Below are 71,204 nucleotides of genomic sequence, written 5' to 3'. Positions count from 1 at the left end.
AGTTGATAGAAATAATTAGACAAATATGCATGTTGGACACAATAATACCACTCGGCCCATCTTACGAGAGTCGGCTGTTGGGAAATGTTCTCCAATTCGCCTCCCTCACCCCTTTTCTTTCTATACAGCCCTGCAATTTTCGCCTTTTTGAACTGTGATCCAATTCTCTTTTGAAGTTCAGTATGGAATCAGTATCTATCACATTTTCAGGTAATGCATTCCATATCATAACAAGTCGTTGTGTAAAGAAATGGCCCCTCAATAAACATCTGGATCTTTTGCCAATTGCTTTAAATTTATGTTCTCTGGTTATGAAATCTCCGGCCAGTGGAAACAGCTTCCCCCTACTGACTCTCACAAAGCCGTTCGTGGCTTTGAAAGCAGCTATTAAATCTCTCCTTCACCTTCTCTGGGAGAACAATCCCAGCTTCTCCAGTCTGTCCACATAACTGAGTACCTCATTTCCAGGACCATTCCAGTAAATCTCTTTCTGCACACTCTCCAAGACCTTGATATCATTCCGAAAGTGTGGTGCCCTGGTTTGGAAACGAGACTCCAGATCAGGCCGAACTGAGGGCCCTGGTAGTTTCACAACTGGCCTGTGAAATTGTATTCAGCTGGGACCTCGATCTCTTACTTTGGCTCTGGGATTAAGCTGACAGTTCCAGGTAGGTAAACAAAAATAGATCTCAATATGCAAATTTAATTCGCTCTAAGTGTTCATTCATTGCTTCGTAAATCTGCCAAAACTCACAAACCTAGACACATACTGGAAAACGTGAATCCCAAGATGCACAATTTTGCAAAGACAAAGTTACCAGACTTCTCTGTGTCTCCCCTCTGGCCACCCCCTTTCATAATCTTTGGCGCCTCTTTCAGGTCACCTCTAAGCCTTCTCTTATCTATCGTAAAGGCCATTCAGTCTTTCCTGATAAGGAAATATATATGAAAACGAGAACTGTGCACAGAGATCCAAGTGTGGTCTAACTGAGGGATATGGAGACCAGAACTGTGCACAGAGCTCCAAGAACGTCTAAGCAAATTTTACCATAATTTCTCTGCTTTCAAATGGAATGGTGGAGAAAAGGTCAGAAAAATCTACACATTGCAATTGGTTGAATGATAATTGTTCAAAGGTGTCAGAGCATTCGATGAAGTATCGTGTAATCATTGGTCCCCAGCAGTTTTAATACTGCTTTGTAACACTGTGTTCTGGAAACAGCACACCTCTCCGCTTTGGCGATGGGACAAGATTAACAGTTCTGGGTATGTAAAACCGAGCGATTTGTCCCCCCAGTGGTCAATGTAAAAGCATTAAGCTTCACTAATGTAAAAGCAGAGAGGCAAGGCTCAACTAGTAGTGATTATTTTAAAAGCTGAACTCAGGAAGGGCCACTGTCGAGTTTATAACAGATGCAAACCCGAGTCAACGATTTTGAAAAGGACTCCAATCAAACATAAGAAGCCACAAAGGACCATTCATCCCTTGAGCATCTTCCACCATTCACTTAAATTATGGCTGAGTTTTATCTTAGCGCCAGTTACCGTCAAACAAAAATTCTTGAATGTAATAAACAAAGACTAGATCTAGTCAAGGTTGTAGAAGATTAGATACTAAATGGCAAACTCACCTAGTCTTCCTTCAAGAAAATAACTAAATTGAGTTCATAAGGAATTGACTTAAATTAACGCTGAAACACTATCTAAAATCAGAATTCAAAGTGAGAGATACGTGGCAATGTCCAAACAGCTTAACAATTTCACTACATGCTTACTTGATATACTAAATAAAAACAGTGAACAAGCTACAGTATTGACAGTCTACGGGAACTGTTAGGCCATCCTAGTTTTCTGATAGGAATGTAGCATTGCGGATGCAACTACTAACTTTCATTTTGGCCACAGTCCCAAATTAACAGTGTTGGGTAAGTTTTAAAAAATGTAACGTTTTGAGTGCGTCAATTAAGTTAGTTGTATATTTACCCATGGCATTACACTCCAGTACAAAACTGCACAGAGCTGCATGGCTGACCCTGCTTCCCAGATTTCCCTCGTTGCCCCACTTATTCCCAAATTATCGTAATAATTATTATATTTAATTCACAATATTTCAGCAAGATATATTCTGAAAACTGGTAGGGTAATGCAGAGAAGATTAAGTGGTGGTGGGGTGATTGATACCAGGGAGAAAAGATTTCAGCTTTGTAGAGAGACTGGAAAAGCAGAATGTTGTTCTCCTTGGAGCAGAGAAGGTTAAAGAAGATTTGCTTGTGTGGTACCAGGGATGAAGGACTTCAATTGTGTGGAGATACTGGAGAAACTGGGGTTGTTCTCCTCAGAGAAGAGAATGTTAATGTGGGAATTAATATCATATTCAAAATGCCCAAAATCATATGGTTTGTAATAGAGTAAATAAGAATAACTCATTTCTGCTGGGAGAAGGGTCGCTAAGCAGATAGAACAGATTTGTGATTGGTAAAAGAAACAAAGAGGGAGATGAGTATTTGTTTTTACACAGCCAGTTGTTGTGATGTGAAATGCACTGCCTGAAAAAAGCTTAAACAATGCATTTGATGCATACTTGAAGGCGAACAAATGTAGGGTTATGGGGAAACAAGAAGAAGCTCTGGGTGTTCGCAGAAGATTGAGCAACCTGCAGGCTTAATTCTAATTGGTATCCCCTGATGCAGGACGACATAGTACTTGTCTGCATATTTAATATTGACTAATATACAATAATAACAGCAAACAAAGCACAGGAGTTCCTTTGCAGGAGATTAGCTAGCATTCCAAAGCAGAGAAGTTAAATGAAACTTATATAGAACTTTGGTTAGATTGTTGCAATTTCAATGTATTTCAATGTATTATCCCCAGCACCAACTCCATCCCTCTAGAGGGGAGAGACACTCTTGTTAGTTTTAGTGTAGGGTTGTAGCATGGTGCTTCAGGATGTGAACAGTATTTTGGAGGGGGCACGAAGCTAAGCGTTTCGGGTGAGTAGCTGACAGTACAAGAGGTCTCAATTAATGATGGATGGACAGAGGTCTGCTGTTGTTATACGGATGCAGTTCTCTAATTGTGGGGAGGGATTTTAGCAGATGAACACAAGGATTCATTTCACGTGTCGGGGACATTTACGCGGGATTAGTGCATTGTTCTGTCAGTGAGGCGGTGGCTCCTTATTTCTGTAACTTCCTCTAGAGCTTTAAGAAACCCTGATGATTTCTCTGTGCTCCATCAATTCTGGCCTCTTGTGCATCCTCCGCTCCCTTGAACCCACCATTGGCGGATGTGCCTTCAGCTGCCTGAGCCCGAAACGCTGGAATTCCCTCCTTATACACCTCTGCTTCTCTCCCTCTCTCCTTCTTTGAGAAGTATCTTAGAACCTACTTCTTTGACAGGTCACCTGTCCCTAATATCTACTTCGATAACTCGGTATCAAGTTGCTGTCTGAGTTGCTCTTATATTGAGATTTTTCACTGCATCAACGGTGCTAGATAAATGCAATTTCTTGTTGTTATTAATCACCAGGGAGGCCTCGCCTGGAGTATTGTGACCAATTCGTGGCTAACACACTTTGGGAAGGATGTCAAGGCCATAGAGAGGGTGCAGAAGATGTTTACTAGAATGGTACCAGACATGGGAAGGTTTCACTTGTGTGTAGAAATGGGAGAAGCTGGGATTGTTCTCCTTAGAGCAGAGAAGGCGAAGGGGAGATCAGTGTTGTTTTATTAAACTTATTCTTACAATAAAGACACATTTGCAAGTAACCAGGAAAAGCAGACAAAATATGAAGGGAAAATTAATTGAAGACAAACAACAGCGTGGTGAATCCCGGAGGGAGGAAGTCCCAATAAAAATACAATTGTTAAGACGAAAATTAAACTTGTGTTCAGCCCCTTTGGAAACAGGCAGATTTTGGACAGCAACGTGCGCAAGGCACTTTCGTGTATTGCAGCAAAGGTACCAAACTAACTAGTTCTAGGTAAAGACGCACCATTGTCAAACTGCATCTGTCAATTGCAGCTCAACTGGTTGAGAAAGAGACCAGTTCTCAAAATACAGCTTGGGTTTAAGTATTTCAGTGAAGTTACACAGTGGTGACACTCTTACCTCCGAGTCAAAAAAAAAAGCAAATTCCACATTCTCACTATTCTCTGGGTGAAGAGGAGTCTCCTGAAATCTCCATTGGTTCAATATTCAGAACAAAAATGTAACAAAATTAGGCATCAGTCATTATGTTAATGATTGTATCATTTTAATATTCATGGCATTCTCACAGAGTCTTGACTGTAAACCCAAACCTGTTCAGGTATTTCTTTCGCAATATTCCGCTCAGAGAGCTTTCGAGTTAAAGAACTGACTGTGGAGTGTAGTCACTGTTGTAATGTAGGGAAAGGTTTCAGCCAAAATGCGCACAGCAAGATCCCACAAGCATCATTGCACTAAATGACCAGATAACCGGAAATGGTGGATGTGAAGTGCTGAATGAGGGATAATTATTGGCTCGGCCACACTCCCCTTATTTTCTTTGAGCCAATACATTGTTTCTCAAACGGTACAATTTTAAATTGGGTGCAGGAACAGAGAAACCAGGGGGATGTATGTTCATAAATCTATGAAGGTGGCAGGGCAGGTTCAAAAGGCTATCAAAAGGCACACTGAATCCTTTTGGCTTTGTAAACAGAGGCACAGAGGGCAAAAGCAAAGCTGTTATCATGAACATTTAGAAAACACTGTTTAGGCCTCAGTAGCAGCATTGTGTTCCATTTTGGTGCCACCCTTTGGAAAACAGGTTAAGTCCCCAGAGAGAATGCAGAGTAGATTGACTGGAATAGTTCCAGGGTTGAGGCACTTCAGAAATCGTGAAGAGATTGAAGAAGCTGGGACTGTTCTCATTAGAGCAGAGAAGGTACAGGGAAAATTTTAATTGAGGTGCTGAAACTCAGGAAGGCTTTCGAGAGAGTTAAAAGGGAGAAACATTTTTTACCAGTGGTAGGAGGTTCTGTAACCAGAAGGACACAGATTTAAGGTCGTTGGCAAGAAAAAGGGGGATGAGGAAATATTTTGTTTAAACAGCGAGTTGTTGTGATTTGGAATGTAATGCCTGACATGGTGCTGAAAGCAGATTCAATAGTAGCTTGACTTCAAAAGTAGCTTTCAAAAGGGAAATAGAGAGAGTTTGAAGGTACATAGTTTACTGGGTTATGTGAGAAGAACAGGGTGGGGAGCAGGATTAATTGGCTAGTTCTACCAAAGAGCTGGAATTCACACAATAGGCCGAATGGTCCCCTCCTTTCATGTGTGCGTTTACGGTAGCACTAATTATTAAATATTACATTTGGGGGAAGAGACAAGAGTAGGATTCGAATCATAATACAGCACGGAGGGGGGCCATTCAGCCCATCGAGTCCATGCCAGCTCTCTGTCTGGCAATCCAATCAGTCCCACTCCCTCGCTCTATCCCTGTGGCCCTGCAAGTTAATTTGCCTCAAGTGTCCATCCAATTTCCTTCTGAAATCATTCATTGTCTCCGCTTCCACCACCCTTGCAGGCAGCGAATTCCAGGTCATTACCACACGTGGCATTAAAATGTCCCTCCTCACACCCCCCTGCATCTGTTGCACAGCACCAGAAATCTGTCTCTCCTGGTCCTTGTACCAACAACTAATGGGTGAAGCTTTTCTTTGTCTACCTTATCTAAATCCGTCATAATCTTGTACGCTGCCATCAAATCTCCCCTCAATCTCCTTTGCTCCAAGCAGAACAATCCCAGCTTCTCCAACCTAACCTTGTAGCTAAAATCCTTCATCCCTGGAACCATTCTGTTAAATATCCTCTGCACCCTCTCAAGGACACTCACTACCTTCCTCAAATGTGGTGGTCAGAACTGGCTGCAAAACTCTAGTTGTGGCCTAACCAGAGCTTTAGAAATGTTCCCCATAACCTCCCTGATAGGAAAGGGCTCTAGATAATGGGACAAGGTGAGTGATAGCCTTTTTATTGAGAACAGGCTGGCCCAGAGTTCAGGACGACACTTTTCAGATAGACAGGAGAACCTCTTTCATAATGAGACAGACTTGTACTTCCCTCAATGACTAAGAGGTTGAGATGATCATTTTCTGCCACTTTGGGTTAAAATGTACAAAAGCAGGTCGAGGTTGCAAACTGATTCTACGTTTTATGACTGATCGGTGTTCGGGAAACAGAGAGGTTTACTCTGGAGTTGGCACAAAATTAACTGCTCTGGCTAGGATTGAAAGGTTGATATTGTTTGGTGGTTTAAAATTCTCAAGACGGGTTTCATACTCATCCATATTCTCTCCATTTACTTTTCCTGCAGGCGAAAACGATACGATTAGGCCTGCCAAAGTTACTGTCTTTGAGCCCTCTCCCGAAGAGATTAGAGAAAAGAAAAAAGCCACTGTGGTCTGCCTCGTCAGCGACTTCTACCCCGACAACATCAAGATCCACTGGCTTGTCGATGGCAAGGAGAAAGATGCCAATGACACGAACATTCACACTGATCTCAATGCCATCCTATCAAAAGAAAATACATCTTACAGCATCAGCAGCCGGCTGAGATTCGACGCCCTAGATTGGGCTCGGTCCAAGAACGTTGAGTGCAGAGTAGATCTCTACACTAACGAATCAGTGCCTACAACAAGCAGTTCAACATTAGCTGTCAAAGCAGGTAGGCACACTAGTGAGACCAATACCATTTTATTTCAGCTTCAAAGAAATCAGAAAGTTGCATTTACATAGCACCTGTGCTCTTATGAAAGTACGAATAAGCAAGTAGATGTATCAGTAAGTCAATAAATAATTAAATAATTCATGAAATAGAACAATGTTGTAGTGTAAAGGGGAAGATATGGTTAAACACTCAATTAAAATGACTCTCAATATATTAGACTACAGTGCAGGACTCAATTGTGATAATCTACATTTACACAGTGATTTCATAAAATATTCTGATGCTGAATGTTTATTGATTTTTCTTTCTTTTCCCAGAAATGTGCGGTATAAGTAAAGGTGAATATCTATCTGCTTCTATCTGTATCTGGTCTCCACACTTTGTAAAGGAGGTGAAGGTCCTTGAGAGGGTGCAGAGGAGATTTACCACAATGGTTCCAGAGATGAGGAATTTTAGCTACAAAGTTACATTGGAGAACCTGGGTTGTTCTCCTTGGAGAAAAGGAGATTGAGGGGCTATTTGACAGAGATGTACAAGATTATGACAGGTTTACAATAGGTAGACAAAGAAAAGTTGTCCCCATGAGTTGCTGGCATAAGGACTGGGGGGGGGGGGTCACAGTTTTCAGGCTTTGGGAAAAAGATGCACTGGGGGGGGGATGTGAGGCAGAAGTGTTTTATGCAGCGAGTGGTAATGACCTGGAAGTCACTGTCTACGAGGGTGGTGGAAATGGAGATAATGAATGATTTCATAAGGAAACTGGGCGGACTGTTGAGGGTAATTAACTTGCAGGGCAATGGAGATGGAAGGGGAGAGCTGGACTGATTGGATTGCTCTGTAGAGATCCTGCATGGACTCGATGGGCCGAATGACCTCTTTCTGTGCTGTAATGACTCCATGACTCAAAAAATATTCACCAATAATTCTGGAATTATTACTGTGTCAGACATTTCATGTATATACTCATTTCAACATTTCCAAGCTGTAGTTTTACAGTTATACATACTATCATGCACAACGAGTTTATGAGAAAACTCCTCTGGGAGGGAAAGGCCGTTGGAATTTCGAGACCAGCCTAGTCGAATGATATAACCTCACGGTCCTCTTGGGTTCACGACGTCAGGGAAATATGTTGCCCTGTGATGAGGGAGAGGGGACGCCTGGGGATGGGAGGGGAGGGAGCTGTGTACACCTGTCTTAAAACTTACAATTCCTTGGGAGTTCATAGTGTGAATCTGGCGTGGAGATAAGAGGGACAGTTCCACTTCCCAGAGGTTAAATTAGTTTAACACATCATCTCAAAGAAGGTTCCTCCAAAGTTGCAGTGCAGCACACACGCTGTCTACTGGCACTGGGAGAGTCAGTCTGGATTATGGGGTTCATGTCTTTGGACTGGGGCATGAACCCACAATCGTACGACTCAGACAGGAGAGCGTTACCCACTCAGCTAGAGCTGATACATACGTGAGCCATAGCTGACACATAAGTTACAGCGGCCCCAATTCAGATCGGCCATATTGCTGAACTCCATTTGTAGTAAGGAATACCCCAGGGCTCCTTGCGTCAAAGGGAGATCAGTTCTGCTTTCGCAGCTCGACCCTGACATTGGGCTCCTTCACTGACACACATTACATTTTCACGCAGTAGCATTTCTTGCCTTGAGAGAACAGAGATTGCAACATTTTCTGTTACATTTATTTTACAGAGGCGAAAATCCAAAGCATGGCAACAGCAAAACTGACATACCTGATCCTCATCTGCAAAAGCATCTTTTATGCAATTTTCATCTCAACAATTGCTTGGAAAACTAAGGTAAGATTAAACTTACTGAAGTCCTTAATCTTGGTATTGTCATGGTGAAACTGGGTAAAGAAGTTTCTCCTGAATTCCAGACTGAAATTACGAGTGACTATCCGATATTCACGAGCCCTAGTTTTGCATTCCTATTGCACGCAGATGGAATACACCAATTCACTTTCCATTCATTCCTGCGCCCACAACACTAACCAACCAATTTAATCCATTTGAACACAATTGTCAATGTTCTGGAATTTCCCTTGGAAAATAATTGAACTTATTGTGATTTTACAAGACTTTATATGCAAGGTTAGGAATGCATGAGCAGGAAAGAGCATGTGCATGGTTCGTCTCGATTATTCATGCACATGATGATCTGCTCAGGACAGTGATGTCGAGTCATTGGAGAGGGTGAAGGGGCGATTTACTTGAACGGTAACAGTGTTGAGGGACCTCAGTGATGTGAGGAGAATACGGAAGTTGGGATTGTTCTCCTTGGATCAGGGAAGGTTAAGGAGAGATTTAATAGAGGTGTGCACAATGATGAATGGTTTGGATAGGACAATGAATGGGGTAACAGCTTCAAAGAGGCAGCAGGATTGCCCAACCAAGGACACAGCTGTAAGGTGATTAGCCAAGGGAGCAGAGGGGCAGGTGAGAAATATATTTTGAGCCAGCGAGTTGTTGTGGTTGAGAATGCACTGGCTGAAAGGGCGGTGGAAGCTGATTCAGTAGTAACTTTCAAGAGGGAATTGGATGAATACTTGTTTGAGGGGGTGGAGGTAGTGGGGGAGGGAATAGTCTCAGGGCTATAGGGGAAAGAACTGTGAAATGGGACTAATTGGACAGCTCTTTCAAAATGCCAGTATAGGCACGCGGGACGAATGGCCTCCTTCTGTTCTGCATCAGTCCATAATTCCATGACGATAATAACGCCCTCTTTTTTTTATCATATACCAGACGTCTTACAGCAAAAGGTTTGACTGATCGTCGCAAATTAATGAACTCAAAAGATGGATAAGCAGCAGAACACACGAGGGAGCAAGGGGAGAGAAAATACGATTATTGTGAATATCTCGGGGGTGAATTTCGTCTAAAACACTCCCGCTGTCCTCGCGTAACTTTGGCGGACAACCCTAAATACCCATCACCACTGCGGGAAACGAACAGAGGAAATTTTAAGCCCCAGTCTGTCTTTTCCACTAGAATAAGTCCTTTCATGTTCTCGTCAATGTATTAAATTCCTGTTTTCTAAGTAGGTGAAGCTTTGAGAAACGTGCAAACTTTTTTTCCAGTTTATTTTGTCTGTTTATTAATTGTTAGTCTGTGTTGTTTGAAACGTTATAAAGAAACATACAACCTTACAGGACGAAAGGAGGCCACTTGGCCCATCGTGCAAGTGCTAGCTCTTTGAAAAAGCCAGTTGTTAATGCCGAGGCGATCAATTCCAGCTTTGCTGATCTCTCCATGAAACTTAAGTCCCTCATTCCGTGCAATTCTCGTAAAGCTGTGTATAATATTAAGCAGTAGTAAACAAATTGTAACTTCAAGTTCTGTTTAGTGCAACTATCAATGTCTTTTTTCCCTTTTCTGTTAATGCAATAATGTTATTACTATTTGTATCAGACACCTCATCGTTTGCAGATGGAAAATGCGCTCATAATTGTCCATTATTTGTCGTGGGGTTCTCAGTGGATCCAGTATCGACAGCTCGCTTGTGATCTTCTATATTTTTTTTCTTTTCTTGTTCACTGGTTAAGAAATAAATAGAATATTTCGACAAAGAAAACCGTTTCTCTCCACTATTATTTCAGTTTTACCCCACGCGCTTGGCACAACATTTCCAAACAACATTAAAATATGCAGGTAGGCATTAGATGAATTTTATTGGGTAACGGGATCAAGGGATATTGAGCAAAGATGGGGAAATAGGGTTGGTGTGCAGATCTTCCATGATCTAATTGAATGGCGGAACATGTGCCGGGGTTTAATGGACTCCTCACACTATGCCTATGTAATAGGCTCGAGGGGCTGAATTGGACTCCTCCTGTTGCAATGCAACAGGCTCTCCTGGTTTGAATGACCTCCTCCACCCAATTCTATGCAACAGGCGTGAGAGGGCAGAATCGCTTCCTCGCTCTACGTGGCAGCTTCGAGTGGGCTAAATAGTCTCCTGTTTCCCTGTTGCTATGTGTAACCCATCCCTGACAGCCACTGAGAAGGTGTCGATGTACTACTTTCCTGAATACAAATGAATGTCTTTCTAGGCCATTTCAGAGAGCGGTTATGAGTCAACCACATTGCTGTGGGTCTGGAGTTGCATGTAGGCCAGGCCGGGTAACGGCTGCAGATTTCCACCCCAAAAGAACATGAGTTAACCAGATGGAGTTTGATACAAATCTCTCGCAGTTTCAAGGTCGCCATTGCTGATGTTAGCTATTTATTGCACATTTTGAGCTAATTAGCAGAATTGAAATTCCCCAGCTACCATGATGGGATTTGAACTCATATCTTGGGATTATGAGCCCAGACCATTCCTACCACAATGCTGTCCTTCCACGCAATTTCACCGATGAGTGCTTTACCAGACTGTTCTAGATTTGGGCAATTTCATCCCCGGCTTTGGCACCCAGGACGCTGCACCCCTCCTTTGTAAATGGTTTGCTCTGAGCGGGCAATGGCGCTCACAGTCGCCAAGGGATTGTCCACGTGGGAGATGGGTAATGACAGGTGGTTGCTGTCTCCCTTCTGCCCTATGGGGTTACTGAGCGATACTGTTGGGGAGGGATCGAGCCAGTCACCTCTGTGTTTAACTGCACCAGACCCAGGCTGTGTTCAAAGAAACCTAGGAACAAGAGGGGGGCCATTTTGATCCTCGCATCTGTTCTGCCATTCAGTGAGACCTTGTCTGAACTGCACCCCAGCTCCATAGAGATTTCAGCACAGAAACAGACCATTCAGCCCGTCTGGTCCATGCCAGTGTTTCAGCTCCACATGAGCCTCCTCCCACCCACGCTTCATCTCACCCCAGCACATCTCCTTCCATTCCGTTCTCTTTCAAGTGCTTTCCCAACTTCCCCTTAAAGGCATCGATGCTATTCTTCTTAAAGTGGTAGCGAGTTCCACGTTCCCACCACTCTCTGGGTAAAGAAGTCTCTCCTGATTGGATTCAATAGTGATGTGTCTTATATTTATGGCCCCATCTCCCCTATCAAACCCCTTCGTAAGCCTAAAGACGTCTATCAGGTCACCCCTCAGCTTTCTTCATTCAACAGAAAAGTGTCCCAGCCTGTTCATTCTTTCCTGATGCCTAACAGTGCACACTGACCTGCATCTCAGGAATATGAACCCATTCTCACTGGCTACAGACATTGAAAGATACCTTCATTATCAGGCTGATTGATGTACGTAGATATCGAGTCAATCTTTAAACCAGCTTTAGAAGGCTACAAGCGTTGCATTTTTGGTAATCGGAAACTCTTTTTTGTCAGCTCTATCTACCCACGATTCTAGCTCCTGGTCTCTCTATCTCACCAGTTCTCTGTCTCTATACGTCCCCTGCCTTTCTCTATTCCCTGCATCTTTCTCTCCTTTTCTATTCCCCACTATCATTCTCCCTCTCTCTTTCTATTTTTCTCTCCCTGTATCTTTCATTTATCCCTTCTTTCTCTCTGTATCTCTTATACAGCCATTCCCCTACCTCTTTTCCTTTCTATCTCATTTCTTCCTCTTTCTGTGCGCTGCCTGCTTAATTCCCCATCACTCACCATGTTTGTCTCTCTCTCTCCCCTCCCCCTCTCTCTCTATCACCTCGCTTACCGTTTTCCAAGTTGCTGACTCCTCAGTATTTTTCATTGTCTGCCTTTCTGTCTCTCTGTAACCCTCTCTCTCTCTCTCTCGCTGCCTGTCTTTCTCTCCATATTCTGTCCTGTCTGTCTATTTGTCTCTCTCCATCCCTTCCCCTCTCTTTCCCTCTGTCTTTCTCTCTCTCCATCGCTTCCCTTCTCTTTCCCTCTGTCTTTCTCTCTCTCCATCCCTTCCCCTCTCTTTCCCTCTGTCTTTCTCTCTCTCCATATCTTGCCCCCTCTGTTTGTTTATCTCTCTCTCTCGCTCCCTTGCCCCCTCTTCCCCTCACCCTCTCTCTCTCTTTGTCTCTCTCCCCAGCTCTCCCTAGCTCTTTCTCTCACACACACAATCTGGTCTCGAATCACATCCCTTCCCCTTTTTTCCCAGTACTTGCTCACTCCCCGTTCCAATTCTCCATATATAAAAAAAACAACCCTAAATGCAAAATTTCAGCAGTAACACTGGCAAATATCAATGAGACAGAGCAGAGTCGGCCAAACGTTCACTGAAATCTTACATACTGTATGGGGGTAAAGATTTGGCTTGTTAAAGTGATTGTCTGCTTGAGTGAACCGGAGCGATAATGAGCTGTGACTTTAAAATTCGGTTACAGTGTCATTTCCTCCGGAAAATATTAACTCAAAACAAGACTGGAGCTGGAAAATAACATTGTGCAGCTGCACGGAAAGATATCAAACGGAGGCCGTGGGATGTGAACTTTCAAATGGTGCAGCTCAGCTTTCTGCATGCAGGCGCGCTGCACGGTTTGTAAAGTAGGTCATTGCGCCCGAGTTTCACCCTGTGGTTTAACGGAAAGTGCCACCTGTTATTGTTGCTGTGCTCTCCGCTCAGAGGCTGGCAGATTGAGCCCATGTTTGTCTCATTTCCTACTGGGTGAGACGCTGTCTCTGGGCCCCGTGCACCTGCCCCCTCCATGCAGAGGAAATGTGGCTGCTGGGTCAGTGCAGCAAAGTCTGTGATGCCTATTGCAGCTGAATTTCCTTCTTCAGCATTTTTATATCATTCATTTAGTTATGCTTTCAGTCTTCAGTTCCTTATTTTAATTATCTTTCTTCCTCCCCATCACTCTTTTATCCTTTCTTTAATTCTTCTCTTCCATCAATTTTTTTATTTCATCCAATCAAACTTTCTGTTATTGTATCGACCAATTTTCTATCTTTTGTCATTCCTTTCAATCTACTCCTCTCCTTCATTGTTTATCTTTCTTTCTCTCTATCTCTCTTCCTCTCTGTCTTTCTTTCTTGTTCTGATTTCTTCTCTCCATTTTCTTTCCCTTCTCTTTTTCTTTCTCTACTTTCTCATTCCTTCCCGCCCCCTTTTTCCTAAACTCTTCTCCTTCCTTGGATTTCTCTTGCAGTTCTTCTCTCTTTTCTCGTCACGTTCTTTCAATCTCTTTTTTCCCCCTTTTTCACCCAAACAAACTTTCTTTTTTCCTGCCCCCTGTCCTTCCTCCATCCTGTCTTTCTCACTTGAGCTCAGTATGATGGAATTGGATGAAATGTTGATCTCTGCTGCCACCTGCTGTCTGTGATCTTATATGCAGGTCCTGTCAATGAGAGTCCAATGTCAATCTGGTGGACAGAAAAATAGATAGATAGATGGATAGACGGATAGAGAGTTAGATGGATAGATAGACAAGGATTGACTGATAGATAGAAAGGGATTGATAGATAGATATAAATATAGAAAGCTATTGATAGATATAAAGAGAGTTGTATGGAGACATCAATTGATAAAGTGGTAGATAGATAGATACTAATAGAGAGATAGGGCGTTAGATAGAAAGATCGATCTCTAGAGACATATATAGGCATATCATATCAGATCATGTAGACCTATATAGACATATAGGAGATATAGATGGACAGAAAAGTCAATAGATAGAGATATCAATAGATAGAGAGGGAGATACAGGGAGAGAAATCGAGATGAAGAGATAGATGGATATAACGAAATAGATGGATAGAGGTATCAATAGATAGACAGAGTGTTGGGTAAATAGTTAGTTAAAGAAAGTTATGAATAAATGGATAGATGAACTGTTGGAATAAATGGATAGGTCGATAGTTGGATATAAAGAAAGAAAGTGATGGATGGAGAGAGCAATAGATAGATAGAGTGATATGTGGGTAGATAATGATAGAGAACTAAATAGAAAGATCGAGCAATGCAGGTATAGATATATATATAGGCATATAAGATAGATAGAGATACAGTTGGATAAAGGGATCAATAGATAGAGAAATAGATAGACAGATTGATAGAGAGATGGCTAGACAGATAGATAAATAACTGGATAGAGAGAGTGAAAGAAATGAATTGGGAGTTCTACAGGTGGTTTAGAGAATAGATAGACAGAGGGATCAACAGATAGATTTGTAGATAAATATTGATGGATAAAGATTCTATATAGAGAGTGAAATAGGTAGACAGACAGATAATTAGATAGCCATAGACAGACAGATAGGTAGGGAGACAGATAGATAGATAGACAGACAGATAGACAGGCAGACAGATAGATAGATAGATAGATAGATAGATAGATAGATAGATAGATAGATAGATAGATAGATAGATTCAGAGAAACAGAGAGAAAGAGAGATGGTGCAATAGACATTCTGATAATGAACAGAGGTGTGATGAAAAAAATACCGTGATGTGGGGGTAAATGCTACTCTGGCACATGCATTTATTGTTTAACTGCTTGTCTTAAAGATGAAGTGTTGTTCTTCTAAAGGAATCACTACCACACCATTCGTGCAAAATTTTATTGACCTTACAAACACTAATCTACACACAGGAAACAGATTTCCACGCCCCTTTGTGTGAAGAAATGCTTCCTGACATCACTCCTGAATAGCCTGGCTCGATGTTTGGGTTTAAACCAACTTGTTCTGCCCCCGTGCCCCGCCCCCAACAACAGGATATAGTTTATCTCTATCTATTCTATCAACACATTCAGTCATTTTAAACACCTCAGTCAGATCACCGTTTAATCTTCTATACCTGAGGGAATAAAGAGTCAGCAATGTAAACATGTTGGGTGTTGCATTTCCTTCACATTTGATTGACTGATCAAATATATTTTCAGATTCTCCAACCACAGGGAATCTATCATAGAATCAGAGACTGGTTACAGTACAGAAGAAGGCCATTTGGCCCATCGAGTCAATTCCAGCTCTCTGCAAGATCAACCCAGCTAGTGCAACTCCTCCTATCTCCCCTGTTAATTCAATTCGTCGCCCTAACTACCTGCAAATTCCTCTGTACTGCTTTCTTTCCATGTTTTTTTGTGGAAAGACTTTTTCAGAACAACACAGCAGCAGAATCGAATTATACAGAGAGACACAGAGACAGGAAACACGCAGTCAGGATGTGCGGTTATCAGAGTGCAGCTGCAAACGTTTAAACAGCTTAAGAAAGAAAAACAGGCTGGTGAGTGGGTTTAACAGTGCGTGAATCACACGTAGAAACCCGCCCACATTTGTATTTTCCACTCCTAGGGCTGAGGCTCAAAAGAAGGCTGAAGTGTAAGGTCGCAAAGTGTTACGCTACTGGGCTAGTAATCTAAAGGCCTGGGCTAATAACTTGGTGACGTGAATTCGAATCCCAGCAAGGTGGATAATGTAAGTTCACTTAGTTAGATAAACATTCACTCCCTCCACCACCGACACACAGTGGCAGCAGTGTGTACCATCTACAAGATGCACTGTAGCAATGCACAAAGTCTCCTTAGACAGCACCTTCCAAACTCGCGACCTCTACCAACTAGAATGACAAGGGCAGCAGATGCATCGGGACACCACCACCTGCAAGCTCCCCTCCAAGTCACACACCATCCTGACTTGGAACTATATCGCCGTTCCTTCACTGTCGCTGGGTCAAAATCCTGGAACTCCCTTCCTAACAGCACTGTGGATGTAACTACCACACATGGACTGCAGTGGTTCAAGAAGGCAGCTCACCACCACCTTCTCAAGGGCAATTAGAGATGGGCAATAAATGCTGGCCTGGCCAGCGACGCCCACATCCTATGAACGAATTTAAAAAATGATAAAAAGCTGGTCTCAGTCATGGTGAGCATGAAACTACTGGATTGCCTGAAAAACCCATCTCTCACTGAGAGTAGGAAATCTGTCATCTTTAACCGGCCTGGCCCAAAAGGTGACTCCATTCCTGCAACAATGTGGCTGACTCTGAAATGACTGGGCAAGCCAGTCGGTCAAACAAAAAGCTGTGCTGGGCACCCACCCAGCATCCCTTGTTAACATTCCCTATTGACCCTCCATCCTAAACTCCTCCAAAATGCTGATGTGCCCGCCGTGTTATTTCCTCCCATCCTCAGGAGCCCCTTTCGACTCTGTTCCTGCTGTGTGTTTCTCATGTTGTTTTCAGCTCAGTATCTGTTTTGTATTTTCTCCTGCGAGCTGGCGAACTGCAATGCCTGGTGAAATGTTGTGTAAAGGTGCGAAAAGCAGAGTTAAAAACACAGCGTATCATTTCCACAGATCTTTTTATTAGCCTGCTTGATGTCACAAGAGAGAGAAGGGTGCATCATGAAGAAGCTCAACTTAAAGAAATAAAGCTCAGTGTGCAAACGGGTCAAAGATGGACAGGAGACATCTCGACTAGTTAAAGTAGCTTAACCAGCTCAGCTAACCAGCTGACAAGTGGTTAAATGAATTGAATAGAAATTGAGACATAAATTTTAATTATGTTATAATCCAAATCCTCTAAAAGACCTAATGGGTTTTGCCAGTTGCCAAACTGTTATTAACCAATAGAAAATTACAACATATCAATGATAGGGATATGACCCAATAGCCTCCTCCTCCTTTCCTATATTTTTTCAGGATATGTTGTGACGAGTGCCCTGTTGCAGAGTTTTTGGCCCCGGCTTAGTTAATCGAAACTTTTCGTCAACTTTCCCGAAATCTGGAAGGGGAAAAAAAGGAAGGAAAAAGATTGAGTCAGTCATGGAATATTTCTTACACAATGCCCTGGGAAGGATTTCGAGTCAGTGGAAACACATTTCATGGCATTTAAAAAGATCCAGAGGAAAGGGTGAGTTTTTCTTAAACTCAGAGCGTTGCTGTCATCTGGAAAGCAATGCCGGAAAAAGTGGACAATTGGATTAAGACTTGAAAGAGTAAATTTTGCAAGGTGATGAGGAAAGGGTGGGGGAGTAGGGCTCTCTCTCTGTCTCCCTTAAACGCTCCCCTCTCTCTCTCTCTCTCTCTCTCTCTTTCTCTCTCTGTCTCTCGCTTTCTTTCTTTTTGTCTATGTGTTCCTTTCTCTGTCTGTGTCTCTGTGTCACTCTGTCTCTCCGTTGTACTCTCCTCTCTCTCCCTCTCTCTTCCTGTCTCTCCCACTATCACCGTCTCTCCCGCATGTTCTCTCTGTCTATTTCTCTCTCTTAGGTTCTCTCTCTGTCTGTTCCTGTCTCCCTCTCTCTGTGTCTCTGTGTCTGTCTGTCTTTCCCTTAAATGCTTCTCTCTCTCTCTCTTTCTCTTCCTCTCTCTGTCTGCCTCAATCTTCCTTTCTCACCCTGTCTCTCTTTCATTGCCCAAAACTGTTTCTTCTTAATGTATGTAATACAGACACACTCTCTCTCTGTTTATCCCTCGTGTCTCAATTTCACTTTATTTCTGTCGAATTGCCTTTCTCTCTCATTTTATCTCCCCAGACTCTCTCTCTCTCTCTCTGTATCTGTCACTCTATGTTTATCCATCTCTCTCTCTTTTTATCTCTCACTCTCTCTCACACACACAACTTATCCTTAGCTATCCCTTTCTCTCACTGTCTCCAACTGTCTCAGCATTTCCCTCACTGGTTTTGTCACTCCAGCTCTTTGTCTCTCTTTCTGTATATCTCTCTCTGTCTTTTTCTTTCTCGCTCTCTGTCCCTCCACCCCTCACACTCTCTCTATTACTCTATAGGTACATCTCTCTCATTCTCCTTCTCTATCGCTCATTCTGTCCTCATGTGAGAGGGTAGGGGCGATTCAGGACCCCTTGGTGCAGGATCTAGATGGATTGCAGTCGAGACAGTGGTGCTAATAGTGTGGTTTCACTGTCGATTCACATGCACAGTGACATGGACTGGGTTCAGTGATTCACCCGATGTCTGGGGAATGTGCCTCACTGAGGCCTAAAACCTGGAGAGGATTGAAGTTTACAGAATAGAGAAGTGGGTCCGTTTTACACTTCAGCAAAGTGTCCTGGTAATTCTCATACCTTCCCCTTGATCAGCACGATGGTGATCACTGCCATATGCAGGAAGCTCTTGGAGATGAGTGAAGTGTAAGTAGCTCTTGCCACAATCTGTTGCCTCTGTATCCGCTCCACTGAAAGACAGACAAGAAAGACCAGAGTCACGCCCTAAAATCCAACTTAATCATTATGTACATTCCGTGAGTGTGTGTGAGTGTGTGTGTGTATGTTTACATGAGAGAGGGGGGGGGGGGGAGGGGGGAGAGAGAGAGAGAGAGAGAGAGAGAGAGAGAGAGAGAGAGAGAGAGAGAGAGAGAGAGAGAGAGAGAGAGAGAGAGAGAGAGAGAGAGAGAGAGAGAGAGAGAGAGAGAGAGATCATAGCAAACAGATAAAATATTGGAAGTCCTCACCTTTCCCTTCACATAGGCCGGCAAGAAATTTAAAAGAGAAAAAAACTTCAATTATTTGTGCATAAAACACAGTTTTCATATCACACCAAGAACATAAAGTGGGAGAAACTTCTTCACTCTGAGATTTGTGCATTGCATCCAGGCTTCTGTCTCTCTTTCTCTCCCTGCCTCTCTCTCCTCTCTCACCCCCACCCCCGTCTCTCTCTGTCCCTGTGTTTCTCTCTGTCTGTCTCTGTCTCTCTTTCTCTCTCTCTCTCTCCTAGTCTCTCTCTATCTCTATCTGTCTGACTCTTTCTCTCTGACTGTCTCTCTCTCTCTTTTGGTCTCTCTTTCTCTTCCTGTCTCTCGCTGTGTCTCTGTTTTTCTCTTTCTCTCTGTCTCTCTCTCTTCTCTCTCTCTGCCTCTCTCACTATGGCACACTCTAGCTCTGTCTCTCTTTCTCGCCTTGTCTCTGTCTCTGTCTGTCTCTATTTCTGGCTGTCCCTTTCTCGATTTCTTTCTTTCTACCTCTCTCTCTCTCTGTCTCTGTGTGTCTCTCTCTGTCTCTCATTCTCTTCTTATCTCCATCTCTGTCTTACCCCTTTTATCTCTGTCTCTCTGTCTCTGTCCCCTCTTTCTCTGCCTGTCTCTATCTCTGTTTCTTTCTGTCTCTCTTTCTCACTGTCTCTGTCTTTCCCGCTGTCTCAGTGCCTCTCTCTCTCTCTGTCGCTCTCTCTCTCTCTCTGCCTCTCTTATGCTTCTCTTCTCTCTCCCTCTCTCCCTCTCTCTCTGTGTCTGTCTTTCTTTCTTTGTCTCTGTCTGTCTGTCTCTCTCTGTCTATCTCTCTTTTTCTCTCTGTTTCTGTCTCCCTGTCTCTCTTTCTGTCTGTCTCTCTCAATCTCTGTCTCTCTCTCTCTGTCGCTGTCTTTCCCTCTGTCTCTCTGCCACTCTGTGTCTCTGTCTTTCTCTCTGTTTGTGTCTAACTCTCTCTGTGTCTCTGTCTCTCGTTCTCTATCTCTCTCTCTTCCTTTTCTCCTTTTCTCACTGTCTCCGTTTCTCTGCCTCTCAGTGTGTCTCTCTGTCTCTGACTCACTGTCTCTGTCTCTCTCACTCACTCACTTTCCCGCTGTCTTTCTGCCTCTCTCTCGTTCTGTCTCTGTGTGTGTGTGTCTCTCTCTCCGTCTCTTTCTCTTCCCGTCTCTCTCTCTCTCTCTCTCTATCTCTATCTCTATCTAACAATCTATCTTTCTCTCTTTCTCTCTGTCTCTCTGTCTCTCTGTCTTTCTGTCTCTGGCTCTCACTGTCTCTGCCTCTCAATCACTTTGTTTCCGTCTCTCTATCACTGTCTCTCTCTGTCTCTCTATCTCGTTTCTCTCTGAATCTCTCAATCTCTTTCTTTCTCTCTGTCTTTCCCACTCTCTCTCTGCCTCTCTCTGTCTCTCTTTCTCTCGGTCTGTGTCTCTCTCACTGTCACTGCATGTCTTTCTCTGTCTGTCTTTCTCTGTCTGTCTGTCTGTCTGTCTCTCTTTCTCCTTTTCTCGCTGTCTCAGTTTGCATGTCTCTCTGTGTGTCTCTCTCTGTCTCAGTCTCTCTCTCTGTCTCTGTTTCTCTTTGTGTGTGTGTCTCTCTCTCTGTCTTTCTCTCTTTCTCTCTGTCGGTTTCTTTCTTTCTCTCTGTCTCTGTCTCTGTCTCTATCTATCTCTCTTTATTTCTCTCCTTTTCTCTCTGTCTCTGTCTCTGTCTTTCTGCTTCTCTGTGTGTCTCTCTCTGTCTCTCTCTGTCTCTCTCTATTTCTCTCATTTTCTCTCTGTCTCTGTTTCCCTGTCTCTATGTGTGTCTCTCTGTCTCTGTCTCTGCTTCTCTCTCTCACTGTCTCTGTCTTTCGCACTGTCTTTCTGCCTCTCTCTCTTTCTCTGTCCTGCCTATCCTGTCTCTCTCTCACTCAGTGTCTCTCTCTCAGTCTCTCTCTCTTTGACCATGAGTCTCTCTCTTTATGTGTCTCTCTCTATCTCTCCTGTTCTCTCTGTCTCTGTTTCTGTCTCTCTGTTTCTCTCTGTCTCTGTCTCTGCTTCTCTCTCTCACTGTCTCTGTCTTTCCCACTGTCTCTCTGCCTCTCTCTGTCTCTTTCTTTCCTTTCCTGTCTCTCTCTCTCTCTCTCTCTCTGTCTCTCTCAGTCTCTCTCCCTTTGACCATGTGTCTCTCTCTGCATGTGTCTCTCTCTTTCTCTCCTTTTCTCTCTGTCTCTGTTTCTGTCTCTCTGTTTCTGTCTCTCTCTGCCTCACTCTCTCTCATTCACTGTCTCTGTCTTTCCCGTTGTCTCTGCCTCTCTCGATCTGTCACACATTTGTCTCTATCTCTCTTCCTGTCTCTGTCTCTCTCTCTCCCCTTGTCTCTCTGTCTCTCTCTTTGTTTCTCTCTCTCTTAGTCTCTCTCTCTCTGTCTCTCTTTCTATGTCTTTCTTTCTGTCTCTCTCTCTCTCCATCCATCTTTCTCTCTTTCGCTCTGTCTCTCTGTCTTTCTGTCTCTGGCTTTCCCTGTCTCTGCCTCTCTTTCTCTCTGTTTCTGTCTCTCTGTCACTGTCTATCTCTGTCTCTCTATCTCGTCTCTCTCTGTCTCTCTCAATCGCTTTCTCTCTTTCTCTCTGTCTTTCCCGCTGTCTCTCTGCCTCTCTCTGTCTCTGTCTTTCTCTCTTTCTCTCGTTCTGTGTCTCTCTCACTGTCTCTGCCTGTCTTTCTCTGTCTGTCTTACTCTGTCTGTCTGTCTGTCTCTCTTTCTCCTTTTCTCTCTGTCTCTGTTTCCATGTCTATCTGTGTGTCTCTCTCTGCCTCTGTCAATCTATCTGTCTCTATTTCTCTTCCTGTCTCTCTTTCAGTCTCTCTCTCTATCTCTATTTCTCTGTGTATGTGTCTCTCCCTCTGTCTCTGTCTTTCTCTCTATCTCTCTGTCCGTGTCTCTCTTTCTCTCTGTCTCCGTCTCTGTCTCTGTCTATCTCACTTTATTTCTCTCCTTTTCTGTCTGTCACTGTCTCTGTCTTTCTGTTTCTCGGTGTGTCTCTCTGTCTCTGTCTCTGCTTCTCTCTCTCCCTGTCTCAGTCTTTCCCACTGTCTCTCTGCCTCTCTCTTTCTTTTCCTGTCTCTCTGTCTCTCTCTGTCTCTCTCTCAGTCTGTCTCTCTTTGACCATGTGTCTCTCTCTGTTTCTGTCTCTCTCTTTCTCTCCTTTTCTCTCTGTTTCTGTCTCTCTATTTCTGTCTCTGTCTGCCTCTCTCTCTCTCTCATTCACTGTCTCTGTCTTTCCTGTTGTCTCTGCCTCTCTCGATCTGTCACACATTTGTCTCTATCTCTCTTCCTGTCTCTCTCTCTCTCCTTGTCTCTCTGTCTCTCTCTTTGTTTCTCTCTCTCTGTCTCGGTCTCTCTCTCTCTGTATCTCTTTCTCTGTCTGTCTGTTTCTCTCTCTATCTATCTATCTTTCTATCTTTCTCTCTGTCTCTCTGTCTTTTTGTCTCTGGCTTTCCCTGTCTCTGCCTCTCTTTCTCTCTGTTTCTGTCTCTCTGTCACTGTCTCTCTCTGTCTCTCTATCACGTCTCTCTCTCTGTCTCTCTCAATCTCTTTCTCTCTCTCTCTGTCTTTCGCGCTGTCTCTCTGCCTCTCTCTGTCTCTCTTTCTCTCGGTCTGTGTCTCTGTCACTGTCTCTCTCTGTCTCTCTATCACGTCTCTCTCTCTGTCTCTCTCAATCTCTTTCTCTCTCTCTCTGTCTTTCGCGCTGTCTCTCTGCCTCTCTCTGTCTCTCTTTCTCTCGGTCTGTGTCTCTCTCACTGTCTCTGCCTGTCTTTCGCTGTCTGTCTTCCGCTCTCTGTCTGTCTGTCTGTCTCTCTTTCTCCTTTTCTCTCTGTCTCTGTTTCCATGTCTATCTGTGTGTCTCTCTTTGTCTCTGTCACCACTCTCTCTGTCTCTGTTTCTCTTCCTGTCTCACTCTCAGTCTCTCTCTCTGTCTCTGTCTCTCTCTATCTCTCTATATTTCTCTCCTTTTCTCTCTGTCTCTGTCTCTGTCTTTCTGTTTCTCTGTGTGTCTCTCTCTGTCTCTTTCTCTCTCTCTATTTCTCTCATTTTCTCTCTGTCTCTGTTTCCCTGTCTCTCTGTGTGTCTCTCGGTCTCTGTCTCTGCTTCTCCCTCTCACTGTCTCTGTCTTTCCCACTGTCTCTCTGCCTCTCTCTCTCTGTCCCTCTCTTACATTTCCTGTCTCTCTCTCTCTGTCTCTCTCTCAGTCTCTCCCTCTTTGACCATGTGTTTCTCTCTGCATGTCTCTCTCTCACTCTCTCTGTCTCTCTCTTTCTCTCCTTTTCTCTCTGTCTCTGTTTCTGTCTCTGTGCTTCTGTCTCTCTCTGCCTCTCTCTCTCTCATTCCCTGTTGCTGTCTTTCCCGTTGTCTCTGCTTCTCTCGATCTGTCACTCATCTGTCTCTACCTCTCTTCCTGTCTCTGTCTCTCTCTCTCTCTCCTTGTCTCTCTGTCTCTCTTTTTGTTTCTCTCTCTCTGTCTCTCTCTCTGTCTCTCTTTCTCTGTCTGTCTGTCTCTCTCTCTCTGTATGTCTGTCTCTGTGTCTCTCTCTGTCTCTATCTCTCTGTCTGTCTCTCTCTTTTTCTTTCTGTCTGCCTCTTTCTCTATTTCTTTCTCTCCCTCTCTCTTTGTATCTGTGTGTCTCTCTCTTTCTCTCTGTCTCTTTCTCTGTTTCTTTCTCTCTGTTTCTCTCTGTTTTTCTCTCCATCTCTTTCTCTGTCTCTCTCTCTCTGTCTCTTTCTCCGTGTGTCTGTCACTGTATCTCTCTCTGTCACTATCTCTTTGTCTGTCTGTCTGTCTCTTTCTCTTTCTGTCTGTCTCTTTCTCTATTTCTCTCTCTCTCAATCTATCTCGTTCTCGGTCTCTCTCTCTGTCTCTCTCTCTTTCTCCCTCTCTGTCTGTCTCTGAGTGCTAACCATTTGGGTGAACATAAGGTTATTGATGGTTACTGAACCGAGGCGTAAAATAGAGTAATGGTAGAGATTTAGATTTATATAACAGAATGGTGGAACAAGCTTGAACGGCTGAATGGCCTCGGCCTCTTCCTGTGTTCTTCAGTCTCACCTATTATGTAGACTTCCCCAAGCTATGAATTCCCTCATCCCTGGAACCATTGCCGTGAATATTTTGTGCACCCTCTCTAACGCCTTCACATCCTCCCTCAAGGCTGGATTGATAAAGGTTCAGTATAGCTTCCTTGCTTTGGGCTCGGGTGGAGCGGAGGTGATTCCAGGCATTGCAGACACTCACCTGCCTTACTGCTGATCTTGGCATCTTGAGAAATCTCTGCGCCGGCTTTACTGTAATGGGTCACTTTGCAGGAATACTGCTTGCGGGCCCCATTCGGCCATGGGAACCCTCACCCTACTGGTCCACGCTGTCGCGGCCTGCATCATCCTTTACCTGCCTGTCAGTCAGCACATCCTTCGTCTCGATCTCCTCGTTGCCCCCCGCCCAGGAGAACTTAACGTAGTCCGAGAAGAAGCCACTGGCCAGGCAGACAATCGTGGCTTTCATAGGGGCCCTGATTTCTTCATCCGACAGCTCAAAAACGGTCACAGTGGGATGGTTAACCTCTTGTTCTGCCTCTGTGGGAGAGCAAAACATGAGTGTTAGGAACGGTGGGGATGGAAGCGGGGTGGGGTGGGGGGGGGAGGGGTTGTGGCGAGGGGTGGGGCGTGTGTTTACCCCAGCGTCCATTCTCCTTCACCACAACTTCGACAGTTTGTTGTAGACTCTGTAAAAGAAAGGAGGGAGGGGAAAAAACAGGGAATTACAGACCAGTTAGCCTTACATCAGTAGTGGGGAAAATGCTGGAGACTATTATAAAGGATGTGATAACAGAACAGAGATAGGGAGGGTTATCGGGGCTGGAAGAGGTTACAGAGATAAGGAGTGTTGCAGGGGCTGGAGGGGGTTACAGAGATAGGGAGGGTTGTAGAGGCTGGAGGATGTAACAGAAATAGGGAGGATTCAATTTAGTTATACAGCACTGAAACAGGCCCTTCGGCCCACCGAATCTGTGCCGACCATCAACCACCCATTTATACTAACCCGACACTAATTCCATATTCCTACCACATCCCCACCTGCACCTACCTATACTAGGGGCAATACATAATGGCCAATTTACTTATCAACCTGCAAGTCTTTGGCACGTGGCAGGAAACCAGAGCACCTGGAGGAAACCCAAATGGACACAAAGAGAAATTGCAAACTCCACACAGGCAGTACCCAGCATTGAACCCGGGTAGCTGGAGCTGTGAGGCTGCGGTGCTCGCCACTGAGCCACTGAGGGTTGCAGGGGCTAAAGAGGTTACAGAGATAGGGAGCGTTGTAGGGGCTGGTTGAGTTACAGAGCTAGGGAGAGCTGTGGGGACTGGGGGAGGTAACAGAGATAGGGAGGGTTGCAGGGGCTGGTTGAGTTACAGAGCTAGGGAGAGCTGTGGGGACTGGGGGAGGTAACAGAGATAGGGAGGGTTGCAGGGGCTGGTAGAGTTTACAGATATAGGGAGGGGCTTAGGGGCTGGAGGAGGTTACAGAGATAGGGAGGGTTGTAGGGGCTGGAGGAGGTTACAGAGATAGGGAGGGTTGTAGTGACTGGAGGAAGTAATAGAGATAGGGAGTGCTGATGGGGCTGGAGGAGGTAACAGAGATAGGGAGTGTTGTAGGGGCTGGTAGAGTTTACAGATATAGGGAGGGGATTAGGGGCTGGAGGAGGTAACAGAGATAGGGAGGATTGTAGGGGCTGGCGGAGGTTACAGAGTTTGGGAGTGTTGTGGTGGCTGGAGGAGGTTACAGAGATAGGGAGGGTTGTAGTGACTGGAGGAAGTAATAGAGATAGGGAGTGCTGATGGGGCTGGAGGAGGTAACAGAGATAGGGAGTGTTGTAGGGGCTGGTAGAGTTTACAGATATAGGGAGGGGATTAGGGGCTGGAGGAGGTAACAGAGATAGGGAGGATTGTAGGGGCTGGAGGAGGTTACAGAGTTTGGGAGGGTGGTGGTGGCTGGAGGAGGTTACAGAGATAGGGAGTGTTGTAGGGGCTGGTAGAATTTACAGATATAGGGAGGGGATTAGGGGCTGGAGGAAGTTACAGAGATGGGGTGGGGTGTAGTGGCTGGAGGAGGTAATAGAGATAGGGAGTGCTTTAGGGACTGGAGGAGGGAACAGAGATAGGGAGGGTTGTAGGGGCTGGAAGACGTTACAGAGATAGGGAGGGGTGCAGGGGCTGGAGGAGATAACAGAGATAGGGAGTGGTGTCGGGGCTGGAAGAGGTTACAGAGATAGGGGGCTTTAGGGGATGGAGGAGGTTACAGAGATAGGGAGGGTTGTAGGGGCTGGAAGAGATTACAGAGATAGGGGTGGGTGTAGAGGCTGGAGGATATTACTGAGATAGGACGGGTTTTAGGGACTAGGAAGAGGTTACAGGGATAGGGAGGAGTGTGGAGGCTGGAGGTTACAGTGATAGGGAGGGCTGTAGGGGCTGGAGGTGGTAACAGAGATAGGGAGGGTTGTAGCGGCTGGAAGATGTTACAGAGATAGGAAGGGGAGTCGAGGTTGGAAGAGGTTACAGAGATAGGGAGGGTTATCAGGGTTGGAAGAGGTTTCAGAGATAGGGTGGGTTGTAGAGGCTGGAGGAGGCTATAGAGTTAGGGAGGGTTGTTGGGGTTGGTAGAGTTATCAGAGATAGGGAGAGCTGTAGGGGCTGGGGGAGGTAACAGAGATAGGGAGGGCTGAAGGGGCTGGTAGAGTTTACAGATATAGGGAGGGGTTTAGGGGCTGGAGGAGGTTACAGAGATAGGGAGGGTTGTCGGGGCTGGAGGAGGTTACAGAGTTAGGGAGGGTTGTAGGGGCTGGAGGAAGTTACAGAGATAGGGTGGGGTGCAGGGGCTGGAGGAGGTTACAGAGATAGGGAGGGTTGTAGTGGCTGGAGGAGGTTACAGAGATAGGGAGGGCTGTCGTGGCTGGAGGAGGTAATAGAGATAGGGAGTGCTGTGGGGGCTGGAGGAGGTAACAGAGATAGGGAGGGCTGTAGGGGCTGCTAGAGTTTACAGATATAGGGAGGGCTTTAGGGGCTGGAGGAGGTAACAGAGAAAGGGAAGGTTGGAGGGGCTGGAGGAGGCTACAGAGATAGGGTGGGGTGTAGTGGTTGGAGGAGGTTACAGAGATAGGGAGGGTTGTAGTGGCTGGAGGAGGTTACAGAGATAGGGAGTGCTGTAGTGGCTGGAGGAGGTAACAGAGATAGGCAGTCTTGTAGGGGCTGGTAGAGTTTACAGATATAGGGAGGGATTTAGGGGCAGGATGAGGTTACAGAGTTAGGGAGTGCTGTAGGGGCTGGAGGAGGTAACAGTAATAGGGAGGGTTGTAGGGGCTGGAAGACGTTACAGAGATAGGGATGGGTGCAGGGCCTGGAGGAGATAACAGTGATAGGGAGTGTTGTCGGAGCTGGAAGAGGTTACAGAGATAGGGAGGGTTGCAGGGGCTGGAGGAGGTTACAGAGATAGGGTGGGGTGTAGGGGTTGGAGGAGGTTAAAGAGATAGGGAGGGTTGTAGTGGCTGGAGGAGGTTACAGAGATAGGGAGGGTTGTAGAGACTGGAGGAGGTAATAAAGATAGGGAGTGCTGTAGTGGCTGGAGGAGGTTACAGAGATAGGGAGGGTTGCAGGGGCTGGAAGAGATTACAGAGATAGGGATGGGTGTAGAGGCTGGAGGAGGTTACTGAGATAGGGAGGGTTTTAGGGACTAGGAAGAGGTTACAGGGATAGGGAGGGGTGTAGAGGCTGGAGGTGGTTACAGAGATAGGGAGGGCTGTAGGGGCTGGGGGAGGTAACAGAGATAGGGAGGGTTGTAGAGGCTGGTAGAGTTTACAGATATAGGGAGGGGTCTAGCGGCTGGAGGAGGTTACAGAGGTAGGGAGGGTTGTAGGGGCTGGAGGAGGTTACAGAGATAGGGAGGTTTGTCGGGGCTGGAGGAGGTAACAGAGATATGGAGGGTTGTAGGCGCTGGAGGAGGTTACAGAGATCAGGAGAGCTGTCGGGGCTGGAGGAGGTTACTGAGATAGGGAGGGTTGTTGGGACTGGTGGAGGTGACAGAGATAGGGAGGGTTGAAGGGTCTGGAGCTGGTAACAGAGATAGAGAGAGCTGTAGGATCTAAAGCAGGTTACAGAGATGGGGAGGGGTCCAGTGGCTGAAGGAGGTTACAGAGATAGGGACGGGTGTAGGGGCTAGAGGAGGTAACAGAGATAGGGAGAGCTGTAGGGGCTGGAGGAGATAACAGAGTTAGGGATGAGTGTAGGGGCTGGAGGAGGTAAATGAGATAGGGAGAGCTGTCGGGGCTACAGGATGTTACAGAGCTATGGAGGGGTGCAAGGGCTGGAGGATGTTGCAGAGATAGGGAGTGTTGTAGGGGCTGGAGGAGGTTGCAGAGATAGGGAGGTGTGTAGGAGCTGGAGGAGGTTACAGAGATCAGGAGAGCTGTCGGGGCTGGAGGAGGTTACTGAGATAGGGAGGGTTGTAGGGACTGGTGGAGGTTACAGAGATAGGGAGGGGTGTCGGGGCTGAAGGAGGTTACAGAGAAATGGAGGGTTGTAGGGGCTGGAGGAGGTTGCAGAGGTAGGGATGGGTGTTGGGGCTGGAGGATGTTACAGAGATAGGGAGGGTTGTAGGGGCTGGAGGAGGTTACAGAGATAGGGAGGGTTGTAGGGGATGGAGGAGGTTACAGAGATAGGGAGGATTGTAGGGGCTAGAGGAGGTTACAGAGTTAGGGAGGGTTGTAGGGGCTGGAGGAGGTTACAGAGGTAGGGAGGGTTCGCGTGGGGTTGCATTTTGCACTGATCTTACACTGTTAATCCACTTCCGTTTCCAAAGTACACGTGGTTATAATTTCCCGTATTCACGCCACCACATTGCTCACGCAAAAGGCCTTTAAACCATTACTCTGTCAGTTATGAGCCGCCTCTGAGACAGAACCCTCTCTGATCCTCATTGCCCGAGTCCCAGTCCAGAGCTGCAAGCCGATCATCCAGGGCAACACTACCACCAGGACTGAGAGAAAAGGAGACTTAGAACAGGAGTGTGTAGGAAAGCGAGGGAGAGGTAGTTGATTGAACACAAACGAAGGATGGCAAGGAGAGAGGGGGCAAGCAGAGACAAACAACAGGGAAAGGGAAGAGGGCAAGTAGAGAGAGAGATAAGGATAAGAAATAATGAGGATGAGGAACTTAGTGGCAGAAACTGTGAACGAAAGAGAAATAAAGTGAGTTCACACAAGATGACACCAAGGATGAGAGACTTCAGTTAATGTGGAGAGACTGGAGGAGCTGGGATTGTTCTCCTGAAGAGAAAGTTCAGTGGAGAATTAGCAGAGACGTTTGCAATCGGTCATCGTTTTGACAGAGGAAATGATGCAAAACTGTTTCCCGTGACACAAAGCAGTGAGCTGTTGTGATGTGGAATGCACTGCCTGAAAGGGCGGTGGGATTGACTCACAGTATTACAAAGAGAATTGGGTCAACAGCTGAAGGGAGGAATTGCAGGTCTATAGCGATAGGGTGGGAGGGAACTGGGATCAATCAGACAGCTGTAGAAAAGAGCCAACCCGGGCACCATGGTCAATGGTCCAGAACTGTATTGCTCTCTCTGACTGAATCTCTCTCTCACTCTCTCTCTCTCTACCTGAATCTCTCTCTCCTTTTCTCTCTCAATCTCTATAAATCTCTCCCTCGCTGATTCTCTCCCTCTCTCCCTGAATCTCTCCCTCTCTCTCTGAATCGGTCCCACTCTCTCTCTCTGAATATCTCCCTCTCTCTCTCTTGGGTTCTCTCCCTCTCTCCCTGAATCTCTCCCTCTCTCTCTGAATTGCTCTCTCTCTGACTGAATCTCTCGCCCTCTCTCTGCCTGAACTTCTCTCTCCTTTAGTCTCTCAATCTCTGTAAATCTCTCTCTCTCTTGGGTTCTCTCCCTCTCTCCCTGAATCTCTCCCGCTCTCTCTGAATTGCTCTCTCTCTCTCTCTAAATCCCTCTCTCTCTCTCTCTGAAACCCCCCCTCTGAATCGCTCCCACTCTCTCTCTTTCTGCCTCTCTCTCTCTGAATTGCTCTCTCTCTCTCTCTCTCTAAATCTCTCTCTCTCTCTGAAACACCCCCCACCCTCTGAATCGCTCCCACTCTTTCTCTCTGCCTCTCTCTCTCTGAATTGCTCTCTCTCTCTCTTATTCTCTCTGTCTCTCTCTGAAACACACCCCTTCCCTCTGAATCGCTCCCACACCCTCTCTCTCTCTCTGCCTCTCTCTCTCTCTGAATATCTCCCCCTCTCTCGAAATCAATCTCTCTCTCTTTCTGAAAAAAAATTCTCTCTCTCTGCCTCTCATTCTCTCTCGGAGTGTTTCTCTCTCAATGTGTGATTCTCTCTCTGTGTTTATCTCACTGGCTTTCTGTCTGCCTCTCTACTGCCTGTAGTGTCTCTCTCTCTCTCTCTCTCTGTTTCTGTTTATTTTTTCTCTCCATTTCTTTCTCTCTCTCTCTCTCTCTTCCCTCTCTCTTTCTCTCTGTTTCTTTCCATCTATCTCTGTATCATCACTCTCTCTGTGTTTCTTTCCCTCTCTCTCTGTTTCTTTCCCTCTCTTTCTACATCTGTCTCTGTCTCTGGTTCCATTTTTTTCTCGCCATTTTTTCTATCTCACATTTTTCTCTGCTTATTTCCCTTTCTGTTTATTTCCCCCTCTCTGCACCAAAGAGACACAATGATCAAATGGCCTCTTCCAACACAATAATAAGATTCCATCTGGTCAGACACGGTAAACTCAGAGATATTATTGTGTGTACCGGCTCCTTTTGCCCCCAACTCAACCTCCAGCACCTGGACTCGAGCATTACTTTCCCAGTACGGTGAGTCGGGTCCTACCTCCGAAGGTAGCTGGATCGTTCACCACAGAGAGTGAACCCCCCATTGAAAACTCCTACCCCAGCAAGCCTCTCGCCTTGCCTGGGCAGTTTGCTATCTCTTCAGGGGGCATGTGCCCCATGAGATGGTCAACTCAAGATTCAGTCTGCTCCTGCCTGTCCTGACAGTGGAGGCGTCTTGCTGCAGGGGTGGGGAGATCCTGGGCACTGGGGCAGGCAGTCGGGTAGCCTGTGAGAAGGGCAAGCGGACGGTGGAGTTCTTGCATGGGCTGAGCACAGGAATGTAACACGGTGCTATACTGACCTCCCACGATGTAGCAAAGCAGTTCAATAAAACCTCTCTCCCCCACCCCCCCCCCACATCTCTCTCTCTCTCCCTCTCATTTTTCAGTCCCTTTATCTATCACTTTAAATTTCCCTTTTAATCACGTGTCCTTCCCTTTTATTAGCTATTATCCCATTGGAACTCTCCTGCTTCCATAAATACTTTCTCACCTCCATATTTTAATCTTGTTCTCCATGTGTAAGTCTCTCGACAAGTCTTTCTTTCTCTGTGTCTCTATTCCTGTCTCTGTCTGTCTCTCTCTCTCTATCTCTCCCCGTCCCTCTGAAACCCTTTTTGTCTCTGTCTCCCTCTTTCTCTGTCATTCCCTCTCTCTCTCTCTTTGTATCTCTGTCTCTCTGTCTCTCTGTCTGTCTCTCTCTCTCTCTCTCTCTCTCTCTCTCTCTCTCTGTCTCCCTATGTCTCTATCTCTTGCTCTCTCTCTCTATCTATCTACCTCTCTCTTTGTCTCCCTTTCTGTCCCGGTCTCGCTGTCTGTCTCCCTCTCTCTCTATGTCTCTCTATCTTTTTGTCTTGCTCTCTGTTTTGCTTCATCCTTTTATTCTTTTTCTCCCTTTCTCTCTCTATCTTTGCCTGTCCCTGATGTTCTTCCTTTTCTCTCTCTGCCTCACATCTCTCATTGCCTCTCGCTCTCTGCCGCTCTTTGTCTCTGTCTCTCCCAGTCTCTCCATCTCTGTCTCGCTATTTCAGTCTCTCTCTTTCTGTGTCTACAACTATCACACTGTATCTCTGTCTATCTGTCTCTCTCTGTCTCTCTGTCTGCCTCTCTCTCTCTCTCTCTCTCTTTGTCTGCCTTTCAGTATCTCACTGCCTCTGCCTGCCCCTCTTTCTGTCTCTCTCTTTCTCTCAGTCTCTCCATCTGTCGCACTACCTCATTCTTCTTCTCTTTCTCTGCTGAACAGTATCTCACTCTATCTCTGTCTACTGTCTCTCCCAGTCTCTGTCTCTCTCTGTTTATGTCTGTCTCTGTCTGTCTCTGTCTCTCTCTCTCACTATCTCTCTCTGTCTACCTCTCCCTCTCTCTCTCTCTCTCTTTCTCTCTCTTTCCCTCTGTCTCTCTGTCTGTCTGTCTCTCTCTCTCTCTCTCTGCCTCGCTGCCTGCTTCTCTCTCTCCCTCTCTCTTTCTGTCTGTCCCTATTTCTCGCTCTGACTCTCTTTGCCTCTTTGTCTTGTTCTCTGTTTTCCTTCCTCCCTTTACTCTTTCTCTCCCTTTCTGTCTCTCTGCCTTTGCCTGTCACTGATGGCCTTCGTTCTTCTCTCTCTGCCTCTCATACTCTCTCTGTCTCTCTGTCTGCCTCTCTCTCTATATCTCTCTCTCTGTCCCTGTCTCTCTCTCTCTGACTGTCTTTGCCTCTTTGACTTGTTCTCTGTTTACCTTCCTCCCTTTACTCTTTCTCTCCCTTTCTGTCTCTTTATCTTTGTCTGCCACTGACGGCCTTCGTTCTTCTCTCTCTGCCTCTCAGACTCTCACTGTCTCTGTCTGCCCCTCGCTCAGGCTCTTGCTTTCTCTCTGTCACTCCATGTGTCTCTCTTTGTCGGCCTAACACTATTTCACTCGTTCTCTGTCTGTTGTCTCTCTCTCTCTCTCTCTCTCTCTCTCTCTCTCTCTCTCTGTTTCTTTGTCTGCCTCTATCTCTCTCTCTCTGTCTCTCTGTCTGCCTGTCTCTCTCTCTCTCTCTCTCTGTCCATCTCTCTGCCTGCCTCTCTCTCTCCCTCTGTCCCTGTCTCTCACTCTGCCTCTTTGTCTTGTTCTCTGTTTCCCTTTACTCTTTCTCTCCCTTTCTCTCTATCTCTCTATCTTTGCCTGTCTCTGACGTTCTTCCTTCTTCTCTCTGCCTCTCACTCTCTCACTGTCTCTGTCTGCCTCTCTCTCTGTCTGTCTCTTTCGCTCTGTCTCTCCATCTGTCTCACTCCCTCTCTCTGTCTCTCTTTCTCGGCCTAACCGTATTTCACTCGATCTCTGTCTGCTATCGCTCTCTCTCTCCCTCCCTCCCTCCCTCTGTTCCTCTGTCTGCCACTCTCTCTCTGTCTCTCCTTGTCTCTCTCTCTCTGACTCTCTCTGCCTCTTTGTCTTGTTCTCTGTTTCCCTTCATCCCTTTACTCTTTCTCTCCCTTTCTGTCTCTCTTTATCTTTTCTTGTCTCTAACGTTCTTCTTTCTTCTCTCTGCCTCTTAGACTGTCACTGTCTCTGTCTGCCCCTCTCTCCAACTCTCTCTCTCTCTCCGTATCTCTGTCTCTCTCTGTCTGTCTGTCTCTCTCTTGCTGTCTCTCTCTCCCTCTGTCTCTCTCTCTCCCTCTGTCTCTCTGTCTCTCTGTCTGCCTCTCTCTCTGTCTCTCTGTCTCTCACACTATCCAACTGCCACTCTCTCACTCTCAGTCTGCCTCTATCTCTTTTTCTCTGTCTCTTTCTCTTTGTCTCGCTCTCCCTCTGTCCCTCTCTCTCTCTCTCTCTGTCTGCCTCTCACTCTTTGCCACTTTCTCTCTCTGCCCCATCTCTCTTTCTGACTCTCTGACTTGTTCTGTTTTCCTCGTTCTCTTTACTCTTTCTCTCCCTTTCTCTCTCTCTATCTTTGCCTGTCTCTGGCGTTCTTCCTTCTCCTCTCTGCCTCTCACTCTCTCACTGTCTCTGTCTGCCTCTCTGTCTGTTTCTTTCTTTCTCTCTGGCTCTCCATCTGTCTCACTACCTCAACTGTCTCTGTTTCTGTGCCTAACACTATCTGACTCTATCTCTGTCTACTGTCTCTCTCTCTATCTATCTGTATCTCTCTCTCTCTCTCTCTCTCTCTCTCTCTCTGCCTCTCTCTCTCTCTCTCTCTTCCTCCCTCTGTCTCTCTCGCTGCTCCCTCTCTCTTTCTGTCTACCTCTGTCTCTCTGTGCGTCGCTCTCTCTCTCTCTCTCTTTCTTTCTCTCTCTCTCCATCGTTGTCTCTCTCTGCCTCTTTGTCTTGTTCTCGGTTTCCCTTCCTCACTTTACACTTTCTCTCCTTTCTCTCTCTCTATCTTTGCCTGTCTCTGACGTTCTCACTTCTCTCTGCCTCTCATTCTCTCACTGTCTCTGTCTGCCTCTCTCTCTCTCTGTATCTCTCTATGTCTCTGTCTCTCCATCTGACTCACTACCACATCTGTCTGTCTGTCTGTGCCTAACACTATTTTACTCGGCCTCTGTCTACTGTCTCTCTCTGTCTATCTGTCTCTCGCTCTGTCTCTCCCTCCCTCTGTTTCTCTGTTTGTCTCTCTCTCTGTTAGTCTCTCTCTCTCTTCCTTTCTCTCTCGCTCTGTCCCTGTCTCTCTCTCTCTGCCTCTTTGGCTTGTTCTCTGTTTTCCTTCCTCCCTTTACTCTTTCTATCCTTTTCCTCCTATTTCTTTGCCTGTCTCTAATGTTCTTTTTTCTCGCTCTGGCTGCCAGTCTCTCACTGTCTCTGATTGCCTCTCGCTCTTTCTCTCTATCACTCTATCTGTCTCACCACCTCACTCTGTCTCTCTTTCTGTGCGTCAACTATCTCACTCTATCTCTGTCTACTTTCTCTCTCTGCCTACTTTCTCTCTCCCTCTCTGTCTGTCTCTCTCTCTCTCTCTGCCTCTCTCTCTCTCTCTCTGTCTGTCTCTCAGTCACTCCATCTCTGTCTCTCTACCTCACTCTGTCTATCTTTTCCAAACGCTATATTACTCGATCTCCATCTATCTGTCTCTCTCTCTCTGTCTCTGTGGGTATTTGTCTCCGTGTTTCTCTCTCCATGTATCTCTTTCTCTGCCTTTCTCTCTGTCTCTGTCTGTCTCTCTCTCTCAGTCTCTCGCAGTCCCTCGATCTCTGTCTCTCTGCCTCACTCTGTCTCTCTTTTTCAAATACTATATTACTCGATTTCCGTCTATCTGACTCTCTCTCTCCATCTTTGTGGGTTTCTGTCTCTGTGTTCCTCTCTCTATGTGTCTCTTTCTCTGCCTTTCTCTCTCTCTCTGCCTCTCTATCTCTCCCTTTCCCCCTCTATCTCTCTGTCTGTCCCTCCCCTCCCCACCCCACCCGATCACAGACTGCCTTTTTTGCATTCCTTCACTCTCAAACATTCATTTAAGTTGCTCAAAACCTATTGCGCTTCTCATGTTTGCCGGTTCTGATGTGAAGCGGTAACTCTGTTTTATCTCTGCAGATCCTGCCTGATGCACTGAGGGTTTCTGACGTTTCATGTTCTTGTTGCTGAAATCCCATCTACAGCTACCCCCTGTTGGTGGGCAATGAGAGCTGCACCTCCATCTACTGCTGCCCCCTGTTGGTGGGCAATGAGAGCTGCACCTCCATCAACTGCTGCTCCCTGTTGGTGGGCACTGAGAGCTACAACTCCATCTACTGCTGCCCTCTGTTGGTGGGCAATGAGAGCTGCACCTCCATCTACTGCTCCCCCTGAAAGTGGGAAATGAGCACTGCGGAAAGATAAATGTTAGATTAGATTAGAGATACAGCACTGAAACAGGCCCTTCGGCCCACCGAGTCTGTGCCGACCATCAACCACCCATTTATACTAATCCTACACTAATCCCATATTCCTACCAAACATCCCCACCTGTTCCTATATTTCCCTACCACCTACCTATACTAGTGACAATTTATAATGGCCAATTTACCTATCAACCTGCAAGTCTTTTGGCTTGTGGGAGGAAACCGGAGCACCCGGAGAAAACCCACACAGACACAGGGAGAACTTGCAAACTCCACACAGGCAGTACCCAGATTCGAACCCGGGTCCCTGGAGCTGTGAGGCTGCAGTGCTAACCACTGCGCCACTGTGCCGCTGTTGTGATTGTCAACACGAACAGTTACGTGAGGAAAAGATCCCTTACATTGAAATAACGCTATCAGATTCAGTAACAGATACATCTTCCACTGGAAGCTGTGTTTGTAATCTGTAAATCAGCGAAACAAGAGCTTTGAGTCTTGTGAGCAGCTACATGAAGACTGAAGTCAGTGATTTAGGTTTGCACAACTTCTCCCTCCCTGCTTGGAAGTCACGCCCCTGTCTCTATGTTTGGCTGCAAGTATAAGTTGTTGTTGCGTTTGTTGCTCTTCGTCTTCTGCTGAAGTTGTTGCTGCATTTGTTGGTGTTTTTCCTGAAGTAGTTGTTGTATTCGTTGGATTTAATCTTTCTCTTTCCCTCTGTCTCTCTGTCTGTCTGTCTCTCTCTCATGTCCCTTTAAGATCTTAGGATGCTAATGAGCTAAATTCCAGCACGTGTTCACGTGACTCTGTGCCAGAGTCACTCTGTAACTGTAGCACCTACAGGCAGGTCCTGTAAAAAGTTAGCTCAGTACTGTGTATGATAGTTCAGCTGTAAATAAACTTGTTTATGATCTTCATCCAACTGGACTCCACGCATCTCATATATGTTGCATCAAACAACATTATGAACTCACAACACTAACAGCTAATATGAAGGTGCCGAAAGCAATTCGGAAGGCGAATGGTATGCTGGCCTTCATTGCCATGGGATTTCGTACAGGGGTAAAAATGTCTTGTTGCAATTGTATAGAACCTTGATGGGACAGCACCTCTAGTATTGTGTACAGTTTTGTTCTCCTTATCGAAGGAAGGACATACTTGCCATGGAGAGAATGCAGCAGAGATTCACCAAAATAATCCCTGGCATGGCGGGTTTGTCTTAGGAGGAGCGATTACAGAAACTGGGTCTGTATTCTCTGGAGTTCCAAAGAATAAGAGGTGATCGCATTGAAACTTACAAAATTCTGACAAGACGTGACACGACGAATGTGGATAGCGTGTTCAGTCTGGAATCAGGATACACTGTCTCCGAATAAGGTGCAGGCCATTTAAGACTGAGATGAGGAGGAATTTCTTTAACTGAGATAGTTGTGAATCTTTGGAATTCTCTACCCAACAGGGCTTTGGAAGCTGACTACATTGAGCATGTTCGAGACAGAAAGCGATTGATTTCTAGATACTAATGACATCAAGGGAGATGGGGATAGTGGGGGGGGGGGGAAATGGCTCAGAGGTAGATGATCAGCCATGAGTCGGTTCGATGTGCCAAATGACCTACTCCTTCTCCTATCCCCTATGTTCCTATGTTGTGTCCTGAATAAGCAGGGAGCAGGCTGTTGTGTGTTTGACGGTCCTAGAGCGCTCTCTGCTGTTCCTGTGGAGAATGAAGATAGTGTCAGGAGATGAAACCTAAATGTTTTTAGTGATCATTCCTTCCTGATATTTACATCTTCTCAATTTGGGTCACATCCCCGTTAATCATTCATAGACAGACAGAAGGTTTTAGGAAACATAAGCAGGCTATTAGTGACATCTTTGCCAGTGCCTCTATATTTATTCTCTCACTTTTATTCTCACGGGTCCCTTCTTATTGTCACAAACTCCATCGCCCTGCACAAAAATCAAGTCGCTGTACAGCGCAACTTTATCTCCCACAGGTAGTGGCGGGACTTTGGAGGATAGTTTGTGAGTTCACATCTGGGAAAGAGAAAAGGACACCAGCACACTCTGGGTTGTCGAGAAAGAAGAATGGAAGGGAGGACTGAAGGAGCGAAGGAAATTATAAAGTACAGAAAGATTTTTAAGTCGCATTATGTTTGATAAAGTTCCTTACAGTGGGAGATGGTCATCAGACCCAGTAACAGATACATCTTTAACTGGACCTTTCCCTGTTCATCAAGTCATCTTTCCAAACCATTGAGGAAAGCAAAGTCGTGAGGGACGTTTGGTCACGCCCCCTTCTCTCATTCAACCAATCGGAATTAGCATGGTTGTCAATTCGCAATTGCTCTTTTTGTATTTGCCAATCAGAAACGCGGATTTCCACATCTGGATTTCCCAATTGGATACAAGAGCCTGAGCGAAACTGTCACATGTGGATGGCTCTTCAGATGTAACAGGCTCGATGGGGCTGAATGGCCTCACCCATTTCCTATTTAACAGATTCGAGGGGCTGAATGGGCCTCCTCCTGTACCTGTGCAGACTGAGAGGGGAACTGAATCGGCCTCCTCTTGCTCCTGTGCAACAGGCTCAATGGGGCTGAATGGCTTACTCCTGTTCATACTAATAGGCTCAAGGGGGACTAAGTACCCTTCTCCAATTCCTACTAACAAGCTCTACATTGATCAATAGCCTCCTCCTGTCTGTGCGCAATGAGGCAGGGGAGTAATTGGCCTCCTCATGTTCCTTTGTAAGAGGCTCTAAAAGACTGAGAGACCTCCTCCTGAATTCTTCATAAACAGTTTTCCAGGCAGTTGTGTGTTACTGGTCCTATAGGGCCCTCTTCTTGGAGAAATTCGCTGTGATGCATTTTGGCTGAAGGGATAGGCAAAGGCAATATAGACTAAAAGGCAGATTTTGAAAGAGTTTGCAAGGAACCGTGGACCTGAGGCTGCATATGCATCGATCTTTGAAGGCGGCAGCGCATGTTGAGAGAGTGGTTAGTAAAGCAGATGGGATCCTGATCTTCATAAATGGAGGTATTGAGTACAAAAGCAGTGAACCTTTATAAAGCTCTGGTTCGGCTCCAGCTGGAGTATTGCGTCCAGTTCTGGCCACCACATTTAAGGGAGAATGTGAGGCTCCTTATTAGGGTGCAGAGCAGATATACGAGATTTGCAGAATGATCTCCTCCTGTTTCTATGTAAGGGGACAAAGGGGCTGAATGGCCTACTCCTCTTCCTTTGTTCCTAACAAAGAGAGTTGTGTGTTTGATCATCTGAGTGAAAGAAGACATCGTGTTAGTGGATAAAACCCCAATCGTTTTTCTGATATTCTCTCCTGATAGTTAAAACCTCTCACTGTGGTGCCACCCTTCTTAATCTTTCATAGAAAGATAGAAAACTTATCAGCACAGAAAGAGGCCAGACTCTTCGCCTCTGCACCTGTGCTCTCAATTTTATTCTCACCCGTCTATTCTTACTGTCAAAAATATGATGGCCCTGCATCAATTCAAGTGGAAATACCGCGCTATTGTATGTCCAACAGGTGTTTCCTGCTGCCTTTGGGGTTTTTGTTGACCTGCTCCAGCTCTCTGAGTCACTGTGAAGACTCCAGGCACAGAAATACACGGCCGAGTGATTCTCCCGCAGGCTGGTGGACTCCAGGTTGAACTGGGTGCTAGTTGGTCTCTCGGCAGTGAAACCGTCCACCGCCTTCTCTGGACTTTTGTGATTAGTACCCGTGGAGTAAAACATAACCTGAGGCTCCTTCCCCGGGTATTGTCTGTACCAGATCAAGGGAAGAGTACTGCTCCCCTCCACAGTGCACTTCAGTTCCACTTCCTCCCCCACAACTCTGGAGACAGCGGCAGGAGTCTGGAGGATAGTCTGCGAGTTCACACCTGGGAGAGTGTGGGGAAGAGGAAGAGTTCAGTAAACAGGGGATTTCTAGGAAATTAAAAGGAAGGGGGAATGAGTATAGGAAGGTTATGAGAGAAAATGTTGGTATTTCAGACTCACTCACAGTGAAAAAGGATTATCAGAGCCAATGACTGATACATCTTCCCCTTGAAGCTGTTCTCGAAGTAAGCAAAGCAGCGAGAACCAGAGTGTAAGCCTTGTGAGGGTCCAAACCTGCTCTTTACAAATCATTGAGGAAAATATGAAGAGCATGAGGAAGTGATGCAGTGTTGGACACGCCCCCTTCCACCACCCAACCAATCAGAATGGACGTGGTTGCTTCTGATGGTTGAGTGACTGGAGTAAGTGTTGTTAACATCCCCAACAAGGGTGTCTGTTACTCAATTTTTAATTTACTGATTAGAATTCTCCAATTGAACATATCCAGATTCCCAACGAGCCTTATCGGCATTCCCACATTAGCCACATGTAGATTTCCAATTTATAGACATCTGGATTCCAGATTATCCACACCTTCATCCCCGAATAGCCAGAGGTCGATGCCGTGTGTCTCCTGGCAAACGTTGTAAGCAACACTGGCCTGAGGCAAGTAGGTGCAACACCATCTGTGTGGCACTGGGCTCCTTACCTATTCTGCAGCTGGGCTATGCACATTACTGGGCCATTGGCAAGTTTAAGTTGCACTGGGTGTGCCGGTGCCTGAACCCGTGTAAACTGGGCATCAGCCTAGGCCTCTGGCTTATTATCGCAGTGACATTGCAACTAAGCCATTGTTACCCTTGGACCAGTGACGGTTCAAGAGACATTTACCAGAATGGTGCCATGGTTGAGAGACGGTTGTTATATGGAGAGACTGGAGAAGCTGGGACAGTTTTCCTGGATCAGAGCAAGCTAATGGGATGCTTTAACCCTGGAGGTACAGCCGTTCGGTAGAGTAGTTAGGGAGAAATGATATCCCCTGGCAGGAGCTTCAGAAGGTAGAAACTTCACATATAGCATCAACAGGCAATTAGGAAGGTGAATGTTATGTTATCCTTTATCGCAAGAGGATTTGAGTACAGGAGTAGTGAAGTCTTGCTTCAATTGCATAGAACCATGGTTAGACCGCACCTGGAGTGCTGTGTGCAGTTTTGGTCCCCTGACCTTCGGAAGGATATTATTCCCATAGAGGGAGTGCTAAGAAGGATCATCCGACATGTTCCCGGGATGGCGGGTCTGTCCTATGAAGAGAGATTTGGGAAACTGGGCCTGTATTCTCTAGAGTTTCGAAGAATGCGAGGTGATCTCATTGAAACCTACAAAGTCCTTAAAGGGATAGACAGGGGAGATGCAGGTAAGAAGCTTCCTCTGGTTGAAAGAGAAGGTAATTCAGACATTAGAGTGTTTAAAATGGGTGCAGAGAAAGTATTAGATTGGCTGTCTGACCAGAAAGTGGATAAAGCACCAGCACCAGATGAGATGATGGAAGTGAGGATGGAAATCGCAGAGGCGTTGGCCATAATTTTTCAGTCTTCCTTAGACTCAGGGCTGGTGCCAGAGGACTGGAGAATTTCAAACGTTACACCCTTATTCAAAAAAGGGGGAAAGATAAGCCCAGCAACTACAGGCCAGTTTAACTTTGGTGGTAGGGAAACTTCTAGAAAAAATAATTCGGGACAAAATCAATAGTCACATGGACGAGTTAATTAATGAAAGACAGCATGGATTCCATAAGGGAAAATCATGTTTAACTAACCTGCTGGATTTTTTTTGAGAAGGCAACAGAGAGGGTTGATGAGGGCAATGCTGTGGATGTGGTATACATGGACTTTCAAAAGGCGTTTGATACAATGCCACACAACAAACCTGTGAGAAAACTTGTAACTCGTGGAATAAAAGGGACGATAGCAACATGGATACGAAATTGGTTTAGTGACAGAAAACAAAGAGCAGTGGTTAATGGATGTTTTTTCGGGCTGGAGGAAGGTTTGCAGTGGAGTTCCCCAGGGATCATTATTAGGACCTTTGCTTTTCCTGATATATATTAATGACCTAGACCTTGGTGTACAGGGCACAGTTTCAAAGTTTGCCGATGATACGAAACTTGGAAGTATTGTGAACTGTGAGGAGGATAATGTCAAACTTGAAAAGGACATAGACATGTTGGTGGAATGGACAGACAGGTGGCAGATGAGGTTCAATGCAGTGAAATGTGAAGTGATTCATTTTGGTCGGATGAACAACAGAGAATAAAGGGCACAACTCGAAAGGGGGTGCAGGAGCACAGGGGCCAAGGTGTATATTTATTTCAGTCATTAAGAGTGGAAGGACGGGTTGGGACAGTTTTACTTGGAGAAGAGAAGGCTGAGAGGTGATTTGATGGAGGTTTTCAAAATCATGAGGGATCTGGACAGAGTAGATGGAGAGAAACTTTTCCCACTCGTGAAAGGATCGAGAGGGCACAGATTTAAAGTATTTGGTAAGGGAAGCAAAAGTGACATGAGGGAGAACTTTTTCACACAGCGAGTGGTGAAGGTCCAGAATGCACTGCCTGAGAACGTGGTGGAGGCAGGTTCAATTGAAGCATTCAAGAGCGAATTAGACAGTTATATGGAAAGGAAGGATGTGCAGGGTTATGGGGAGAATGCAGGGGAGTGGGACTGAGGGAATTTCTCTTCCAGAGAGACAGTGCGGGCACGGTGGGCCGAATGACCTCCTTCTGCACTGTAACAATTCTGTGATTCTGTGGTTGAGAAGTCTAGAACCAGGGGGCTCAATTTCGCGACCACAGCGAGTAAGTTAAGGCCAATAGTGGAGATGCATTTAAGGGGGATATTAGATCAGGACATGAGGGAGTAAGGAATAGAAGGAGGTGCTGATGGGCTGAGATGCAGAGAGATGGGAACAGGATTGTAAACCATGGCACGGAGTCAACTCCCCCTTGGCCCCTTTATTTCCTTCACCCACTTAATCCTGGCCGTTACGTGGGACTTCGTCCTCTTAATTCAGACTCAGGCTGGGTGTTTGGGATATTGGGGTTACAGGAGAGCCACCCTCCACCTAATCCACCAGCGACAGTTAATGGCTTAGTACAAAGAGGAGAAAACTCAGTCCTTTCTTTAACTATCAAGTTACTTTATTCACGTTGTTGTACAATGTAAGAATAAGGCTTATACACTTGGTTAGACAAAAGCATGCAACTCAAATTGGGTTATACAGTTAATAACAAAGCTAGCTAGAATTGACAAGCACACCCACAAGGTTCCTCTGACCTTTCCCTGACCTCGTCACAGAAAACAAACGATAATTCCCGGAAAGGGGAGAGCTGATGCTGGCCAGACGTTCTGATCTCTCTAACTTTGACGTCGTCACCGTGTTGCTCACGCAGGGTCTTCCATTTCCACGATGGTTGGTCTCTGGAGTTTCCCGCTGGCTCGATGCCTGAGATTCTCCATACTTATTCTCTTTCTTATCTCTTCAAAACTGTGCTGTCTCTTTCCTGTTGGTTTAGGCCTGCTCACCTCGTTCGTATCTTCTCCTTATTGGCCCAGGCCCAAAGACCCCGGTATATCACCGTTTCCAAATAAGGCTCTATTCCTGTGATTTCTCCCTTGTCTGTCACATAAATTAATTAGTTCAAATTGGTTTTTACCAGCACAGGCCAGTGTCTGAGCTCAGGTTACTTTAGTTCATGTGCTATCCAGCAGCTTGTAACAGATTCTGTACTTCTTGCAGCCCACGGCCAAGGGATGATGTTGTTTATTTTGGGTAACTGTTTCGAACAGCCAGGCCAGGCTCGATTGATCGAATGACCTTGGTTAGTGCTGTATGATTCTATAACTATCGAAGACGCATCAAGGGGCTTGTTTGTTTTAGTCAGAGAAAGACTTATTTTCCCTGTCTCCTAAACGAGAATTGAAGGGTTAAATTCTTGCCTGGGCCGAACTCCCAGATGCTTTAAAAGTTGTTCAAAAGACACCGAATGTCTGAAAGACAAGTTGGTTAACAATTGTCAACAGTTGCTCAAAACCGCCAAATTGGGAATCTGTTCCATTGAGAGTTGCCTCGTACTTGCATAGTATGAATCATCAGGGGCATGTAGAATAGGGAGCTCTGTGCAACTCCTTGTCAGAATCCTCCGTCCATTCTTTCAACAGTATCATGAACCCATTTACCCCAACTCGTAATCTGTTCTTAAAATGTAGAGGCTACCTTCACGAAAAGAGCCTTATCACATGGATGGAGCATTTTAACCATTAATATTGTATTGATATAATCTGAATCGAAGGAGAACAAGAAGATGCAACAATATCAACAAAATAGCAAATCATGATATATCACTGATGTAACTGCGAGATGTAAACAATGACGTTAGATATATGATAAACAACAGAGGGATGAATATACACTTAGACAGATAAGAGCCAGATAAGTCGATCGATGACAAATATATATCGATTTCAGAGTGAATAGAGATAAATAGATCAATAGAGATATATATCGATAGCTGGAGGGATCGATAGAGCGATGGATGGACAGACAAATGGAACAATAGATAGATAGATGGAGCAATAGGTAGATATATAGATAGATAGATAGATAGATAGATAGATAGATAGATAGATAGATAGATAGATAGATATAGACCCCAATCACTGACTCCACTCACTGACTCCTCTCACTGACCCCACTCACTGACACCACTCAGTGACTCCACTCACTGACCTCTCTCACTGACTCCACTCACTGTCCTCTCTCACTGACCCCACCCACTGACCCCTCTCACTGACCCCGCTCACTGACCCCACTCACTGACCCCACTCACTGACCCCACTCACTGACTCCACTGACTGTCCCCACTCACTGACCCCACTCACTGACCCTACTGACTGACTCCACTGAGAGACTCCACTAACTGACTCCACTCACTGACTCCTCTCACTGACCCCACTGACTGACTCCACTCACTGTCCACACTCACTGACCCCACTGACTGACCCCACTCACCGACTCCACTCACTGACCCCACTCACTGACCCCACTCACTGACTCCTCTCACTGACCCAAACCACTGACACCAGTCACTGACTCCTCTCTTTGACCCCACTCACTGACACCACTCACTGACCCCACTCATTGACTCCACTCACTGTCCCCACTCACTGACCCCACTCACTGACACCACTCAATGACTCCTCTCACTGACTCAACTCACTGACTCCACTCACTGTCCACACTCACTGACCCCACTAACTGATGCCACTCACTGACACCACTCACTGACTCCACTCACTGTCTACACTCACTGACCCCACTCACTGACCCTACTGACTGACTCCACTGAGAGACTCCACTAACTGACTCCACTCACTGACTCCAGTCACTGACCGCACGCACTGATCCCGCTCACTAACGCCGGTCACAGACCACACTCACTGACCCCGCTCACTAACCCCGCTCACTAATCCCGCCCACTGACTCCACTCACTGTCCCCACTCACTGACCCCACTTACTGATCCCACTCACTGACTCCCCACTGACCCCGCTCACTAACCCCGCTCACTAACCCTGCTCACTGACTCCACTCACTGTCCCCGGCCACTGACACCACTCACGGACTCCACTCACTGACTCCACTCACTGCCTCCACTCACTGACTCCGCTGACTGTCCCCACTCACTGTCCCCACTCACTGACCCCACTCACTGACCCCTCTCACTGACCCCGCTCACTGACCCCACTCACTGACCCCACTCACTGATTCCACTCACTGTCGCCACTCACTGACCCCACTCACTGACACCACTCACTGACTCCACTCACTGACCACACTCACTGGCCCCACTCACTGACACCTCTCACTGACCCCACCCACTGACACCAGTCACTGACTCCTCTCTTTGACCCCACTCACTGACCTCACTCACTGACTCCACTCACTGTCCCCACACACTGACCCCACTCACTGACCCCACTCACTGACTCCACTCACTGTCATCACTCACTGACCCCACTCACATATACCACTCACTGACTCCTCTCACTGACCCAACACACTGACTCCACTCACTATCCACACTCACTGACCCCACTCACTGACTCCACTCACTGACACCATTGACTGTCTCCACTCACTGACCTCTCTCACTGACTCCACTGAGCGACTCCACTCACTGACTCCACTTACTGACTCCAGTCACTGACCGCACGCACTGACCCCGCTCAGTAACCCGGTCACTGACCCCACTCGCTGATGCCGCTCACTAACCCCGCTCACTAACCCGGCTCACTGACTCCACTTACTGTCCCCGCTCACTGACTCCATCACTGACCTCACTCACTGACTCCACTGAGTGACATCACTCAGTGACTCCACTCACTGACTCCACGCACTGACCCCACGCACTGAACCCACTCACTAACCCCGCTCACTGACTCCACTGACAGACCTCACTCACTGACTCCACTGAGTGACACCACTCAGTGACTCCACTCACTGACTCCAGTCACCGACCGCACGCACTGACCCCGCTCACTAACACCGCTCACTGACTCCACTGAGTGACACCACTCAGTGACTCCACTCAGTGACTCCACTCACTGTACGCACGCACTGACCCCGCTCACTAACCCCGCACACTGACTCCACTCACTGACCTCACTCACTGACTCCACTGAGTGACACCACTCAGTGACTCCACTCACTGACTCCACTCACTGACCTCACTCACTGACTCCACTGAGTGACATCACTCAGTGACTCCACTCACTGACTCCACGCACTGACCCCACGCACTGAACCAACTCACTAACCCCGCTCACTGACCCCAGTTACTGATCCCACTCACTGACTCCCCACTGGCCCCGCACACCAACCCCGCTCACTAACCCTGCTCACTGACTCCACTCACCATCCCCACTCACAGACACCACTCAAGGACTCCACTCACAGACTCCACTCACTGCCTCCACTCACTGTCCCGGCTCACTGAATCCGCTCACTGACTCCACTCACTGCCTCCACTCACTGTCCCAGCTCACTGACACCACTTACGGACTCCACTTACAGACTCCACTCACTGCCTCCGCTCACTGACTCCGCTCAATGACTCCACCACTACATCAACTCACTGTCCCTGCTCACTGACCCCACTCACTCCTCCACTTACAGACTCCACTCACTGCCGATGCACACTGACTCCACTCACTGACTCCACTTATTGCTTCCGCTCACTGACCCCACTTAGTGACCCCACTCACTGACCCCACACACTGATCCCACTCACTGACTCCACTCATTGACTCCACTCACTGACCCCATTCAATCTCCCAGATCAATCCCAAAAATAATCCTTCATTCTCCAGATGTATCCCAGTAATTTTCCCTCATTGTCTCTATCTCTGTCTCCCTCTCTGTCTCAGTCTCTTTAACTCTACCTGTCGTTTTTCGTCTCACTCTCCTCTCTCTCTCTCACTAGATCACTCTCTCTTTCACACACACATACACTCTCTTTCTCTCTCTAACAAAGTGGGTGTCCTTGTCCTGTTGATGTATATCAAGCTGGATCTACATGATCTCCTGCTCTTTCAGTTTTCTCACTAAATCCTTCTCAAAGCCATTACCCGGTCCATGGTCCAGGATCCCCCTCTGCTGTCCCTGTGGAGAAGGTAAACACAGTGTCAGTGCATAAAAACCCAGATTACTGTCATTGATTCCTGATAGTTACATTCTGAGATCTCGTGACATCTTTATTAATCGTTCATTGCACCCTCGGCAGTACCTGTAAATCTAGTGTGTCACTACAATCATAACTCAACTCTTTTTATTGTAATAAACACTGTCACTCTGCATAAGCGAACAGTAGGTCGAGGCACCGAACGGTTTTTCCCTCCACAGGTGTATCCTGCTGCCTTTGGGGTTTTTGTTGAACAGCGCCATCTCTCAGTCACTGTGATGTCTCCAGGCACAGAAATACACGGCCGAGTGATTCTCCCGCAGGCTGGAGGACTCCAGGTTGAAGTCGGAGTCAGTTGGTCTTTCAGTGGTGAAACTCTCTACCGTCCCCTCTGAGTTCACCCTTTGTGCAGTTAGAGAGGAAAACATCAGCTGCGGTTCCTTCCTCGGGTGTTGTCTGTACCAGTACATGTAAGGGTTATGGTACCATCCACGGTGCATTTCAGCTTCACCTGCTCCCCAGGAGATTTGGAGAGAGCGGCGGGAGCCTGGCGGATAGTCTGTGAGTTCACATCTGGGAAAGAGACAGGGAGAGGAGGAGATCAGTAAACAGGGAACTTCAGTCCAGTGGGGAGAGAGAAAGAGGGAAAGAAAGAGAGAATGGGAGAAATAAAAACATATCCAAAAGAAATGTTAAGTAGAATTATTGTTCCAATAAAATCCCTTCCGGTGAAACAGGGTGATCAGAGTCAGTAACAGACACACCTTTTACTTTAAGCTGCCCGCTGAATCAGCAAAGGGGAGAGAGCAGGAGTGATGAGTGTTGTCAATAACCAGCCCACTCTTTACAAATCATTGGGAGGAACAGGGAAATCATTAGGAAGTGATGCAGAGATGGTGACGCCCAGCTCAACAAGTTAGAGTGGAGTAGGTTGACAATGTCTCTCTCTCTCTCTATCTATCTATCTATCTATCTATCTCAATCCGCCTTCCTCTCTCTTTCTTACTCTTTGTTTCTCACTCTCTCTCTCTCTCTGCATGTATCGAGTTTTATGTCTCCCATTCTTTCACTCTCTTTCTCTCTCTGTATCTGTGTGTGCGTGTGTGTCTGTGTGCGTGTGTGTGTGTGTGTGTGTGTTTGTGTGTCTGTGTGTGTGTCTGTGTGTCTGTGTGTGTGTCTGTGTGTGTCTGTGTGTGTCTGTGTTTGTTTGCATCTTTCTGTCTCTGTCTCCCTCTGTCCCATTCATTTTTCCTCTCTATGTCTCCCTGATTCACCCTTTCGGTCTCTGTGTTTCATCACCGGATGTATTGAGTTCCTGTGCATTGGGGGTTGTTTTCCTCTGTGTAGTGAAGGTTAGAGGGAGATTAACCAGACTGGTACCAGGGATGAGGGACTTCAGGAACTGTGGAGAGACTGGAGAAGCTGGGGGTTTCTCTCCTTAAAGCAGAGAACGTTAATGGTAGATGTGATACAGATATTCAAGATCATAGAGGATTTTGATAGATAATTGATGACAAACCACATCATCTCCTGGTCAATATCTGGAAAATCTATAAAAAGATGGTCAATCATTACATTATTGCAGTATTTTTAATTATTTCATACAAAGTGTAATCACCTAAAGATAGAGTTAGATCGATAGAGAGATAGATAACCAGTTCGAGATATAGATATATAGAGAGACAGAGAGATAGATAACCAGGTACAGAGATAAATAGACAGAGAGACAGAGAGATATAAAACCAGGTAGAGAGATAGATAGAGAGATAGACAACCAAGAAGAGAGATGGATAGATGGAGGGACGGAGAGATAGATAACCAGGTAGAGAGATAGATAGATAGAGAGACAGTCAGGTAGACAGATAGATACAGAGGAAGAGAAATAGAGAGATAGAGGGAAAGTCAGAGAGGTAGAGAAATAGCGAGCTAGATAGAGAGACAGTCACTGCCCCTGTAAAAGATAGGAATGTTAATTGGCATTCTCTCATTTTACACCAGCTTGGCAGCTAGTGGGTGAGAGAGGGATGGAGAGAGAGGGAGAGGGAGGAAGAGAGAGAGATGGAGAGAGAGGGATGAAGACAGGGGGAGAGAGTAGGATGGGGAGAGGGGGAGAGAGTAGGGATGTAGACAGATGGAGAGAGAGAGAGAAAGAGAGAGAGAGGGAGCGATGGGCATCTATTGATCAGTCATGATCTCATTGAATGGCGGAGTGTTTTCGAGGTGATGAATGTTCTCCTTGTGTTCCCAGGTCATTGTTAAAGTTTGTTCCAGACTGTGATGTTTATTATGGTCCTACAGCACACTCTGCATTCCCTTTGGAGAAAGAAAACGCAGTGAAATAAAACCACGCCGTATCCATCCATCCATCCATCCATCTATATATCTACCTTTCTATCTCTCTACCTATCTATCTTTTTCTCTATCTAATTAACTCCCTATCTATCTATCTATCTATCTATCTATCTATCTATCTATCTATCTATCTATCTATCTATCTATCGATCTGTCTTTATCTGATCTTCACTTCACATTTTAAAATCTTTAATAATCTCTCTAAGACCGCTGAAAGTTCACCCTTCAGTCTTCTCCTTTCTGGAACAAAGATTCCCGAAGTTCAAATTCTCTTGATAACTTTAACCTCTCTCCTCTGATATCATTCCTGTAAAGTCTATTTCACAATTCCCCTGTGTTTCTAAATCTAACCTGTCACTTTCTATTTAAATCCGCCCTGTCGTCTTGTGAAAAACATGTTCCCAATGATAAAAACACCCAACAAGACGCAGCACCGCCTGGTTTTATCTGAAACAGGTGTTTCCTGCTGCCTTTGGAGTTTTTGTTGAACAGCGCCATCTCTCTGAGTCACTGTGAAGACTCCAGGCACAGAAATACATGGCCGAGTGATTCTCCCACAGGCTGGAGGCCTCCAGGTTGAACTGGGAGCGAGTCGGTCTCTCGGCGCTGAAACCGTCCACCGTCCCCTCTGGATCCACATAGTTAGCAGTTCTGGAGTAAAACATCAACAGCGGCTCCTTCCCCGGCTCTTGTCTGTACCAGTACATTTCGATGCTACTGCTGCTCCCCTCCACAGTGCACCTCAGTTCCACTCCTTTCCCGGCTAATCTGGAGACAGCAGCGGGAGTCTGTTGGATAGTCTGTGAGTTCACATCTGGGAGAGAGATGGAGAGAGGAGGAGATCAGTAAACAGGGAACATCTGGTAATGAAAGGAAGACAGGGAGAGGAGAGGAAGGTTCTGAAGGATAATCTTTGTATCTGGCACTCACGTTGACCCAGGATTATCAGAGCCAGGAACAGATACATCTCCCACTTGACACTGCCCTATCAAACAGCAAAGGCAGTGGAACAGAGGAGATCAGTTCTGTGACTAACCAATCCGCTCTTTGCAAATCATTGAGGAAAACATGAAGGGCATGAGGAAGTGATGCAGTGTTGGACACTCCCCCTTCCACCACCCAACCAATCAGAATGGACGTGGTTGCTTTTGATGGTTGAGTGACTGGAGTAAGTGTTGTTAATATCCCCAACAAGGGTGTCTGTTGTTCAGTTTCTAATTTACTGATTAGAAATCTCCAACTGTTCATATCCAGATTCCCAATGAACCTCATCGGCATTCCCACATTAGCCACATGTAGATTTCCAATGATAGACATCTGCATTCCAAATGATTTGCTCCTGTAGGGGATGTATTCGTGTGTTGCTAATTTAACTAGACTCCTAATCCACAGCCTCAGCTAGTGTTTTAGCGACGTGGGGGTGAATCTCACCAATACAGATCATGACATTTCAATGTCATAAATGAATCTGTTGTTTTTTTAAAGCTCGTCTAATGGTGACCATTGTTTCAAAATCCATCAGGTTCACTGATGTTTGTTCTGGAAGGAAATCTGCCGCCTTCAGCTGGTCTGGCCTACATGTAACTCCAGATCCACAGCAATGTGGTTTACTCTTAAATGCCCTCTGCAATGGCCTAACAAGCCACTCAGTTCGAGGGAAATTCGAGATCGACAATAAATGGAAGCCTAACCAGCGAGGCCCATATCCCATGAACGAATTAAGAAAAAAACAGACAGATGTTGATTCTTAAATAGTCAGGTGGGACTCCTGGCAAACGTTTTCTGCAACACCTTCCCGAGGGAAGTAGGTGGAACAATATCTGGGTCACACTGGGCTGCTGATCTATTCCACAGCTTGGTCTGTGCTCATTACTGGGTCCATAACCATCAGGGTGGCTCAAATCTACTGCTGCCACCTGCTGGCGGAAAATGAGCACTGAGATTCAATCTACTGTTGCCCCCTGTCGGCGGAAAATGAGCACTGAGATTCAATCTACTGCTGCCCCCTGCTGGTGGAAGATGAGCACTGAGATTCAATCTACTGCTGCACCCTGCTGGTGGAAGATGAGCAATGAGATTCAATCCACTGCTTCCCCCTGACGGTAGATGATAAGCACTGAACTCCCATTCATCCGCTGCAGGTTTTTGCAGCTGCGGATCCGCTTTTTCAAACACTGTGCAAGACTACAAGCGCAGAAATAGACAGCGGTGTGAGATGGATTGGCGTCTCTCAGTGCCAAAGTAAACAGTGTATTGCTGGCTCGGACTGCCTTAAATGACTCGGACGTGTAATTGGTAACAGACCCTTCTGTAGCAGAATAGAACAGAACGTCAGGTGCCCTGTCTGGTTGTTGTCTGTACCAGTACATTTGGGAATAGCCAGTATTGATCAGCGTGCATCTGAATGTTGTCGACTCTCCTGCTGCAATCGATAGGATAGAGGGCGACTGTTCCACATAGGAGGAGAGTATTCCTGTGGAATGGAACATCGATTAGATTATTATTTCAGTCAATAATGGATTGGAGCAGGAGCTGCATTGCAAGAAATAAAGGGCTTACATTAATATAGCGCCGTTCAGGTCCTCAGGACATCAGAAAGGGCATGCAACCAATGTAGGTACTCCCTCAGTACTGCCTCTGCGACAATGCAGCACTCCCTCAGTACTGCTTCGTCGACAGTGCAGCACTTCCTCAATAGTGCCTCTGCGACAGTGCAGCACTCCCTCAGTACTGCCTCTGCGACAGTGCAGCAATCCCTCAGCGCTGCCTCTGTGACAGTGCAGCACTCTCTCAGTCCTGCCTCAGCGACAATGCAGCACTCCCTCAGTACTACCTCTGCGATAGTGCAGCACTCCCTCGGTCCTGACACCTGGGGTATTAGTTTTGACTTTGACCTCAAGTGTTCTGGAGTTAGACTCTGACACAGGAGTGTTCCGGACAGAATCACCGCTGACATTACAATACATTATTCTGCACAGTTTCTGACTTTGACTTACGTGGGAAGAGTGCAGCCATCAAGATTAGATAGAGAACTTCATGCAACATGATTTCTTCATTCGATACTAACTCGATGTGTGAACGTGTGGCGTTTTCAGCAACAAACTTGCAGGCGGTTTCTATATTATATCCAATTAAATACCCAGCATCCGGTTGTTATTGAGATTGGCAGTCACTTACTGCGACACTCTGCTCCACCCCATTACTTTACATAGCAATGTTGTAGAATGATACAACACAGGAGGATAGGGGGAGATTGAATAGAGGTGTTCACATTTCAGAAAGCGCTTTGATAGAGTAGAATTCAGGGAAACAACCCTCTAATCCCAGAGAGTGTGTACATCCCTTATTGCCCCTGAGAAGGTGGCGGTGAACCATCTTCAGGAATACCTGCTGGGCCATATCGGGGGGCAATTAATAGTCAACCGCATTGTTGTGGGTCTGCAGTCACATATAGGCCAGACCGGGTTGGAACAGCAGATTTCCTTCCCTGAATGTCATCAGTGAATACGTTGGGTATTTATGACACTCCATGTTCAGGATTACTGATACTTTCCATGATAATTTTTTGATTTATTTAATGAATTAAATTTAAATTCCATTTCTGCCCCTGGTGAGAATTGAACTCATGTCTGGGGATCATTAGTCCATGCCTCTGGATTACTAGTCCAGTAACATAACTGCTCTGCTACCATACCTCCTTGCTGAATGGGAGTTAAAGGGTTAAATTGTTCACTGGTCTGAATTGCTAGGTTCTTTGAAGAACACATCAAATGTGACTGGAGTCTGAGATCAAAGTGGGTAAACAGTTTTCAGCAGCTTCTGAACTCGCTGTCAGGAGTCAGGGGTCCCAGAGATGAAGGTATCTGGAGAGGGGTCTCGCCTTTGAACAGTGTGGAACAGCACTCAGGTGGTTAAGGGTTTTGAACTGAGTTAGTTCCTGGGCATTGGGGGGTTGTTCGGCTCTGTGTAGTGAAGGTTAGAGGGAGATTAACCAGACTGGTACCAGGGATGAGGGACTTCAGTTACTGTGGAGAGACTGGAGAAGTTGGGGGTTTCTCTCCTCAGAGCAGAGAAGGTTAATGGTAGATGTGATACAGATATTGAAGATCATAGAGGATTTTGATAGATAAATGATGACAAACCACATCATCTACTGGTCAATGTATAGAAACTCTATGAAAAGATGGTCATTTATTACATTACTGCAGCATGTTTAATTAGTTCATACAAACTGTATTCACCTAAAGATAGAGTTAGATAGATAGAGATACAGAGAGAGAGATAACCAGTTCGAGAGATAGATAGATAGAGAGACAGAGAGATAGATAACCAGTTAGAGAGATAGATAGAGAGACTGTCAGCTAGACAGGTAGATATAAAGTGAGGTAGAGAAATAGAGAGATAGAGGCAAAGTCATATCGGTAGAGAAATAGCGAGCTAGATAGACAGACAGTCATTGCCCCTGTAAAAGACAGGGATGCTAATTGGTATTCTGTCATTTTACACTGGCTTGGTAGCTCGAGTGAGAGAGAGGAATGGAGAGAGAGGGATGGAGAGATATGGAGATGGAGGGATGGAGAAAGATGGATGGAGGGAGAGGGAAAGAGAGATGGTGGGAGAGAGAGAGGGATGGAGAGAGAGAGAGATGGGGAGAGAGGGATGGAGAGAGTGGGAGAGAGAAGGATGGAGAGAGAGCGACGGAAAGTTATTGATCAGTCATGATCTCATTGAAGGGCGTAATGTTTTCGTGGTGATGAATGGTCTCCTTTTGTTCCCAGGTCACTGTTAAAGTGTGTCCCAGACTCTGATGTTTATCATGGTCCTACAGCGCACTCTGCTGTCCCTCTGGAGAAAGAAAACACAGTGACATAAAACCACACCGTTTGTATGCCTGTATTGTATGGATCTATCTATCTCGCTATCTATCTCTCTTTATCTATCTACCTATCTAGCTATCTGTCTATCTATCTGTTTGTCTGTCTGTCTATCTATCTATCTATCTGTTTTTATCTGATCTTCATTTCACATATTGAAATCTTTAATAATCTCTCCAAGACCGCTGAAGGTTTACCCTTCAGTCTTCTCCTTTCTGGAGTAAAGATCCCCCGATGTTCTATCTATCTTGATAACTTTAACCTCTATGTTCCGATATAATTCCTGTAAAGTCTATTTCATAATTCCCCTGGGTTTCTATATCTAACCTGTCACTTTCTTTTTAAATCCGCCCTGTCATCTTGCGAAAAACATGTTCCCAATTATAAAAAACACCCAACAGGATGCAGCACCGCCTGGTTTTATCTGAAACAGGTGTTTCCTGCTGCCTTTGGGGTTTTTGTTGAACTGCTCCATCTCTCTGAGTCACTGTGAAGACACCAGGCACAGAAATACACGGCCGAGTGATTCTCCCGCAGGTTGGAGGACTCCAGGTTGAACTGGGAGCTAGTCGGTCTCTCAGCGGTGAAACCATCCACCGTCCCCTCTGGATCCACATAGTTAGCAGTATTGGAGTAAAACATCAACAGCGGCTCCTTCCCCGGCTCTTGCCTGTACCAGTACATTTCGATGCTACTGCTGCTCCCCTCCACAGTGCACCTCAGTTCCACTCCTTTCCCAGGAAATCTGGAGACAGCGGCGGGAGTCTGGCGGAGAGTCTGTGAGTTCACATCTGGGAGAGAGAAGGAGAGAGGAGGAGATCAGTAAACAGGGAACTTCTGGGAATGAAAGGAAGACAGGGAGAGGAGAGGAAAGTTATTAACGAGTATTTCATACTCACTTACAATGAAACAGGATTATCAGACCTAGTAACTGATACTTCTTTCAGTACAACTTGTTCTCTTAATAGACACAGGAGTGAGAGCAGGAGCTTAGAGTCTGGTGAGGGTCCAAATCCACTCTTTACAAATCATTGGGAGGAACATGAAGAGCAGTAGGAAGTTATACAATGTTGGAGACGCCCATTCACCCAGTTCAACAAATCACAATCAAATTGGTTGCCAATCTCCTTCTCTCTCTCTCTCTCTCTCTCTCTCTCTCTCTCTCTCACTTTACGTTCCGCTCTCTCCCTTTCTCTCCGACTCTCTCTCTCTCTCTCTCTCCCAATCTCTTACTTTTACTATCTCTTTAGTTCTTTCTCTGTCACTGTCTTTCTCTCTATCTCTGTCTCCCTATCTGTCTCAGGCTTTTTTTAAATCTCTGTCTCTCTTTCCCTCCTTCTCTCTCTCGCTGTCCACTCTCTCTCTCTCTCATTATGTCTCTCTCACTGTCTCGCTGTCTTTGGCTCTATCTGTGTCTCCCTGACTCGTGACATCCCTATTAATCGTTCTTTGCACCCTCGCCAGTATCTGTAAATTCAATTTGTCACTACAATCATAACTCAATTCTTTTTATTATAATAAACACTATCACTCTGCACAAGTGAGGCACAGAACAATTTTATCCTCCACAGGTGTTTCCTGCTGCCTTTGGTGTTTTTGTTGAACTGCTTCATCTCTCCGAGTCACTGTGAATACTCCAGGCACAGAAATACACGGCCGAGTGATTCTCCCGCAGGCTGGAGGACTCCAGGTAGAACTCGGAGCCAGTTGGTCTTTCGGCGGTGAAACCCTCCACCGTCCCCTCTGAGTTCACGTTTTGTACAGTTCGTGAGTAAAACATCAGCTGCGGCTTCTTCCCTGGGTATTGTCTGTACCAGTACATGTAAGGGTTACTGGTGCCATCCACGGTGCATTTCAGCTTCACCTGCTCCCCAGAAAATTTGGAGACAGCGGCGGGAGTCTGGCGGATAGTCTGTGAGTTCACATCTGGGAAAGAGACAGGGAGAGGAGGAGATCAGTAAACAGGGAGCTTCAGTCCAGTGGGGAGAGAGAAAGGGAGAAAGAAAGAGAGATGTAAATAAAAACATAACCTAAAGAAATGTTAAATAGAATTATTGTTTCAATAAAATCCCTTACAGTGAAACAGGGTGAGCAGAGTCAGTAATAGATACATCTTTTACTTTAAGCTGCCCTCTGAATCAGCAAAGGGGAGAGAGCAGGAGTGATGAGTGTTGTCAATAACCAACCCACTCTTTACAAATCATTGGGAGGAACAGGCAGAGAATTAGGAAGTGATGCAGAGATGGTGACGTTCATTTTCCACATCAACAAATCAGACTCGAGTTGGTTGTCAATGTCCCACTTTCTCTCTCTTTCTCTCTGTCTCTCCCTGTCACTTACTCGCACCGTTTCTTTCTTTCTCTCTGTCTGTCACTCATTCTCTGCCTCCCTGTATGTCTCAGTCTCTTTATCCTAGTCTCCCTCTCACAGATGCACGCATTAGGTCTCTTTCTCTCTCGCTGTGCGTCTCTCTCTCTCTCTCTCTCTCTCTCTCTGTCACTCTATCTCTCTCTCTCTCTGTCTCTGACTCCACTCACTGTCCCCGCTCACTAACCCAACTCACTGACTCCACTCACTGTCCACACTCACTGACCCCACTCACTGACACCACTCATATAGACATATATAGACATATAAGAGATATGTATGGATAGAGAGATCAATAGATAGAGACATCAATAGATAGAGATGGAGATACAGGGAGAGAGATCGAGATGAAGAGATAGATGGATATAAAGAAATAGATGAATAGGGAGATCAATAGATAGATAGAGTGATGGGTATATAGTTAGTTAAAGAAAGTTATGAACAAATAGATAGATGAAGTGTTGGAATAAATGGATAGGGAGATAGTTGGATATAAAGAAAGGAAGTGATGGATGGAGAGAGCAATAGATAGAGAAATAGATAGACAGATTGATTGAGAGACATACAGATAGATCGATAGAACGATGGCTCGGCAGATAGATAAATAAATAGATAGAGTGAAAGAAATGAATTGGGAGTTCCATAGATGGTTATCGAGAAATAGATGGACAGATTGATAGAGAGATAGACAGATAGATCGATAGAGCGATGGCTAGGCAGATAGATAAATAAATAGATAGAGAGAGTAAAAGAAATGAATTGGGAGTTCTATAGATGGTTATAGAGAATAGATGGACAGAGGTAACAACAGATAGATTTGTAGATAAATACTGATGGATAAAGATTCTATATAGAGAGTGAAATAGGTAGACAGACAGATAATTAGATAGGCATAGACAGACAGATAGGGAGGTAGATAGACTGATAGACAGATAGATAGACAGACAGACAGATAGATACAGAGAAACAGAGGTAGAAACAGGGAGAAACAGAGGTAGAAACAGGGAGATACAGAGAGAGAGAGAAAGAGAGATGGTGCAATAGACATTCTGATAATGAATAGAGGTGTAATGAAAAACAATACCATCATGTGGGGTAAATGCTGCTCTGGCACATGCATTTATAGTTTAACTGCTTGTCTTAAAGATAAAATGTTGTTCTTCTGAAGGAATCACTACCCCACCATTCGTGCAAAATTATATTGACCTTACAAACGCAAATCTGCACACAGGAAACAGATTTCCACGCCCCTTTGTGTGAAGAAATGCTTCCTGACATCACTCCTGAATAGCCTGGCTCGATGTTTGGGTTTAGACCACCTTGTTCTGCCCCCGTGCCCCGCCCCCAACAACAGGATATAGTTTATCTCTATCTAGCCTATCAACACATTCAATCATTTTAAACACCTCAGTCAGATCACCGTTTAATCTTCTATACCTGAGGGAATAAAGAGTCAGCAATGTAAACATGTTGGGTGTTGCATTTCCTTCACACTTGATTGACTGATCAAATATATTTTCAGATTCTCCGACCACAGGGAATCTATCATAGAATCAGAGACTGGTTACAGTACAGAAGGAGGCCATTTGGCCCATCGAGTCAATTCCAGCTCTCTGCAAGATCAACCCAGCTAATGCAACTCCTCCTATCTCCCCTGTTAATTCAATTCGTCGCCCTAACTACCTGCAAATTCCTCTGTACTGCTTTCTTTCCTTGTTTTTTTGTGGAAAGACTTTGTCAGAACAACACAGCAGCAGAATCGAATTATACAGAGAGACACAGAGACAGGAAACACGCAGTCAGGATGTGCGGTTATCAGAGTGCAGCTGCAAACGTTTAAACGGCTTAAGTAAGAAAAACAGGCTGGTGTGTGGGTTTAACAGTGAGTGAATCGCACGTAGAAACCCGCCCACTTTTGTATTTTCCACTCCTAGGGCTGAGGCTCCAAAGAACGTTGAAGTGGAAGGTAGGAAAGTGTTACGTTACTGGGCTAGTAATCTAAAGGCCTGGGCTAATAACTTGGTGACGTGAATTCGAATCCCAGCAAGCTGGATAATGTACGTTCACTGAGTTAGATAAACATTCACTCCCTCCACCACCGACACACAGTGGCAGCAGTGTGTACCATCTACAAGATGCACTGCAGCAATGCACAAAGGCTCCTTAGACAGCACATTCCAAACTCGCGACCTCTACCAACTAGAATGACAAGGGCAGCAGATGCATCGGAACACCACCACCTGCAAGCTCCCCTCCAAGTCACACACCATGCTGACTTGGAACTATATCGCCGTTCCTTCACTGTCGCTGGGTCAAAATCCTAGAACTCCCTTCCTAACAGCACTTTGGATGTAACGACCCCACATGGACTGCAGTGGTTCAAGAAGGCAGCTCACCACCACCTTCTCAAGGGCAATTAGAGATGGACAATAAATGCTGGCCTGGCCAGCGACGCCCACATCCTATGAACGAATTTAAAAAATGATAAAAGCTGGTCTCAGTCATGGTGAGCATAAAACTACTGGATTGCCTGAAAAACCCATCTCTCACTGAGAGAAGGAAATCTGTCATCTTTAACCGGCCTGGCCTAAAAGGTGACTCCATTCCTGCAACAATGTGGCTGACTCTGAAATGACTGGGCAAGCCAGTCGGTCATACAAAAAGCTGTGCTGGGCACCCACCCAGCATCCCTTATTAACATTCCCTATTGACCCTCCATCCTAAACTCCTCCAAAATACTGATGTGCCCGCCGTGTTATTTCCTCCCATCCTCAGGAGCCCCTTTCGACTCTGTTCCTGCTGTGTGTTTGTCATGTTGTTTTCAGCTCAGTATCTGTTCTGCATTTTCTCCTGCGAGCTGGCGAACTGCAATGCCTGGTGAAATGTTGTGTAAAGGTGCGAAAAGCAGAGTGAAAACAACAGCGTATCATTTCCACAGATCTTTTTATTAGCCTGCTTGATGTCACAAGAGAGAGAAGGGTGCTTCATGAAGAAGCTCAACTTAAAGAAATGAAGCTCAGTGTGCAAACGGTTCAAAGATGGACAGGAGACATCTCAACTAGTTAAAGTAGATTAACGAGCTCAGCTAACCAGCTGACAAGTGGTTAAATGAATTGAATAGCAATTGAGACATAAATTTTAATTATGTTGTAATCCAATTCCTCTGAAAGACCTAATGGGTTTTGCCAGATGCCGAACTGTTACTAACCAATAGAAAATGACAACATATCAATGATCGGGATATGACCCAATAGCCTCCTCCTCCTTTCCCATATTTCTGAAGGATATGTTGTGACGAGTGCCCTGTTGCAGAGTTTTTGGCCCCGCTTAGTTAATCGAAACTTTTCATCAACTTTCCTGAAATCTGGAAGGCGATAAAAAGGAAGGAAAAAGATTGAGTCAGTCATGGAATATTTCTTCTACAATGCCCTGGGAAGGATCTCGAGTCAGTGGAAACACATTTCATGGCATTTAACAAGAACCAGAGGGAAGGGTGAGTTCTTTTCGAAACTCAGAGCGTTGTTGTCATCTGGAAAGCAGTGCCTGAAAAAGCGGACAATTGGATTAAGACTTGAAAGGGTAAATTTTGCAAGGTGATGAGGAAAGGGTAGGGGAGTAGGGCTTTCTCTCTCTCTCCCATACATGCTTCTCTCTCTCTCTCTTTCTCTCTCTGTCTCTCTTTTTCTCTCTTTTTGTCTATGTGTTTCTCTCTCTGCCTGTGTCTCTGTCTCACTCTGTCTCTCCCTTGCACTCTCCTCTCTCTCTCTCGCCTTCTGTCCCTCCCACTCTCACTGTCTCTCCCGTATGTTCTCTCTGTCTATTTCTCTCTCTTAGGTTCTCCCTCTGTCTCTTCCTGTCTCCCTCTCTCTGTGTCTCTGTGTCTGTCTATCTCTCCCTTAAACGCTCCTCTCTCTCTCTCTCTTCCTCTCTCTATCTGCCTCAATCTTCAAAGAACAAGGAACAAAGAACAGTACAGCACAGGAACAGGCCATTCGGCCCTCTAAGCTTGCGTCGATCTTGATGCCTGCCTAAATGAAAACGTTCTGCACTTCCGGGGACCGTATCCCTCTATTCCCTTCCTATTCATATATTTGTCAAGATGCCTCTTAAACGTCGCTATCGTACCTGCTTCCACGACCTCCCCTGGCATCAAGTTCCAGGCACTCACCACCCTCTGTGTAAAGAGCTTGCCTCGCACATCCCCTCTAAACTTTGGCCTTCTCACCTTAAACCTATGTCCCCCTAGTAACTGACTCTTCCACCCTGGGAAAAAGCTTCTGACGATCCACTCTGTCCATGCCACTTATAACTTTGTAAACCTCTATCATGTCGCCCCTCCACCTCCGTCGTTCCAGTGAAAACAATCCGAGTTTATCCAACCTCTCCTCATAGCTAATGCCCTCCAGATCAGGCAACATCCTGGTAAACCTCCTCTGTACCCTCTCCAAAGCCTCCCCGTCCTTCTGGTAGTGTGGCGACCAGAATTGCAAGCAATAATCTAAGTGTGGCCTAACTAAGGTTCTGTACAGCAGCAGCATGACTTGCCAATTTTTATGCTCTATGCCCCGACCGATGAAGGCAAGCATGTCGTGTGCCTTCTTGACTATCTTTTCCACCTGCGTTGCCACTTTCAGTGACACTTCCTTTCTCACTCTGTCTCTCTTTCATTACCCCAAACTCTTTCTCTCTTTATATATGTAATACAGACACACTCTCTCACTCTCTGTTTATCCCTCGGATGTCAATTTCACTTTGTTTCTGTCGATATGCCCTTCTCTCTCATTTTATCTCCCCTGACTCTCTCTCTCTATATCTGTCACTCTCTATATTTATCTATTTCTCTCTCTCTCTATCTCTCACTCTCTCACACACAAACACAATTTATCTCTAGCTATCCCTTTCTCTCACTCTCTCCAACTCTCTCAGCATTTCCCTCACTGGTTCTGTCACTCTATCTCTTTGTCTCTCTTTCTGTCTCTCTCTCTCTGTTTTTTTCTTTCTCGCTCTCTGTCCCTCCCCCCCCCCCCCACCTTCACATTCTCTCTATTACTCTCTAGTTACGTCTCTCTCTTTCTCCTTCTCTATCGCTCACTCTGTCCTCATGTGAGAGGGTGGGGGAGATTCAGGACCCCTTGGTGCAGGATCTAGATGGATTTCAGTCGACACAGTGGTGCTAATAGACAGTCTGGTTTCACTGTCGAATCACATGCACAATGACATGGACTGGGTTCAGTGATTCACCCTATTTATTTATTTTTTTATTTATTTAGAGATACAGCACCAAAACAGTCCCTTCGGCCCACCGGGTCTGTGCCGACCAACAACCACCCACTTATAATAACCCTCCAGTAATCCCATATTCCCGATCACCTCCCTACATGAGGAGCAATTTACAACGGCCATTTTACCTATCACCTGCAAGTCTTTGGATGTGGGAGGAAACCGGAGCACCCGGCGAAAACCCACGCAGACACAGGGAGAACTTGCAAACTCCGCACAGGCAGTGCGGGGAATGTGCATCACTGATGCCTGAAAACCTGGAGAGGATTGAAGTTTACAGAATAGAGAAGGGGGTCCGTTTTACACGTCAGCAAAATGTCCTCGTAATTCTCATACCTTCCCCTTGAGCAGCACGATGGTGATCTTTGCCATATACAGGAAGCTCTTGGAGATGAGTAAAGTGTAAGTAGCTCTTGCCACAATCTGTTGCCTCTGTATCCGCTCCACTGAAAGACAGACAAGAAAGACCATAGTCACTGGCCCTAAAATCCAACTTAATCATTATGTACATTCCATAAGTGTGTGTGTATGTGCATGAGAGAGCGAGAGTGTGAGAGAGAGAGAGACAAAGACAGATTATAGCAAACTGATAAAATATTGAACGTTCTCACCATTCCCTTCACAGAGGCCTGCAAGAAATCAAAAAGAGGAAAAAACTTCAATTATTTGTGCATAAATCACAGTTTTCATATCACAGCAAGAACATAAATCGGGGGAAAATTCTCTGCACAGAGATTGGTGCATTGCATCCAGGTTTCTGTCTCTGTCTCTCTTTCTCTCCCTGTCTCTCTCTCTCTGTCTCTCTCTCTTTTTTTTTTTAGAATTAGAATATTACAGCGCAGTACAGGCCCTTCGGCCCTCGATGTTGCGCCGATCATCTGACCTACACTATTCCATTTACATCCATATGTCTATCCAATGACCACTTAAATGCCCTTAAAGTTGGCGAGTCTACTACTGTTGCAGGCAGGGCGTTCCACGCCCCTACTACTCTCTGCGTAAAGAAACTACCTCTGTCATCTGTCCTATATCTTTCACCCCTCAACTTAAAGCTATGTCCCCTCGTGTTTGCCATCCTCATCCGAGGAAAAAGACTCTCACTATCCACCCTATCTAACCCTCTGATTATCTTGTATGTCTCTATTAAGTCATCTCTCCTCCTCCTTCTCTCTAACGAAAACAACCCAAGTCCCTCAGCCTTTCCTCGTAAGACCTTCCTTCCATACCAGGCAACATCCTAGTAAATCTCCTCTGCACCCTTTCCAAAGCTTCGACATCCTTCCTATAATGCGGTGACCAGAACTGCACGCAATACTCCAGGTGCGGCCTCACCAGAGTTTTGTACAGCTGCATCATGACCCCGTGGCTCCGAAACTCGATCCCCCTACTAATAAAGGCTAACACACCATATGCCTTCTTAACAGCCCTATTAACCTGGGTAGCAACTTTCAGGGATTTATGTACCTGGATACCAAGATCTCTCTGCTCATCTACACTACCAAGAATCTTCCCATTAGCCCAGTACTCTGCATTGCTGTTACTCCTTCCAAAGTGAATCACCTCACACTTCTCCGCATTAAACTCCATTTGCCATCTCTCAGCCCAGCTCTGCAGCCTATCTATGTCCCTCTGTACCCTACAACACCCTTCGACACTATCCACAACTCCACCGACCTTCGTGTCATCCGCAAATTTACTAACCCACCCTTCTACACCCTCATCCAGGTCGTTTATAAAAATGACAAACAGCAGTGGCCCCAAAACAGAACCTTGCGGTACACCACTAGTAACTAAACTCCAGGATGAACATTTGCCATCAACCACCACCCTCTGTCTTCTTTCAGCTAGCCAATTTCTGATCCAAAGCTCTAAATCACCTTCAACCCCATACTTCCGTATTTTCTGCAATAGCCTACCGTGGGGAACCTTATCAAACGTCTCTCTGTCTCTCTTTCTCTCTCTCTGCGTGTCTCTCTGCCTCCCTCTGTCTCTGTCTTTCTCTCTTTCTCTCTGTGTGTGTATCTCTCACTTTCTCTGTCTGTCTTTCTCTGTCTGTCTTTCTCTGTCTGTCTGTGTCTCTCTCTCTCGTTCTCCTTTTCTCTCTGTATTTGTTTCCATGTCTCTCTGCGTGTCACACTCTATCTCCGTCACTCTCTCTGACTCTATTTCTCTTCCTTTCTCTCTCTCTCTGTCTCTCTCTCTCTGTCTGTGTGTGTCTCTTTCTCTGTCTCTGTCTTTCTCTCTTTCTCTCTGTCAGTGTCTCTCTTTCTCTCTGTCTCCGTCTCTGTCTCTCTCTATTTTTCTCCTTTTCTCTCTGTCTCTGTCTTTCTGTCTGTCTGTCTCTCTCTCTCTCTCTCGCTATTTCTGTCCTTTTCTCTCTGTCTCTGTTTCTCTGTCTCTCTGTGTATCTCTCTGTCTCTCTCTCTCTCTCACTGTCTCTGTCTTTCCCACTGTCTCCCTGCCTTTCTCTCTCTATGTCTCTCTCTTTCCTTTCCTCTCTCTCTCTCTCTCTCTTTCTGTGTCTCTCTCTCAGTCTCTCTCTCTTTGACCATGTGTCTCTCTCTGTACGTGTCTCTCTCTCTGTCTCTGTCTCTCTCTTTCGCTCCATTTCTCTCTGTCTTTGTCTCTGTCCCTTTTTCTGTCTCTCTGTTTCTGTCTTTCTCTGCCTCTCTCTCTCACTCACTGTCTCTGTCTTTCCCGTTGTCTCTCTGCCTCTCTTTCTCTTCCTGTCTCTGTCTCTCTCTCTGGCTATGGCTCTCCTTCTCTCCTTGTCTCTCTGTCTCTCTCTTTGTTTCCCTCACTCTGTCTCTCTCTCTCTGTCTCTCTTTCTCTGTCTGTCCTTGTCTGTGTGTGTGTGCCTCTCTCTCTCTCTCTCTCTCTATCTATCTATCTATCTATCTGTTTCTCTTTCTCTTTGTCTCTCTGTCTTTCTGTCTCTGTCTCTCCCTGTCTCTGCCTCTCTTTCTCTCTGTTTCTGTTTCTCTGTCCCTGTCACTCTCTGTCTGTCTCTCTCAATCTCTGTCTTCTCCCAGTTTCCCTCTCTCTCTCTCTTTGTGTCTCTCTGCCTCCCTCTGTCTCTGTCTTTCTCTCTTTCTCTCTGTCTGTGTATCTCTCACTGTCTCTGTCTGTCTTTCTCTGTCTGTCTGACTCTTTCTCTCTCGTTCTCCTTTTCTCTCTGTTTTTGTCTCCATGTCTCTCTGTGTGTCACGCTCGATCTCCGTCGCTCTCTCTGACTCTATTTCTCTTCCTGTCTCTCTCTCTGTCTCTCTCTCTCTGTCTCTGTGTGTGTCTCTGTGTGTCTCTTTCTCTGTCTCTGTCTTTCTCTCTTTCTCTCTGACAGTGTCTCTCTTTCTCTCTGTCTCCTTCTCTGTCTCTCTCTATTTTTCTCCTTTTCTCTCTGTCTCTGTCTTTCTGTCTCTCTCTCTCTCTCTCTCTCTCTCTCTCTCTGTCTCTGTGTGTTTGTCTCTTTCTCTGTCTCTCTCGTTCTCTTTCTTTCTGTCTCATTCTCTATTTCTCTCTTTCTCTCTCTCTCTGTCTCTCTCTGTTTTTTCTCTCTCTTCCTTTCTCTGTCTCTGTCTCTCTGACTCTCTGTCTCTCTCTCTCCATCTCTTTATCTGTCTCTCTCACTGTCTGTCTGTCTCTGTGTCACTCTCTGTCTCTATCTCCCTGTCTGTCTCTCTCCCTTTCTCTTTCTGTGTGTCTCTTTCTCTATTTCTCTCTCTCTCTCCTTCTCTCTCTCTCTCTCTCTCTCTCTTTCTCGGTCTCTCTCTCTCACTCTCTCTCTGTCTTTCTCTCTATCTTTTTCCCTCACTCTCTGTCTCTGAGTGGTGAACCATTTGGGTGAACATCAGGTTATTGATGGTTACTGAGCCGCGGCGTCAAATAGAGTAATTGTCGCGATTAATCTTTATGCAACAGAATAGTGGAACAAGCTTCAACGGCTGAATCGCCTCGGCCTCTTCCAGTGTTCTTAAGTCTCACCTATGATGTAGACTTTCCCAAGCTATCCACCTAACTGAATTCCTTCATCCCTGGAACCTTTGTCGTGAATATTTTGTGCACCCTCTCTAACACCTTCACATCCTCCCTCTCGGCTGTAACATTGTATTGATAAAGGTTCAGTATAGCTTCCTTGCTTTGGGCTCGGGAGAAGCAGAGGTGATTCCAGGCATTGCAGACACTCACCTGCCTTGCTGCTGATCTTGGCATCTTGAGAAATCTCCGCGCCGTCTTTACTGTAATGGGTCACTTTGCAGGAATACTGCTTGCGGGCCCATTCGGCCATGGGAACCTACAACCTACTGGTCCACGCTGTAGCGGCCAGCATCATCCTTTACCCGCCTGTCAGTCAGCACATCCTTCGTCTCGATCTCCTCGTTGCCCCCCTGTCCAGGAGAACTTCACGTAGTCCGGGAAGAAGCCACTGGTCAGGCAGACAAAGGTGGCTTTCTTAGGGCCCTGATTTCTTCGTCCGATGGCTCAAAAACGGTCATGGTGGGATGCTTAACCTCTTGGTCCGCCTCTCTGGGAGAGCGAAACATGAGTGTTAGGAACGATGGGGATGGAAGGGGGGGTGGCGAGTGGGGGTGGGGGGGGGAGTGTGCTTACCCCAGCGTTCATTCTCCTTCACCACAACATCAACAGTTTGTTGTAGACTCTATAAAAGAAAGGAGGGAGGGAAAAAACAGAGAATTACAGACCAGTTAGCCTTACATCAGTAGTGGGGAAAATGATAGAGACTATTATAAAGGATGTGATAACAGAACAGAGATAGGGAGCAGGGGGCTGGAGGACGTTACAGAGATAGGGAGGGTTGTTGGGGCTGGAGGAGGTTACAGAGATAAAGAGGGTTGGAGGGGCTGGAGGGGTTTCAGATATAGGGAGGCGTGTAGGCGGCTGTAGGAGATCACAGAGTTGGGAGGGGTGTAGGGTGCTGGAGGAGGTTACAGAGATAGGGAGGGGTGTGGGGGCTGCATGAGGTTACAGAGATAGGGAGGGTTGTAGAGGCTGAAGGAGGTTACAGAGATAGGGAGGGTGTAGGGGGCTGGAGGAGGTGACAGAGATAGAAAGGATGGTAGTGGCTGGAGGAGGTTATAGAGTTCGGCAGGGTTGTAGGGGGCTGGAGGAGGTTACAGAGATAGGGAGGGGTGTAGGGTCTGGAGGAGGTAACAGAGATAGGGAGGGATGTAGGGGCTGAAGCAGGTTACAGAGATAGGGAGGGGTGTAGGGGCTGGAGGAGGTAACAGAGATAGGGAGGGCTGTAGGTGCTGGAGGATGTTACAGAGATAGGCAGGGCTGTGGGTGCCGAACAATGTTACAGACATCAGGAGCGCTGTAGGAGCTGAAGGAGGTTACAGAGATAGGGAGGCCTGTAGGTGCTGGAGGATGTTACAGAGATAGGGAGGGGTGTAGGGGCTGAAGGAGGTTACAGAGCTAGGGAGGGGTGTAGGGCCTGGAGAATGTTACAGAGATAGGAAGGGGTGTCGGGGGCTGGAGGAAGTTACAGACATAGGTAGCGGTGTGGGGGGCTGGAGGATGTTACAGAGATAGGGAGGGGTGTAGGGGGCTGGAAGGGTTTACAAAGATAGGGATGGTTGTGTGTGCTGAAGGAGGTAACAGAGATATGGAGGGCTATAGGGTCTCGAGTATGTTACAGAGATAGGGAGGGCGGTAGTGGCTGGAGGATGTTACAGAGATAGAGAGGGGTGTAGGAGCTGGAGGAGGTAACTGAGATAGGGAGGGCTATCGGGTCTGGAGGATGTTACAGAGATAGGGAGGGCTGTAGGGACTGGATGATGTTACAGAGATGGGGAGGGGTATAGGAGCTGAAGGAGGTTACAGAGATAGGGAGTGGTGTAGGGGTTGAAGGATGTTACAGAGATAGGGAGGGTGTAGGGGCTGGAGGATGTTGCAGAGACAGGGATGGATGTGGGGTGCTGATGGATGTTACAGAGATAGGGAGGGTGCAGTGGCTGGAGGATGTTACAGAAATAGGGAGGGGTATATGAGCTGTCGGAGGTCACAGTGTTAGGCAGGGCTGTAGGGGCTGGAGGATGTTACAGAGATAGGGAGGGTTGTAGGGGCTGGAGGAGGTTGCCCGAGTCCCAGTCCAGAGCTGCACGTCTATCATCCAGGGCAACACTACCTCCAGGACTGAGAGAAAAGCAGACTTAGAACCGGAGCTTGTAGGAAAGCGAGGGAGAGGTCGATGATCGAACAGAAACAAGGTAACAAGTAGAGAGGGGGCAAGCAGAGACAAACAACAGGGAAAATGAAGAGGGTATGTAGAGAGAGAGTAAAGGATAAGAAATAAAGAGGATGAGGAACTTAGTGGCGGAAAGCTTTAACGAAAGAGAAATAAAGTGAGTTCACACAAGATGACACAAAGGATGAGACTTCAGTTAATGTGGAGAGACTGGAGGAGCTGGGATTGTTCTCCTGAAGAGAAAGTTCAGGGGAGATTTAGCAGAGACGTTTGCAATCGGTCATGGTTTTGACAGAGTAAATGAGGCGAAACTGTTTCCCGTGACACAAAGCAGTGAGCTGTTGTGATGTGGAATGCATTGCCTGAAAGGGCGGTGGGATTCACTCATAGTATTACAAAGAGAATTGGGTCAACAGCTGAAGGGAAGGAATTACAGGTCGATAGCGATAGGGTGGGAAGGAACTGGGATCAATCAGACAGCTGTAGAAAGGAGCCAACCCTGGCACCATGGTCAATGGTCCAGAACTGTACTGCTCTCTCTGCCCGAATCTCTCTCTCTCTCTCCCTCTACCTGAATCTCTCTCTCCTTTCCTCTCTCAATCTCAGTAAATCTCTCCCTCTCTGATTCTCTCCCTCTCTCCCTGAATCTCTCCCTCTCTCTCTGAATCGCTCCCACTCTCTCTCTCTGAATCTCTACCCCTCTCTCTCTTGGGTTCTCTCCCTCTCTCCCTGAATCTCTCCCTCTCTCTCTGAATCTCTCCCCCTCTCTCTCTTGGGTTCTCTCCCTCTCTCCCTGAATCTCTCCCTCTCTCTCTGAATTGCTCTCTCTCTCTCTAAATCTCTCTCTCTCTCTCTCTGAAACACACACCCCCGCTCTGAATCGCCCCCACTCTCTCTCCCTCTGCCTCTCTCTCTCTGAATTGCTCTCTCTCTGTCTCTAAATCTCTCTCTCTCTCTGAAACACACCCCCTCCCTCTGAATCGCTCCCACTCTCTCTCTCTCTCTCTGCCACTCTCTCTGAATCTCTCCCTCTCTCTCTAAATCACTCTCTCTCTCTCTCTGAAACTATCTCTCTCTCTGTCTCTCATTCCCCCTCGGAGTGTTTCTCTCTCAATTTGTGATTCTCTCCCTGTGTTTCTCTCACTGGCTTTCTGTCTGCCTCTCTACTGCCTGCAGTCTCTCTCTCTCTCTCTCTCTCTGTTTCTTTTTATTTTTTCTCTCCGTTTCTTTCTCTCTCTCTCTTCCCTCTCTCTTTCTCTCTGTTTCTTTCCATCTATCTCTATCATCACTCTCTCGGTGTTTCTTTCCCTCTCTCTCTGTTTCTTTCCCTCTCTTTCTGCATCTTTCTCTCTCTGCTTCCATTTTTTCTCGCCATTTTTTCTATCTCACATTTTTCTCTGCTTATTTCCCTGTTTCTGTTGCTTTCCCTTTCTGTTTATTTCCCCCTCTCTGCACCAAAGGGACACAATGATCAAATGGCCTCTTCCAACACAATAATAAGATTCCATCTGCTCAGACACGGTAAACTCAGAGATATTATGGTGTGTACCGGCTCCTTTTGCTCCCCAACTCAACCTCCAGCACCGGGACTCGAGCATTACGTACCCAGAACGGCGAGTCGGGTCCTACCTCCGACGGTAGATGGATCGTTCACCACAGAGAGTGAACCCACCATTGAAACCCCCCTCCCCCAGCAAGCCTCTCGCCTTGCCTGGGCAGTTTGCTGTCTCTTCAGGGGGCATGTGCCCCATGAGATGGTCAACTCAGGATTCAGTCTGCTCCTGCCTGTCCTGACAGTGCAGGCGCATGCTGCAGGGGTGGGGAGATCCTGGGCACTGGGGCAGGCAGTCGGGTAGACTGTGAGAAGGGCAAGCAGACGGTGGAGTTCCTGCACGGGGTGAGCACAGGAATGTAACACGGTGCTATACTGACCTCCCACGATGTTACAAAGCAGTTCAATAAAACCTCTCCCCCCCCCTCTCTCTCTCTCTCATTTTCTGTCCCTTTATCTCTCACTTCAAATTTCCCTTTTAATCACGTGTCCTTCCCTTTTCCGAGTTATTATCCCATTGGAGGTCTCCTGTTTCCATAAACACTTTCTCTCCTCCATATTGTAATCTTCTTCTCCCTGTATAAGTCTCTTGACAAGTCTTTCTCTCTCTGTGACTCCATTCCTGTCTCTGTCTGTCTTTCTCTCACTCTCTATCTCTCCCCGTCCCTCTGAAACCCTTTTCTGTCCCTGTCTCCCTCTTTCTCTGTCTCTCCCTCTCTCTCTCTTTGCATCTCTGTCTCCCTCTCTCTCTGTCTCTCTGTCTCTCTCTATCTCTATCTCTTGCTCTCTCTCTCTCTCTATCTATCTTCCTCTCTCTTTGTCTCTCTTTCTGTCTCCCTCTCTCTCTGTGTCTCTCTATCTCTTTGTCTTGATCTCTGTTTTGCTTCTCTCTCTCTATCTTTGCCTGTCTCTGATGTTCTTCCTTTTCTCTCTCAGCATCACATCTCTCACTGTATCTCGTTCTCTGCCTCTCTTTGTCTCTTTCTGTCTCTCCCATTCTCTCCATCTCTGTCTCGCTATTTCACTCTATCTCTCTTTCTGTGTCTAAAACTATCACACTATATCTCTGTCTATCTGTCTCTGACTGTCTGTCTGTCTGTCTCTCTCTGTTTGGCTGTCTGTCTGTCTCTCCCTCTGTCTCTCTGTTTGCCTGTCTCTCTCTCTCTCTCTGTCCCTGTCTCTCCCTCTGCTTCTTTCTCTTGTTCTCTGTTTACCTTTACTCTTTCTCTCCCTTTCTCTCTCTCTCTATCTTTGCCTGTCTCTGACGTTCTTCTTTCTTCTCTCTGCCTCTCACTCTCTCACTGTCTCTGTCT

At 46.2% G+C, this 71,204-nt stretch overlaps 2 long non-coding RNA genes and 2 gene segments (V, D, J or C); 1 reads left to right on the top strand and 3 right to left on the bottom strand.

Moving 5' to 3' along the window:
* LOC137366908 (T cell receptor beta chain MC.7.G5-like) overlaps positions 1 to 10,283 on the top strand; it is a 25,424-nt gene extending 15,141 nt beyond the window's left edge. Inside the window, 4 exon segments of the C gene segment in view lie at positions 6,344 to 6,694; positions 7,015 to 7,035; positions 8,403 to 8,509; positions 9,455 to 10,283. Of these exon segments, the coding sequence occupies positions 6,344 to 6,694; positions 7,015 to 7,035; positions 8,403 to 8,509; positions 9,455 to 9,481 (506 nt within the window).
* Positions 10,284 to 16,886: 6,603 nt separating this feature from the next.
* LOC137366901 (uncharacterized) lies at positions 16,887 to 24,594 on the bottom strand. Its single transcript, XR_010973621.1, has 3 exons — positions 24,265 to 24,594; positions 18,598 to 18,707; positions 16,887 to 17,296 (listed from the first exon to the last, which is right to left on the bottom strand). It is a non-coding gene; the product is annotated as an uncharacterized lncRNA (long non-coding RNA).
* An 18,360-nt stretch (positions 24,595 to 42,954) lies between these two features.
* Positions 42,955 to 48,011, bottom strand: LOC137366912 (uncharacterized). The gene is made up of 3 exons (XR_010973622.1): positions 47,404 to 48,011; positions 47,209 to 47,242; positions 42,955 to 43,861 (listed from the first exon to the last, which is right to left on the bottom strand). It is a non-coding gene; the product is annotated as an uncharacterized lncRNA (long non-coding RNA).
* Positions 48,012 to 50,056: 2,045 nt separating this feature from the next.
* On the bottom strand, positions 50,057 to 50,580 carry LOC137366906 (T cell receptor beta variable 30-like). The segment is given in 2 exon segments: positions 50,057 to 50,427; positions 50,544 to 50,580. Coding segments are annotated over 2 exon segments (408 nt in total).
* Positions 50,581 to 71,204: the final 20,624 nt, after the last annotated feature.

Source organism: Heterodontus francisci, unplaced genomic scaffold (genome assembly GCF_036365525.1).
Source record: "Heterodontus francisci isolate sHetFra1 unplaced genomic scaffold, sHetFra1.hap1 HAP1_SCAFFOLD_500, whole genome shotgun sequence".
In the NCBI taxonomy this organism is placed as follows: Eukaryota; Metazoa; Chordata; class Chondrichthyes; order Heterodontiformes; family Heterodontidae; genus Heterodontus; species Heterodontus francisci.
This window is presented reverse-complemented; position numbering and strand designations above follow the sequence as displayed.